The following is a 72089-nucleotide window of genomic DNA, read 5'->3' as shown; positions in this document are numbered from 1 at the left end:
GCTTTTGGGGATTTTTTTTTGTCGTTTTTGTTTTTTCAAGACATGGTTTCTCTGTATCTTTAGAGTCTGTCTTGGAACTCGCTCTTGTAGACCAAGCTGGCCTCAAACTCACATAGATCCCCCTGTCTCTACCTCCCAGGTGCTGCGATTAAAGGCATGTGCCACCACCACTTAACTTTCTAAACTTCTTTTTTTTATGATTTTTTTAACTACGTTGTTTTATTTATTTATTTTATTATTTTTTTCCCGTTAGACTTGTTTATTCAAGTATCCGAAAGCACTCTTTCCACTTCCTCCCCTCCTCCCAACACCCTCCCAGTCCCTCCGTCCCCCCCACTCCCTCTCGTCTTCCCCCACCACTCCCAAGAGCAGCCAGGGTCTCCTGCCCCGTGGGAAATCCAAGCTCCCCCCCCCCTCGCTCCAGGTCCAGGAAGGTGAGCATCCAAACAGGCCAGGATCCCAAAAAGCCAGTCCATGCAGACGAAACAAGACCCAGTGCCACTGTCAACGGCTTCCCAGTCTTCATCCGGACCTTGGGGGCTCAGTAAGCCCCTATGTCAACCACATTCAGAGAGTCTGGCCCGACCACATGCTCGTTCAGTCCAGGTCCAGCTGGACCTGGCGAGCTCCCATCCGACCAGTCCCCCTGCATCAGTGGGTGAAAGCACCCCTCACGGCCCTGACCTCCAGTGCTCCAATGTGGGTCTCCATCTCCATCTCCATCCATCGTCAGATGAAGGCCCCCTCTGACTTTGCTTTCTTTGCTCACGATCTCCCTCCCTCTGCTTCTCATTTGGGCCCAAGGAGTTAAGTCCAGTGTTCCAATATGTGTCTCTGTCTCTATCTCCATCCATTGCCATATGAAGGTTCTGTGGTGATATGCAAAATATTCATCAGTATGGTTATGGGCCAAGGCCAGATCAGGCACCCTCTCCTCTGCTGCCCAGAGTACAATCTGGGGACCTCTCCTTGGGCCTGGGAACCCCTCCAGAATCAAGTCTCTTGCATACCCTAAAATGGCTCCCTTAGTTGAGATATAAACTTTCCTGCTCCCATAACCATCCTTCCTCCCTCCCCCCTCCCATTCCCCCAAGCCATCCCCGATCCTCCCCCTCTCCCCTCTCCCTAACCATCTCCCCGTACTTCCACACCCCACCCCACCCCCCGTGTACCCAAGTTTGCCTGGCAATCTTGCCTACTTCTAATATCCAGGAGGATAACTATATGATTTTCTTCAGGTTCACCTTCTTAGTCAGCTTCTCTAGAATCACAAATTATAGACTCAAAGACCTTTAACTATGGCTAGAATCCACTTATGAGTGAGTACATACCATATTCCTCTTTTTGGGTCTGGGTCACCTCACTCAGTAAAGCGTTTTCTATTTCCATCCATTTGCATGCAAAATTCAAGATGTACATACGCTGAGTAGTACTCTAATGTGTATATGTTCCACACCTTTTTTAACCATTCTTCTATTGAGGGGCACCTAGGTTGTTTCCAGGTTCTGGCTATTACAAATAATGCAGCTATGAACATAGTTGAACAAATACTTTTGTAGTATGATAGGGCATCTCTTGGGTATATTCCCAAGAGTGGAATTGCTGGGTCCTGAGGGAGGTTGACTCCCAGTTTCCTGAGAAACCACCACACTGATTTCAACAGTGGCTGTACAAGTTTGCATTCCCACCAACAATGGATGAGTGTTCCCCTCACTCCACATCCTCTCCAGCATAGGCTATCATTGGTGTTTTTGAGTTTAGCTATTCTGACAGGTGTAAGATGGCATCTCAAAGTTGTTTTGATTTGCATTTCCCTGATCGCTAAGGAGGTTGAGCATGTCCTTAAGTGTCTTCTGGCCATTCGAAGTTCATCTGTTGTGAATTCTCTGTTCAGTTCAGTACCCCATTTTTTAATTGGGTTAATTAGAGTTTTAGTGTCTAGTTTCTTGAGTTCTTTGTATATTTTGGAGATCAGACCTTTTTTAAAAAATGCTGCAAGATTCCTGGAGGCAGTAGAAATACTGTAGGATCCAAATGGTGGTAGTGGGCCATGTGGCAGCAGACAGCAGGCTCTGGAAGCAGCCAATCCCAGGCAGAGAGGGCTGCCGGTCCCGAGCAATGGTTGGTCCCAGGCAGGGAGACTCATGGCAGGCAGGCAGGAGACAGAGACATGGATAGACAAGACATGCAGAGTGATGTTATGGAGGGAGAAGGGAAGGAGGGGGGCAGAGAGAGAGAGAAGAGGAGAAAGAGACAGAGTAGGGGGGAAGCAGAGAAGTGGGGAGAGAGGCAGAAGCGAAGCTGCCTCTCCGAGAAGAAGATGGAAAAGAGTGAGCTCAGGCCAGAAGCTGAAGATCAGCCTGCCTCAGCAGATGGGGGAGGGAGTAGGCATGGCTTGTCTCTTAAAGAGACAGAACAACATTACACCTTTTATAAGGCAAAGTCTGGGGGCCACCAGAAGGAAATTTGCCAGCATAGGAACTTGGCAGGTAAAAGAAAAAGAGTTAGTATTATGAGACTATTTAACATGATACTTTGTGAGGGTTTTGTAATTTAAATTGGGATAATCAACTTCTGATCTGAATCTGTGGGGTATGAAGACGTATCTTAAAAACATGGGGACCTTGGGAGAGGGTTGAAAGGGAGAGGAAAGGCAGGGAGAGGAGCAGAGAAAATTGTAGAGCTCAAAATAATTCAATAATAAAAAATCCAGGTCCTTCATCCAGACCTAATCTGGGCAAGAACTTCTGCTGGTAGCCTATCTCAGGACAGGGAAGAATGCTGCTCTTGTTTTTTGCCTGATTGCTCTTGACTTCATAGCAAGTTCATTTATTCAGTGGCAGTAGAGCCTACTTCTTAGAGATTCCAGCATATGTTGAAAACCAGCTAAGAAGTTCAGCCTTCTGGCCTGGGCATCTACCGCATTTTGGACTTTCCATGTGTGGTCAGCCATTGGTGGCTAAGTCATTAGTCAGAGTATCCTATAAAGTTCATCATTCTAGAGAACCCTGACTAAAACTGTTGCACACTGATCACCCCTTTTACTCAATCACCCAGGATATGATCCTCTACACCCAAGGTCTTTTGACTTACTAGCTTCATTTGTTAACATTCTGTAATTTAGATATACATGTACAATGTGCATACTCACTGTTTATCCTATTGAGATTGTGGCAAAATGAGAGATAAATATTTGCCCATTCAAACACAGTTTAAGTCTACTGTCTTTTCCAGTTCACACTCAGGAAGCAGAGACAGGAAGATTTCTCTCAGTTCCAGGCCAGTCAAAACTATATAAATAACTTCAGGCTAGCCAGAGTTGTAAAGTAAGACCTTAAGCTTCAGGCTAGCCAAGGACTTGTAGTGATACCTTCTTTTAACAGTGGAGGGAGAGGAAGTGTGAGCTGAGGGTTAGAGTGTGGAGAAATAGGTGGGTAAAGCTGAGGTGGGAGGAGAGAGGAAAACAGAAATGGGAGGAGGAGGTGAAGGTAGAATTGGGGGAGGAACTGAAGTGTAGGGATTGATGTAGATTTGGGAAAGAAGGGATTGGGAGGAAGTAGAGAAGGGTAGGGCAGACTGAGGTGAAGGGGGGACAAAGATATCCACAAAGATGGGGAAGGGAAGGAAAGAATGGAGACAGACAGAGACAGAGACAGAGAGACAGAGACAGAGAAACAGAGAGAGACAGAGAGAGAGATTCTGGTTTTTATAAATGGTGGTTGCAGCCCAGCAATGGTAGAGCATATATTTAATCCTATCACTTACTAGGAAAATGCAGGCAGATTTCTGTGTTTTCAAGGCCAGACTGGTCTATAGAGTGAGTTTCAGGACAGCATGAACTACACAAAGAAACCCTGTTTCCAAAAACTCCAAGAAAAAAATGGTGCTTTTTTTCCAAGGAGTAAATGTGTGATGTACCAAACAGTGAGTTTTCATCTCTAAATTATACACAGATTCAGTAGAAATTGGGAAATTGATTTGACATAGAAAGGGACGTTTAAAATTACGAAGTCAAGAATAGGACAATAGAAATTTGATAGTATTCACTTCATAGTGATACAACTCCTTCATCAATCCTTCTGCCTCAGATATGGAGCTTGAACTGGCCATCTTCTATAACCAGTCAATGCTCCCAGCAGTGGGACTGATATATCAAGTCAATCACAAAACTTGGAATTATAGTCGGTCCTGCTTGCAAGACTGACTGGGGCAATGATATCTCAGAACTTGTGGGAATCATCAACCAAGGACTGGTCTAACCTAAGCCCAATGCCCTGAAAAGGATCTCAAGCCCAACACTCCTTTGGTTGGTCATGAACCAGGTGTTGAATAGTTCTGATACCCAGGTTAGAGCCAAACAAGTCTGTCAAAAACAAAAGAAAAGAAAGAAGGAAGAAAGGAAGGAAGGAAGGAAGGAGAAAATATTTTTAAAAGCTTTCTAATCAGTCATTGTGCTATATTTATAGATTGGTACCTACTACAGTCATCATCGTGGAGGCTTCCTCCAGCAGCTGATTGGAACAGTTGTAGAGACCAAAAGTCAGACATTAGGCAGAACTCAGAGAATCTTGCAGAAGAGCAGAAGGAATGATTATAGGAGAAACAGGGTTCAAGGACACCAGGGAAACACCCATAGAATCAACAAAGCAGGGCTCAAAGGAGCTCAAAGAAACTGGAGCAGGATTTTGTAGCAAATAGAAATAACTTATTTTGACTTTATAACCAAATGTTTTTTTACCCTAATATGGAATCACTTTGGCACATCAGAACATCATATTCATCCTAAAACTTTTTTCTTTGTCTTTTTTTCCATTCTTTCCTCTTGTTTTTATTTTTTGTTTGTTTGTTTGTTTTATTTTGTTTAGTTTTGGTTTGTTTTTTGAGACAGGATTTCTCTGTGTAGCCTATGAGTCATTCTGTAGATCAGTCTGTCCTCAAACTCAGAGAGAACCACAGACCTGCCTGCTTCTGCTTCTTGAGTGCTTTCTAACCAACACTTTCAAGCAAACACTGATGAAGAAATCACACCTGAGACCTCAGTTCTAGAAACTGTAGCTCACATTTGCCTAAGCAGCTTTTTTTGGTGTCTCCCCAATTCGTACATTATAGTATGGGATTTCATGTGATGTGTATATGTAATCTCATGATTATATCTCAATTTTATAGGCACTTATATCCATGAGTGGTCAGGAAGATGACTTTTCATTTTGCTGTATAATTTTGATATACAAAATATGTTAGGACATGCTTCATAGGTAAAGATATTTGTCCCATGAGGATTGTTGATAGTTAAAAGTCTGCCTTGTTCTTTTGCTTAGTCTTACTGCACACAAGTAGCTCACTTTTATCTCAAAGTAAGTTCAACTAGACTAAAAGCTTTTTGTAAGTAGATTATCAGTTTAAAACCTTACAGCTCTACCCATGGTTAGAGTCACAGATGTCTTACCAAGGTTGCTACACAAAGCACCCTAAGAAAAGCATGCAATTCTTTGCTTGACAAGTCTGTTAACAATAAACCTGTATCTCAAAGTTTGTCACTGACCATTGTGCCGCTTACACTTTTACTCCTGAAACTTTGAACAACTTGTGTGGCCATGGCAACAGCTCAGCTCCCTATTGCTTGTCCTAGGAATGTGCTTTTGACCAAAAAGAGGCAACTCTTGCAATTTCTTCATTGCTTCAAGGCTTCTTGAAAAGAGAGATTTTGGCTTGGAGAAGAAGAAACTAGAGAAGTCAGAAGTAGAACGGGAGAATAGGGATAGAAGCAGAACAATAAAGAAACTGATCAGAAAATCATGTAGTGAGACTTTGTTTGCCCTCAGATAGCCAGGAATAAAAGCCTTTTTCACTTGCTGTAGTGTCCAATTCTGAACCAGGAAAAGTGCTTTGGGGCTGGACCCCAAAGACTCGCATTAACCATATATAATCACTTCACTGTGGATGTTCTGAGAATGGAAATATAATTGTTTTGGCATGTTAATGGAAGTTTCCATTTAAAAATCTCTCTATGTGGTCCTAGAGTAGTGGTTCTCAACCTTCCCTTTAATATAGTTCCTCCAGTTGTGGAACTTAACTATCAACAATCCTCATGGGATAAATATCTTTACCTATGAAGCATGTCCTAGTACACACCAAGCATAAAATTATTATCATTGCTATTTCTAGCTATAATTTTGTTTCTATTAATGAGTTGTAATTCAAATACCTATATGCAGTATAGATGATATGCATATGCCACCCTCTCATCCCCCAAATGGATTATGACCTACCTACAGGTTGAGAACCACTGTCCTAGAACTTCAGTAACCGATTGGATTATTGGTTTGTTGATATCTAGTTTCTTTAGATCTTTATGTACTTTGAAAATCAACCCTCTGTTGGATTTTGGGTTGGGGAAGATCTTTTCTCATTTCATAGGCTTCAATTTTGCCTTATTGATGGTATCCCTTGCCTTACAGAAACTTTTCAGTTTCATGAGGTCCCATTTATTAATTGTCAACCTTAGTGCCTGTGCTATTAGTGTTCTGCTCAGGAAGTTAATTCCTGTGCCAGTGCATTTGAGATTATTTCTCACTTTCTCATCTACAAGCTTTAGTGTGTCTGGATTTAAGGACTTTGATTCACTTAGACTTGAGTTTTGTGCATGGTAAAAATTATGAATCAATTTGCATTCTTCTACATGCCTATACCCAGTTACACCAGCACTATCTGTTGAAGATGCTTTCTTTTCCCCATTGTATTAGTTCTGGCTTCCTTTTTGAAAACAGGGTGTCCATAGGTGTGTGGATTTACATCTGTGTCTTTGATCTGATTCTGTTGTTCCACTTGCTTATTTTTCCCCAGTATCATGTGGTTTTTATTACTATGGCTCTGGAGTAGAGCTTAAAATCAGAGATGGTGATACCTCCAGGAGCTCCTTTATTGTACAGGATTGTTTTAGCTATCTTGTATTTTTGTTTTTGAGTATTGTTTTTTCAAGGTCTGTAAAGAATTATATTATTTTAGTTGCATAGAATCTTTAGATTGCTTTTGGTAAGAAGGTCATTTTTACTATGTTAAGCCTACCAATTCACGAGCACAGAAGATCTCCCCATCTTCTGATATCTTCTTCATTTTTTTAAAGACATGAAGTTCTTGTCATGCAAGTGTTTTGCTTGCTTGATTAGAGTTACATTGAGATATTTTATATTATTTGAGGCTATTTTAAGTGGTGTTGATGTTTTTATTTCTTTCTCAGCTCATCTACCATTCGTAATGAGAAGGGTACTAATTTTTTTAATTAATCTTGTATCCAGACATATAACTATATTAGCTGTAGGAATTCCCTGGTAGAAATCTTGGGGTCACTTATGTATAATATATCATCCACTAATAATGATACTTTGACTTTTTCCTTTACAGTTTCTATCCCCTTGATTTCCTTTAGTTGTGTTATTGGTCTAGCTAGAAGTTCAAGCATATATTAAATAGGTATGGAGATAGCGGACAACCTTGGCTTCTTTCTGATTTTATTAGAATTGCTTTGAGTCTCTCTCCATTTAATTTGATGCTGGCAATCTGCTTGCTGTATATAGCTTTTTATTATGTTGAGGTATGTCCCTTGTATTCCTGATCTCTCTAAGACTTTTATCATGAAGGGATGCTGGATTTTGTCAAAGGCTTTTTCAGCATCTAAGGAGATTATTGTGTGTTTTTTTCTTCCAGTTTGTTTTTATGGTGGATTACATTGACAGATTTTCATATGTTTATACATCCCTGAATCTCTGGGACAAAGCCTGCTTGATCGTGGTTGATTACCTTTGCAATGTGTTCTTGGATTTGGGCTGCCAGGATTATATTGATTATTTTTATAGCTATGTTTATGAGTAAAATTGATCTGCATTTCTCTCTCTTTTTCTTTTGTTTGGTCTTTTTGTGGATTGGGTATCAGGGTGACTGGGGGCTCATCAGAAGAATTTGGCAATGTTTTTATTTTGTCGAATAATTTGAGGAATATGGATATTAGGTCTTCTTTTGATGTCTGATAGAATTCTGCACTAAACTTGTCTGACCATGAGGTTTCTTTCTTTGTTAGTTTTGTTTTGTTTTTTGGTTGGGAGACTTTTAATGACTATTTGTATTTCCTTGAGGGTTGTAGATCTATATACCTGTTTATCTGGTCTTGATTTAACTTAGGCGAGTGGTATATATCAAGAAACTTGCAACTTTTTTTAGATTTTGAAGTATGACCTAATGATTCTCTGTAGTTCTCGGAGTCTATTGTTATGCCTCCACTTTCCTTTCTGATTTTGTTAATTTGGATATCCTCTCTCTGCCTTTTAGTTAGTTTGAATAAGGGCTTATTTATTTTGTTGATTTTATTGAAGAACCAACTCTCTGTTTCACTGATTCTTAGTATTGTTTTCTTTGTTTCTATATTATTGATTTTAACCCTCAGTTAAATTTTTTTTTCCTGCTGTCTGCTCCTCCTAGGTGTGTCTGCTTCTATTTGTTCTAGAGCTTTCAGGCCTGCTGTTAAGACACTAGGATGAGATCTCTGCAAATTCTTCATGAAAGCTCTTCATATTATGTACTTTTCCTCTTAACACTGATTTCATTGTGTTCTGTACATTTGAATATGTTGTGAATTCATTTCCATTGAATTCTAGAATGTCTTTAACTTCTTTCTTATTTCTTCCTTGACCCATTGGTAACTCAATAGAGAGTTGTTCAGCCTCCACGAGTTTGTAGACTTTCTGTTGTTGAAATCAAGCTTTAATTCATGGAGATCTGATAAGATACAGAAGGTTGTTTCAGGAATTTTTCTATCTGTTGAGACTTGCTTTGTGGCAACATATATGGGTTATTTTGGAGAAGGTTTCATTCAGTGCTGAGGAGAAGGTATATTCTTTTGTGTTTGGATGAAATGTCCTGTAGATATCTGTTAGGTCAATTTGACTCATAAAATCTCTTAGTTCCATTATTTCTCTGTTTAGTTTCTGTTATATGTAATTTAAGTCTTGATAATATTTCTTTACAAATGTGGGTGTCATTACATTCAAGGCATAGATGTTCAGAACTGAGACATCATCTTGGTGGATTTTTCCTTTGATGGATTTGAAAAACTTTTGTCCATTTTTTTTAATAATTTTGGTTGGAATTCTAGTTTTTTGATATTGGGATAGCTACACCAGATTACTTCTTAGGTCTGTTTGATTGGATAATTTTTTTCCAACCCTTTACTCTGAGGTAATGTCTACCTTTGATGTTGAAGTGTGTTTCTTGTATGAAGCAAAATGTTGGATCCTGTTTTTGTATCTAATCTATTCGTCTGTGTCTCCTTATTAGAGAATTGAGTTCATTGATATTGAGAGATATTAAGGACCAATGATTGTTAATTTCTGTTTTCTGTTATTGGTTGTGTGTGTGTATTTTCCTTCTTCAAATTTTGCTGGTGTGAAATTTTCTATTGCCCATGTGTTTGTGGGTATAGTTAGATTCTTTGGGTTGAAGATTTTCTTCAAGTACATTCTGTAGGACTGAGTTCATGAATAGATATTGTTTAAATTTGACTTTGTCATAAAATATCTTGTTTTCTCCCTCTATGGTGATTGACAGTTTAATTGGGTATGGTAGTTTGGGCTGACATCTGTGGTTGCTTATAGTCTACAAGAAATCAGTCCAGAGCCTTCTAGATTTTAAGGTCTCTGTTGAGAAGTCAGGGTGTTTGTGCCTTCCCAGTTTTAATCTTCTTTCTTTATTCTGTATGTTTAGTGTTTGGGCTACTATATAATGGAGAGATATTCTTTTCTGATCCAATCTATTTGGTGTTCTGTAAGCTTTTTGCACCTTTAAAGGCATATACTTATTCAGGCTAGATTTTTTTATGATTTTGTGAAATATATTCTTTGGTGTTTTGAACTGAATTTCACATCCTCCTATTCCTATTATTTTGTCTTTTCATAGTGCCCCAGGTTTCCTGGATGATTAGTGTTAGAAATTTTTTTTAGATCTGCATTTTTTTTCTTTTTTGACTAATGAATCTATTTCCTCTATTGTGTCTTCAATGCCTGTGATTTTCTCTTTCATTTCTTACATTCTGTTCGTAATGCTGTGTTGTGATGTGTTCCTGTGGTGTGATGTATTCCTGTTCAATTACCCAGATTTCCCATTTCCAGGATTCCCTCCATTTGTGGGTTATTTTTTTTATTGCTTCTATTTCCATTTTCAGGTCTTTAACAGTTTTCTTTATCAGTTTGTTTTTTCTTTGTTTTCTCTTAGTGATTTATTGATTTCTACCGTTTTTTTTTCTTTAGTCTTTTCTTCAAATTCTTTGAGAGATTTGTTCGTATCCTCTTTAAGGACCTCTATCATCATCATACAGTAATGTTTAAGGTCATTGTCTCATGCATCAGCTGTGTTGGATTGTTTATGTCTAGCTGTTGTAAGAGAGCTGGGCTCTGGTGATAATATATTGCCTTTTTTGTTATAAATTGTGTTCATAAATTGGTGTTTAGGCATCTAGATTTGGGATGATTTTAGGTCTATGTGTTGACTCCTGCATTTGTCTTTGATAAACAGGTACTTTGTTCTTTGGTTTCTTTGTGCTCTTTGGTCTTCTGGTCTAAATGGCCAAGGATTATGGTGACAAGCATGTTATCAGGTTCAGGAGGGTATCCCCTATGAGCTAGAGAGGCTATGGGTCCCTAGATCCATAGAACTGAAGTCCTCTTCTGAAGTTGTAGACCAGAGGTGGAGGTATAGAGTGGGGTCTCTGGATCTGATCTAGACTCTATGGTCCCTAGAACAAAGTAGTAGGCCAGAATATGGGGCCTAGAGGTGGTGGTACAGTCTGGGGCTGTTGAACCGGCATAAAGGGGTTTAGTGGATGAAGGGAAGTATCTTTCCTGGGATTCCTAGAACTGTCTGGTCTTTGGTACAGCTGCCAGGAGGTTATGTATCCTAGTGTGGAGGCCAGAGGATCTTCTGAGTTCTATTATGTATTATAATTTTGGAAATCATACCCATTGTATATATCAATGGCTTGTTGCTGAACACCATGCAGTCTTCTGAATGCAATGCTTTTATTTGATCATTTGCATATTGATAAATGTTTAACTTGAAGCAATTCTAGTTATAGGTTCAATGAATATCTACAAATGAATTTTTGTATAATAGGTTTTTGTATTTTCTTATAAATAACTGGGGATTAATTGGCTTAGTCATAGCACATGCCAATGGGGAAATTTTGTGAAAATAAGCCTGTTTTCAATATTTTTCTCCTATTTTTCATTCCTTCTTGTGGTGTACTAGGAGCACAGTTTCTCTTTACATTTTCTAACATTTGGTAAGACTAATAATTTTAATTTTAGAAATTTTAATAATTTTTAAATGCCATTTAATTATAATTTCAATTGTATTATCCTGGTGAGTTTTTATGTGTTTATTTGTCACTCATCTCTTTATTAAGCATCTATTTGAAATTTGTCAAATTTTCAAATTTGGGATGTTTGTTTCTTATTGGTCACTTATAAAAAGGTTTTGCACAATTGAGTTTCAAATATATTGTCTGATAAGAGTTCAAAGTCTCTTATTCCAGTGCTGGGTTATTGTTTTCATTTTCTTAGTGTCATACCGTAATAAAAATTTAAATATTTTAATTAGTCAATATCAGAGTCAGGATTATGAAGGAAAGAGGACGGATAAAGAGTTTTCTCAGTTGTCTCTCATCAATGCTTAGTGAATCCTTGACCCATCTTCTAATTATTGAGCGTTCTAGAGACATCCACAGCTTCTGGATGAATTTCTTCATGTTTGGAAGGGGTTTTAAACTCTTGTCTCTCTAAAGGGTCTTCAAAAGATGCAGTGTTTGTTTTGCAGCAAAATAATTAAAAGATTTTGGTAAGCATTTGACCTGGCTTAGCTGAGGCAAAGATGAAGTTCACTCTGTGCCTGACAGGTTTTCTGAGGGTTACGCCTAGAGGGGTTTTCTTTTCTTATTTTTTTTTATTTCACTTTACTTTAGTGTTGTGTCCTTACTTCTCCATTGTATTCTTTTTTTTTTTTTGTCATCTGGGAGAATTCCTCTATGCTTGGACTTAAAATGAAGACTTCTGCATGTTTGACCTTGCAATTGTGTGTCCCCCCCCCCCGCAAAAGTTGTGAGAATAGATCACAAAGAGATACGTCTTATTTTGTTTCTTTTTAAAAAATAATTGTTACACAATGACAGGATACAATATTACCATGAAGATAATTGGAATTGGAGTTGTGATCTATTTCTTTGATCAGGACTCCTGACACTCACTTCTTAATCAGTGTGTTGTCAGCCATAGTGCATCCATGATAAACAATGGTATCTTCAAACCTCTGGAATCAATGGATTCTGCATAAAAGTACTGTGAGCTACTTGATCCTTGAAACATGGCTCTAATGTCCATTGTAGAAATAAAGTCCATTTGTGAAACAATTATCTTATTCAGACTTGGAACAAATATTTACTATAAAATATCTTGTTTGCTGCCTATCAGTATAAAAACATTGTGCATTTACCATAATATTCTGTAAAGCAGTTATTCTGTCTAATCTCACTTACACATAAGTTCTCCTCTTTTAAGAATGTGAAGGACAGAGATTGGAAGGCTACAAATAAGTGACTCACAGTCAAATTTCCTTACGAAGAAATATCAGCACACGATCTCGAATCTGCTTGGTTCTCACCCCATAAATGAGAGGGTTAAGAGCAGGGGGGATGATGACATATAAATTAGCAAGGAGGATGTGGATATACCGTGGAATACTGTGTCCAAACCGGTGAGTCAAAAACGAGAAAAAGGCTGGAGTGAAGAAAGCCAAGATCACACACACATGGGAACCACAGGTATTAAGAGCTTTGAGCCTGGCTTCCCAGGATGGAAGTTTGAATACAGCATGAAGAATTTTCACATAGGAAATAGCAATCAAAATAACATCCAGAAGTATCATAGATATGAGTATTAACCCAAATAATATATTGACTTTTATGTTAACACATGCCAGCCGAGCAATGCCCATGTGCTCACAGTATGTGTGGGGAATTATATTGTGTCCACAGAATGAAAGCCTTAGAATGAGAAATACAAGTGGAAAAACCAAAATGAAATTTTTGAAGAGCCCAACTCCAGCAATAATACAGATGGTTCTGTTGGTGAGGATTGTGTTGTATCTGAGAGGGTTACAAATGGCAACATAGCGGTCAAAAGCCATGGCTACAAGCATGAAGGTTTCTATACCTGTAAACAGGTGTATGAAGAACATTTGAGCTAAACAATCCCTAAAGGCAATCTTATGGAAACCAAACCAGAATATGCTGAGTGCTTTGGGAACAGTTGCTGTAGACAGGCCCAAGTCAGTCAGAGCCAGCATGGCCAATAGGTAGAACATAGGCTGGTGAAGGCTGTGTTCAAGCTGGATCACAAAGAGAATGATGACATTCCCTAGGACAGCAAGAAGATAGACTGTACCAAAGGGGAAACCTAGCCAGAAATGCAACTGTTCCAGTCCTGGGATTCCCAAGAGCAGGAAGGATGAAGGGTGAATCCCTGAGCTGTTGCCTAGTGACATGCTCTCAGGAGTCTCTAAGAAAAAGACTCATTTGAAGGACTCTAGATATGATTTGACAGGACTTCATCAGCATTACTAATAATGAATAAAAACAAAATTATGTAATTAGTGTAACTTCTCATGGAATGCAGAAATGTCTTCCTTCATATTTCCTCTCTCTTTCTTTTCATTAATAACAACTGGCAAGGAAAGGTGAATATTTCTTAATTAAATGAATGAATATTTATACTCTGCTGTAGATAACTTATATTAAGTTTTGTTTTTATACAAACTAAGTCTAATGGGAAGATTAACCTAGCCAGATCACATGTAGCCAGATCAAAAGCTACAGCAATTTGAAATATATTAATTGTAGATAAGTGTATCTGACTGATAAATTACTACAAGTTCAGAACACAGATAATACGAAGCTTTCAAAATATCTTTCATACGTCATTTACTTAACTAGAAACATGGGCAGAATTATGGCATGGCCTCTTCCACTTGTGATAAATGGATCCTACTCCTCAACTTGCCTGTAAATGAGTGAGAGACTTACATAGATCTAATCTACATGGGAAGTAGAAAAAGACAAGATCTCCTGAGTCAATTGGGAGCATGGGGATCTTGGGGGAGGGATGAAGGGGAAGGGGAGAGGCAGGGAGGGGAGCAGAGAAAAATGTAGAGCTCAATAAAAATCACTAAAAAAATAACTATAGTCTGGGGACAAAGCTAACCCAAACAACATAGGCTATGAAATAAAAAGTTCAGTGCCATGTATGGGTTACCTCTTCTTGAGTTATTATTTACTGGTTATATCCATTGATTTTCTTTATCCTCCAGAACATGATGATAAGATCCTGGTGCTGAAGACATTGCACATTTAAGTCATATGGCATGAAGAATTAAGCTGGTACTGATCTGGAGACTTCATTCCCTCCTGGGTAGTTTTCATAATACTGAGAGGTGCTATGTAAATTGTGAAAGAAGAGAAATAATCAACAATCCTTGAGCTACAATAATGATTGTTCTGACAAGAAATGCCCACTGCAGCAATAGCAGCATGGATGTTATAGAAGTAACCAATCATTCTTTCTTTGGATATAAAGCCTGTTCCAGAACCTGGAGAGATGGTTCAGTGATAAAGAGTGCATATTTGTCTTCCAGAAGATCAAAGTCAGTTTCCCACCACCCACATAAGGCAGTTCATAACCACCTATAACATCAGGTTCAGGGGGTTCCAAAATCCCTGGCCTCCATAGGCATCTCCATTCACATCCACACACACACACACAAACACAAACACATAAATTACATATCATCATCATCATCATCATAATCTTCATCATCATCATCATCATAACCACTTCACAAGATGGAACTTATGCCTGGTGCTACTAAATGGTCCAAAAACCCATGGCTGGCCAAGTGATAAGCCCCAGAGAAGAACCTAACGCTAAATAAATATAGAAATAATATACCCAGCCTGGCAGTGGTGGTGCACACCTTTAATACCAGCACTCGGGAGGCAGAGGAGGGCAGATCTCTGTGAGTTTGAGGACAGCCTGGTCTACAAGAGCTAGTACCAGGACAGACTCCAAAGCTACAGAGAAACCCTGTCTCAAAAAAAAAGAGAAAAGAAAAGAAAAAAAGAAAAAAGAAATAATATGCCCCCTAAGTTCTTTTTTGATTTTTAAAAGTAGAAGATGGTTAGTTCATAAACCCATAAATAGTTAATGTTCAGAGAAGAAGAGACTATGAAGTACCCAAGTCTAAATAGGACATCCCTTCCCCCTCCTAAGCTCAGGGATCATTACAGAGAAAGAGACGGAGAGATTACAAAAGTCATAAGAGGTAGACATATGCAGGAAAAATGTATTTGCCAGGCATGACAACATTATTATACACATGAAGTCACGGAGACTGTGACTACTTGTACAAGATCTGCATAACATCAAGCCAATCAAAATCATATTGTGGACAGAGAAGGCACGTGAAGTCCCACCACTAGATGAGGAGCTATTGGCAACTGATGACTGCTAGGGAGGGGAGAGTTTTCCTCAAAGATGTGGCCCCTGAAAAGCTACCCACTTTTCAGTAGATTGTCCTGTACCCATGCATATATAGCCAGCACCAGGGGAGCTTAAAAACACAACACATGAAATTGGCGTGGAAGAGTGGTAAGGAGGATAATCAGAGGGAAGGGAAAGGAGGCTGGACACATTTCTGTGAGCCGAGGAAATAAGGATGCTGCATCATGACACAAACTTGAGAGCATAGGAAATCAAAGTCAAAATTGATAGGAATGAGAGAGGCACGGCCTTGTTAGAGGAAAGGGAAAATGAAATTCCTAAACATGGAAATGTGACTGTTGGAGGGTCCAGCATAGGTATGAGGAGCAGAAATGAGGAACCAGCATGACCCTCCTGTCGGTCCTTCAGGATGCACTCATTCTCAGATGGCCTTTACTGATTCTCCCAGAACATTTTCTGTAACTAATGCTGCAGAACATATTCTGTAACTATTTAATCAGTCCATAATCCCTAACTGATTATGACATGCAGAATTGGAAAAATTGGTTCTATTCATTGCTATGTCCATTGTTACATCTGAAGCATAGCTGCTACCCAAAATGTATTTGTTAATAAGAGATTGAATATTTAGTAATTTTTTATTTTAATTCTTGGTTAAAAGTCCTATATGTTAAAGAATAATAACAGAATAGCATAATATATCTGGTATCTGAGGATGGAGAAACATGTAAATGAACTCTTCTAAGAGGACTCTGTGTGTATATGGAGAGATGCATCTCATCAAAAGCCTTCATGACAATGGGTTTCTCAGTAAGCCTGAAATAACAGAGAGATTATTGAAAGTGTACTTGGTTGAGTATAGGAAGCAGCTGACCATGGCAATGTACCTGAAATAGAAAGTCAACTATAATTGATGGACTAATTTATATATAGCTTATCACATAAAAAGTCATGCATATTGTGCAAGCTGTATCGATGTGACACCAGTGAAAAGGTTTCTTAGTGGTGTATTTTCTGAAATCTGAGACAGCTCATTCTTTACAATGTTGACTTTCTTTTAGCATACATGACTCTTTGCTTCACATTACGGTGTCAAAACCAGTAGGATTGTAAAAGGAAAAAAAGAGATAATGACAGAGACTTGCAAAATCTACCACCAGAAAAACATAGAAAATATATGTTGCTAGAAAATATAGGAGATATGTGGATAGGAGAGAAATAGACCCAGAAAAGGAGTCAGATAGAATTGCTGCAAACAACTTCATTCTGTATGTCACCTGTTGAGAACTTTTCCTAGGAGATCTTCATTCAGACTTAGAATTAGTGGAAAAACTTGGGAACTATGTAGAAACATGTGTATAAAGGCAACACTAAGTGGACTCAATAACTTGTATTTGTATATTTATATGTATATGTAATATATTTTATATATAACAATAATAATTAAAGGAAAGTGTTGTAGATTGAGGGGGAACAAGCGGGTTTCTGAAGGGGTTAGAGGGAGGAGGAAAATCATGTAACTATATTACTCATATATAAAATTCTAAAAGTAATGATAAAAACTAGATTTCAAAAATATGAGTACTGAAAGAACAAACACAAAAGCAAAAAGCTTGGAGACGTGTCTTTTCAAGCATTCTCTGATATTGGGGGTGGGGGAAGTTTTCTATGAAACCAGAGCTGTTCCTCCACCCATCAATGAGTAAACCTAAGCTGGAGCAGCCACTCACCTCAGACTACCAGTATTAGAGATAGGGGCTGCGGCTCAATGGTATAGTTCTTATCCATGTTCAAGGACCTGAGTTCAGTCTCCAACACTGCAACAACAGCAATAACAAAAGGCATTTTTCATTATCCAGGAAAGGGAGAGTAGACTCTAGACCAGGAAAGGAAGTTAGCATCATGTTAGTTGCTAAAATTATGGGAAGAAAAGGAGCTATGATATTTTTTTAAAAAATTCATATTTCTAATTGCTGTGTTTTTTGTCTACTTGTTATAATTAAATGCTGGAATAGCAGAATTTAATTTGGAAGAATGCAACAGAAGAGCCAACACAGAGAGAGACGTGAAACCACATAGATACACATCAGAGTGGCAAATTCAGTGTATGTTTTGCAGATATTACCTACAAACAGTTGGGGTTGGGTAGGACTGAGTCACTTCTGTTCTTCAACATGACTTACAAAGAATTAAAGAGAAAATGTGTGATTTGGAAAGAATAAGAATACCACTTCAACATTAAACAAAAATATTTTCAAATCATCAGTAACATAGTAAATTTCAGTGGAACTTGTCTAAAAGTGAGAGCTAGGAAGCAGAAGCAGTGACAAAGGGAGAAGGAGAGTGAAGTGAAAAGAAATCAGGAGAGAGAGGGAGAAAGAGAAATTGAACAGCATTGCAGCAAAGTCAACAGTACACTTAGCTGGAATTTTAAAAAAGTCTGTCATCATTCAAAGTAGCTATGCTTATTGTAAAAAGAAATTCAAGCAAGCAAAACACCTAACAGCGTTATCTACTGAAATTCTACCAGGTAGACATAAGTATATAAAATATTATATCTCTTCAAAGTTAATATTTGAATTATATACAAGTAATGAAGAGATTAAATCAACAGATCTTACTTCAATCCTTATCAATTTTATGATCAAAATCACACCACACCAACTTCAGACAGAAGTGCTGTAGACACCTCTTCAGTCATAATAACTACTCCAAGATTGTCAAACTAAGATCCAAATTTATATTGGAATTAAAATCTTCCTCCTTGAATAAGAACAGTTGTTCCCCTGGGGCTTGTTGAGATCAGACAACATAGACGATATGTAATTCTCAGTATGGGCATTGGGGCATAAAAAGCACACCTTCAAGAGACCCCTTGGGATTTCAGAATTTCTACCTTCAGCTCCTAAACTTGCACAATTCTATTATTTTTAACTTCTTAATTTCTAATTATTCTGTTGCTATTGATCGCACAAGAACATCTGAGCCAATGTGAATTCCCTATCTTGTTATCTAGGACTGTTATATATTCTCTCATGACTGGGCCAGTTTTCAAGAAAACATTTTCTTGCTCCATGATGGATTCAACCATTGGAGACTTTGGATTTCCTGGGATCTGGAATGTCATCCCGTTTTATCCAGATTGTGTACTCAGATGCATTTCATATCTTTATTTCATCCCCCCAAGAAACTGTTATTTATACAGATTATACTAGTCACTTATAAATATGCAAATAATTAGCTTCCAAGCATAGTATTCAGATAATTATTTCTGCATAAATTCAGAAAGCCAGTAAATTTTTTTTCTTTTAAAATGTTTTTAATTGAAACAGAATTACATCACTCCCCCTCCTTTTCTGTCCCCCAGTCACTCCCAGTTACCCTCCCTCAAACTCCCTCATGCCCCATCCACTCTCAAGTTGATACCCTTTGGTTAAAACCAGTAAATTTCTAAAGAATTCCATCTCAATTGCCTTTAGAAGGGAATTAGAAGATTCACGATAAAAACTAAAAATTCAGGTAAAAATTCACTATTTGAGCCATCAGTGGAATAATATATACTATGCTTGACTGGAGATGTATGGAGTTGTGAAGTCTGGCTTTCTTCTCTAGTGTATATTTATACATGTGTGAAAGTGTGTGCAAACATTTTTTTTGAAATAGTTTCTCACTGGGATAGCATTCACCAAGTATGCTAGGATTTCTAGGGACCTGCCTGTTGATGCCTCCACAACACTGGGAGTACAAGCGTGTACCACCATTCCTATGGTTTGCCCATATGGGTTCTGATATTCTAACTCAAGTCTTCAAGCTTTCAAGGCAAGTACTCCACAAACTGAACCATCTCCCTTGCCCGTGGGATTGATTTACTTATGAGCAAAAAAGCAACTTTAACGGCTGTTGACTTTAAAACCTACACTGACATCTCAACAGTGATGAAGCAAAATATAAACAGTAGGTTGTTGGAGGAAGGATCGCTTGTTCGCCCCGGATGCCCAGCCATGAAATAACCATTCAGAAAACCATATCATTTGCAATACTATTTGACCAATAGCTTAAGTGTATTTCTGGCTAAACTCATATCCTAAACTAACCTGTCTCTATTATTCTGTATATTGCCACATGACTATGGCTTACCAGCTAAAGTTCCCAGCATCTGTCTCAGGCAGCAGATTCATGGCTTCTCCTAACTCTGCCTCCTTCCTCCCATGCTATAGGCCAAGCCAGTTTTCTTTATTGATTAACCAATTAAATCAACACATAGACAGAAGAACCTCCCATACCAGTAGATGACTCTATATCACTTCTGAGCAGAGGCAAAAACAATAATGCTGCCCCAAAATGGTGTTTTCTTTACAGATGATACTAAATATGTATAGCACACATATACATACATGCATACACATACATGGATACAAATATACATACATACAGAGAGAGAGAGAACAAAAGGAGGGGATTCAGAAAGCTATGAGTCTATGGACATGATATCAGTCGATACAGATAGCATCAGTCAGAACTGGGCTATATTATGCTGAGTGATAAATAGACCTCAGTGTGGTAAATTGTACTATACGAACAATCTCATTTGCCTGTAGACTGTAAGACCATTAACCCTGTTAAGCAAAGAGTTGAGCAGTGTTTATCCACAACCAAGAAGAGAGCCAATGTAAGTACACTGATCAGAAGACAAAACCTTCATTTATGAGATAAACATATTTTAGAAATCAATGAACAGTATAAATTTTGCAAGATACGAACATCAACTCAATAATGTATGCATATGCCAGATGATCACTCTGTATACCTTTACTGTATGTAATTCTTGTTTAAGCACTAAACATTTTAAAATAAAAATAATAAAGAAATTAAATAGGATGATAACAACTAAGTTTAATGTAGTATTCATTAGTAGTGCTTTATTCTTCCCTTGACATGCCACTGTGAACTCTGCGGCACCATTTTTGGCCTTTTTCAGTTATCTTCTTTTATCAGCATATATTAATTATAAATAATAATAGATTTCATCATGATACTTTCATTTATGTATATAATGAATTTGTATCATACTTGCCTCCTATTGCCCTGTTTTATCCCTTTCCACTCTCACTGATTCTCTTCTCAGTTTTTTCTCTTTGTATTTTTACATTTTTCTTCCTTTTCTTCCAATTTTTTTTGTAACCCACAGCATTTTATTAACATTTATTACAGGCTCCAGGGTGAGGGATAACTCACTAGTGCCTGGACTCCTTACTGGTGGTTACATGACCCCTCCCCTAGTGATCATTAACTGCTTCTTGATACTCAGGGAGGAGTTAGGTCTCATGAGTTCTACATACCCAATTCCTACGCTACCATTGTCAGAGTTCTCAGAGAAAGGGAAGATCTCTTACCTCTTCTCCAAGGCAGGATGCTGACAGGCCCAGTCTTGTGTGGAGCTTGTGCACACAAACCCAGCTGCTGTGAGCACAGGAGTGCATCTGCTGAGTAATTCTGCCTTGGTTATCGCAGAGCGTAATTTTTAAGGCCTTTGTCCTAAAACCATCTTTTTCCAAAATAATTTTAGATCCTTATTTTTATTTCTAAATTGTACTTTCCAAAATATTAGCATATATGTGAAGTCTATAAATACAGAAGTAGCTTTAAAATTTTTCCTTCCTAGTGTTTTCATGCAACTTTATTTTTATGTTTGAGAATTTCATACATTCATATAATGTGTTTTGGTCAAATCCACGGTGCATTCCATCCCATCCAATTCCTCCTGTATCCGCCCACCACTTTTCACTGTCAGCACACTGAGTCCATTTACATATGCATGGGTATAGGACCATCTGCAGGAAATGAGTAGTATTTCAGGGCCCACATTCCTGAAGAGAAGTTCCTCTCCCTCTTTTAGAAGCCATCGTTCACCAGTAGTTCTAGTTTCTGCTGGGATTTCATGTCCCTATCCATTCTGAGACCTTCTAAATTTCCAAAAGTAAACCTTTATATACTACTTTTAAACTAACCATTTCTTTTCCTATGAAAGTGATTACATAACATACTCTCTTCAATCATTCTACTGCTCAAGAAAGAAACACATATGGTACTTGAAAACTGAATATATATATGTACACATAGTATATTGTACATATAAATATTACACACATTATATTTGTATTGTCATATATTATATAATTTGTATCAAATGCATTGTAAATACTATTCATTCAACAAATAAAACTAAAACTAAATAGTTATTTATGAGTGTATATTTCATGCTATATCAAACCTACATTTTCACCGTTTTCCATTACACTAACTTCTTTTCTCTGCTTGCTTCTCTATGTGCATGAGAAAATTACATTAACAGTTATGTAGGATCCCAGTAAATACAATGAATGAATGAATGTTCTTATCAATACCTTTGTGCCTATGGTATATTTGTAGTAAGCTGATGTCATGTTATATTTGGGTAAGTTGTTATCATCATTATTACCATTATACCATCATTCTGGAAGTCTGTTAATTTATCCATAATGGCTCTGAAGCAAACAAAAATATTCTGCATTATATTAAATCCTGCAAAATTCTAGAAAAGGGAAGTGGTCATAATTGGAGGAATCTTATTTGGCCTAAATTAGTCCTTCCTGCTAAGGATGAAATTCAAATATATCACTTAGCTTTACTAAACATTAATAATTTTACTGCAAAAGAGGGAACAGTCCTAAATATAGGACCATGTTCAAGATCTAACAATATTAATGGAATGTTTGCAAAAATAGATTTTTCCATGAGGATTCCAATATTTTCAGTACTATCTTGAAATATAAGATGTTTGAGTCACACTAAAATAAAATTTTTCCCCACAGTGTTTCTATCCCTTTTCCAATTTTCTATGGACTAGAATCTATTTTTAACAACATGAGACAAATTCTGGAACAAACTCTTCAAACTACAATTGGTTAGTGATCCTTCTGGAAGAAAATCCTCAGCACTCGCTCCCGAATCTGTTTAGTTCTTACCCCATAGATCACAGGATTAAGGGCTGGTGGGACAACCACATAAAGATTGGCCAAGAAAATGTGGATATACTGGGGCACATTATGGCCAAAACGATGTGTCAAAAAAGAGAAAAATGCTGGAGTAAAAAAGGTTAAGATAACACCTATGTGAGAGCCACAGGTGTTGAGAGCCTTGAGTCTGGCCTCTCGAGAGGGCAGGCAGAACACTGCATAGAGGATCCTGACATAGGAGAGAAAAATAAGAACCACATCCAGTAACAAGAGAACAATGTTGCTAAGACCAAACATGATGTTGACTTTGATACTAGCACAAGCTAGACGGGCAATGCCCATGTGCTCACAGTAGGTATGAGGGATGATGTGGTGCCCACAATAGGGTAGCCGCAGGAGGAGAAACACCAAGGGAACAACCATGTATAGGCTGCGCAGGACAGCAATACCTGCGATGACACCAATGATTTTGTTGGTGAGAATGACGGTGTATTGAAGGGGCTTGCAAATGGCGATGTAGCGGTCAAAGCCCATGGCCAACAACATAATGCTTTCCATGACGGTGAAGAAGTGGATGAAGAACATCTGAGAAATGCAACCTCCAAAAGATATTTCCCTGAGTCCAAACCAGAAGATGCCCAGCATTTTGGGGATGGTGGCTGTGGTCAGACCCAAGTCAATGGAATCCAACATGGCTAGGAAGTAGTACATGGGCTCATGAAGACTGTGTTCAGTTTGGATCACAAATAAAATGGCAGTATTCCCTAGAATTGCAATGAGATAGAGAAAACCAAAGGGTAATCCAATCCAGATGTGTGCATATTCTAGCCCTGGAATACCCAGCAAAAGAAATGAGGAAGGATGGACTTGTGAGTCATTAGACAGGGACATCCTCTCAGTCATGGACACATGCTGTGCTGAATGCAGATAAGTTTTGATGTTGGATTAGTATGATTCTTTGTCGACTTAGTCCTTTATCTTCATTCCTGGTCAAATATAAAAACAACCTTTTAATCTTCTATTCATATTTTTAGAAAGAGGTAAAAAATACTCTCTTTGTTTTATGCATAAGCCTCCTGAATTTCACAAAGCATCAGTTATAGACCCACCATTACTGCACTGAACTCATGTAATAGCAAAGACTAATACAAAGAAGAGGGAGAAGAAGAAATGAAAACGGCAGTGTGGTCAGGAATGTGTGGGGAGGATGAAGTTCCAAAGTTGGTGTACAAGGTTGTTACATATGCTTTTGCTTAATAATCATAAGAGTAACTCAGGCGTTGTTTATCTTGATCTTTCCCTATCTTAGAAGATAAAACTCCCAAATGTGTGTACAATATTGTCTGTGTGTGATGGTCTGATTCTGAAGCAGAATAAACAACTTACCTTCTTTTATTTGGTTGCATGAAAGTTCATGTAGAAGTTCTTCGTATTTTTGTAGTTAGATGAAGAGATGAAACTGTAGGTGTTTTGATTTATATTATGGAAAGAAATCATTCGTATCCATTACAACTCTATCACAAAGTCTCACCAGGTTTGGAAAGTAGACAAAGACAAAGGAAAAATATTACTTGACAAAGATCATTTTGTTCTGTAACTATGATTTAAAAAAACATGATTAAAAGATTGTCTTAATATAGACAAAGTTTTCATTTGATCAGTTGATAAATAAACATATTCAGTAAAGAAACAGAGACACGGACAACTTTTAGAAGAGAGAGCTACATAATTTCTCAATATACATCTACCTTGTATACATGAGAAGAGACTAAAATACTCAAGATATTCCATTCAGTTCCTTCTCTGATTCTATCCCATTGCCGTGTTTAATGAATACTGCTACTATAGTAAATTCTGAACAAGTACTAAATTAAACGTCTGAAGAAAACAAGCCTTAAGCTCATTGCTGCACACATTTACAAAAGCTATTGTTCTAATAATGTGAAAGTAGCTATGTTATGTGTAATGATACACAAAGAATATATTCAGATTTAACATTTAATTAAATTAAATTAAATTAAATAATTTAAGGTGTCTATCGAAATCTTTATGAATGTAACCTGCCTTTGGTTGTGGTTAATGTGGGTGGGTAGGGAGAGACTTGATAAGGATTTGGAGAAGGGAAAGAATGTGATCAAAATATATTGTATGAAAAAAAAAATTTTTAAATTGAGTTCTCCCTTGAACTTACAAAAATGTTTAAGGATACACTGTCTCTACTTTAAACCTATGATGACCCACGTGCCTGTGTAGAGGTGTCCATTTAAAGTTCATTAAACATAGCAGAAATGAAAAATAATTTGGCAATTTTAGAAACTGAGGAACACTGTGTTCATGTGTATGTGTATGTGTGTGTGTGTGTGCGCATGTGTGTGCATATGTGTGTGTGTCTTGTAGGATGCTGATACTAGGGGAAAAAGTTAAAGTCCTTAAATTTTGTACATGAAGGTATCTGACATAAGCTATAGTTCTATTCTTCATTTGCCGGGAGCACACATGGCATTACATAGGATGCATTCTTACAGCTCACTGCATTATGATTTCCAGGGATTCTACAAATACTTGTGTCAGACGAACTGAACACAGAGATAGGTAAAACTGGCCATATTTTCCATTTAGACATACTAATTTGTGGCACAAAAAGCAAAATCCCCAAATAGGACATTTTTAACTTGTACTGAAAATGTTTTGGAAGAACATAAGAACAGAAGGGGTAAAGAAAAAGTCCGATGAGAAGACTGGAACCTCAGGAGTGGGACTGCAGGCCTGTGGATGCACACAGGGACACAAATATGTGTGAGGGTGGGCATGACTGTGTATCCATATGCATATATAAACCTTAAATGTTTTTCCTCGGGTGCCATCTATGTTATTTATTTTATTTTATAATATAATATTTTTTATTTTAACACAAATTCTCCCAGTGGCCTAGAGCTCACCTGGAAGTCTAAGCTGGTTGGCCAGCAAGCCCCAGGGATTCACCTGTGTCCATTTCCCCAGTCCTGATATTATAGCTAAAGGCCAAAAATTTCCAGGGTGAAATTCTGGAGGATCTGATGTGGAGGATCAAACTCAGTTCCTCATGCTTAGAAGGCAAACTCTTTGCAGAATAAGCTATCTCCTTTGAAGTATCCCCCGTATGAAAACAGTGCAGTTAAAGAAGAGAGGGCATTTTGTTCTAGATGAAGAGTAAGATCAAAGTGGAGAAAATGGAAGCACACTGACTACTCAATACATAAAAAGGGGATCTGTGGTCCTTTCAGTGACCTTAGTAAGACTCAGTGGGCTGACCAATTACTCTTAACTGACCGCTATCCAGGTCAACAGCGGTGACTCCATAGAGTTGAAAATGAGTACAGTATTGAGGCTACCTACCACAGAAAAACACATATGCCCATGGAACTCTCAGGAGAGCATCATGTTCTTACACATCCCCATGCCCACTCAGAAATACGCACATGAAATTTCTTTTCTGTACCTAATTCTGAAACCTCATGGCCAACTGTCTATCATAGAATCATAGAAGCCTCCATTTTCTGGGTCCTGTTTCATAAGTGTGTATTCTAATGACCCATTCATCATGATTCACTTATACATAAATTCACTAATTAAAAAGCATGGTTTAGTGGTTTAGAACTCTTTGTTCAGAGGTTAAGACTATGATGGGTACACCCACGGAAACAGTTTACCAGAGCTAATGGGAGTTCACCAACTTCAGTCAGACAAGGAAGGAAACAGCAAAGGTTAAAACTAGTTCCTCTGAATGTGGGTGACAGTTGCATGGCTGGGGCAGAATCCAAGGCCACTGGCAGTGGCACCAGGACTTATCCCGACTGCTTGGACTGGCTTTTAGGGAACCTATTCTCTTTGGATGGATACCTTGTTCAGCCTAGATATTCTAAGAAGGGCCTTGGACCTTCCTCAAAACAATTGACCTTACCCTCTCAGAGGAGTGGATGAAGGGTGGGATGGGAAATAGGGGAGGGAGGGGGAGGAGGGAAAGGAGAGGGAACTGGGATTGGTATGTAAAATGAAAAATGATAGTAAATTAAATTTCAAAAAAAGAAAAAAAACATGGCTTAGATCCCCTTGATGTATCTTGAAAACAGAGAAGTACAGTCTATCTCTTCTTGAAGTTCAGACATACATAAACTTACACAAGACCAGGCACAGTAGATAAATAAAAAAAGACATATTGAAGCAAAGCCATCTTCAGGTTTTTCATTAGTTTCACATGTAAGAGTCTGTATGCTCATACAGCCTGGGAGGTCATATGAGTGTGTAATTATTCTGCATCTGGTGCTTACACAATCGCCTTTCCTCTATCACTTCACTCTGCCTGGGCAGATACTGAAATTTTTTCGAAGTCTTAACACGATATGACTTACCTTGGTTTCTAAAGTTCTCTAAAACATCGGTTTGGATAACCCTGGAGCACATTATGTCTTTGCTGAGCATGATGAATTTTTATTTCTTTCTATAGGCCCGATTCCCCTAAGAATAGAACCACACTATCATGGGAACCCTTGATAGAGTGTAGTGTGCAGACTCTGGAGAATTCTTCCTCTCGGTCACTTTTTCTATACACGAGATGCAAGATCAAGGGCGTATTGCTGCTCTTTTGCTTCTTTCTAATTACTATTCTTTTGTTTGCACTGGTTGAAAGTGTCTAACTTGTGATTTCAAATTAAACGTTTAACTCATAGTCCATTTCTGGGAGACTTGCTGTTGTCTGCTCTTCATTATCAGTGATTTCCCCTTTCACAGAGCCTTTTTACTCCTTCTGTGGTTTATTGTGCTCATGGGTAGACTAATCGACTTCACAATATTGTGTTTCTCTGATAGAGTCTGGTTGATCTAATGCATCTCACTGATGACAGACATTCACACAGTAGGAACTGAAGAAGCATTTGTCCTGTAAAACCTGATGTGCTGCACCAACAGCTGTGTCACAGATGTTGGAAGAAACAATAAGAGTGGGTTAAATGGCAATCAGAAACAAAGCAAAGATAAATACTACAAAAATAAATGGAAGTCATAGCAAAGAAAAGCAGAAATTAGTATAATACAAAAATATGATCCTCAACATAGCAAATTAAGGTGAGACTCTGAAACATAGTAACACTGAACTCTTTTTTTATTTATTAGATTTTTTTAAAAAAAAATTACCAATCCAAATTCCCACTCCTTCCACTCCTCCCATTCCCTCCACACACCTTCTCACCCCACCCCACTCTAATCCTAAGAGAGGGTAAGGTACTTTGGGTTTTGGAAGGTCCAAGCCCTCCCTACTATACCTAGGCTGAGCAAGGTATGCATTCAACGAGAATAGGATCCTAAAAAGCCAGTACATGCAGTAGAGATAAATCCCAGTGCCATCGCCAGTGGCCCCTCAGTCTGCCCCAGCCGTACAACTGTCACCCACATTCAGAGGAACTAGTTTGGTCCTATGCTTGTTCCTTCCCAGTCCAGCTGGAGTTGGTGAGCTCCCATTAGCTCAGGTAAACTGTTTCAGTGGATGAACCCTTCGTGGTCTTGACTTCTTTGCTCATATTTTCATTCCTTCCATTCTTCAACTGAACCTAGGGAGCTCCGTCCAGTGCTCCAATGTGGGTGTTTGCCTCTGTTGTTGGAAGAAGGTTCTATGGTGATATTTAAGATAATCATCAGTCTGACTACAGGGCAAGGCCAGTTTAGGGACCCTCTCCTCTATTGCTTAGGATCTTAGCTGGGGTCATCCTTGTAGATTCCTGGGAATTATTTTAGAGACAGGTTTCTTGCTAAACCCATAATGGATCCCTGAAACAAGATATCTCTTTCCTTGCTCTCATATCTGTCCTTCCTCCATCTCAACTATCCCATTCCCTCAAGTTCTCCTCAACCCTTCCCTTCTCTCTTCTTCTTAACACTGAACTCTTATCAAGAGAACTCCTTGAAAATGATGGAAGAAGCTAGCAATGCCAAATATTATAAATGAAAACAAAGATTGGTGACTCTGACTTTTTAAGGGAACATATTTTGTTTTAATTTTTCCAGGCTCAATGGAGTATAATGACAATTAAGGATTCTACATATTTATAGTACATAAACAATATCTTGATGTCTGTGTATATTACAAAATGATCAAATAGAAGTAATTAAAAAGTCAATTACCTTAGATTTGTCAAGAGAGTAGTAAGATGTGCTCACTGTAAGTAAACTACACCATTATTTATGACAGTCACAGCTCTATTGAAATGATCTCCAAAACTTATCCATCCCCTGTGACCAAAGCTTTCTGTCTTTTTATCTACATTTCCCAGCCTCACTCACCTCCTGATCTCTTGTAACCAGCATTATATTATCTCCTTATGGGAAATACATAACTGAGACCTAACAGTGGCCTTCTGTGTTTGCTCATTGGACAAAAGATAGTTTCTTTCAGTCCATCTATGTTCTCACACATGGCAGAATATGTTCCTGGTGGTTGGCAATGCTCCAGTGGAGGGCCACAGATCCATGACGATCTGGGCATCACTAGCTGTTCTTGTTGAGTTTTGTGTAGGGAAGAGGGTGGATCTGGAGAAGTGGGGAGAGGGTGAGTGTGATTAAATGAATTTTTAGAGTCTCAAAGAACTAATGGAAAATGAGAAACGGGAAGTTTATCTACCGTGGGCATAATGTCTTCCTTTGAGAAATGTCCCAATGTCCTTTGCAGAGTTTTTCAGCCAGTTGTCTGCTATCTTAGCATTGTCTCATCTCTTTTATGAATTAAGTTTTATTATCTATAATAGCGCCCTCTGTTATTACTTTCACAAAGCCTTTTTCTGTTTTTGCTGTCACCTATGCTTCTGGGAACAAATTTAAAAAATCTCATTGCCAAAACCAGTGCCAACGATCTTCTTACAGGGTAGGAAAGATTGCCACATAGTTATAACTCTTACAGACTACCTGAGTTCATTTCCCACAAGGCAGCTCGCAGCCACTTGAACTCCAGCTCTGAATATACTTCCAGTCCACCAAGATTCAGTTTATATTTCTCAACAAGCAACCTGTAGCTGTACAGTCTCCAGTAAGTTCTTTAACACAAAGAATAGGGACTATTGAAAATCCCAAGCTTGGTCCAAGGATCCAAGTAGGCACAACTAAGTGAGGGTCAGAAAGCTGTTCCTGGGCAGTCTCCCTAATGCAACAACAAAAACAAAATAAACATGGACAGCTCAGCTATGAGGGACCACAGTTTAGCCCTCTTCCAGGCCCTGCTGGAGTGTTTGTTGTTCTAAAAAACTGTTGTAAAAGGAGTATACCAACCTTGTGTCTATGGTACATCTTCCTGGCCTGGTAGCCTAACACAAGTGTACACTGGAGAAAGGATCACTACTCATAATACTAAAGTTATGGTGACCAGGAGCCCATCACCTACTGAATCGATAAAGAAAGGGTGGTATGGGTGTACATTATAGCGCTATTCAGTAATAACGAAGAATACAGTGACATCATTTGCTAGACAGGAGGTACGACTTGAGATCATCATATTATGTGAAATAACCAGACACAGAAAAGCCAAAATAGCCTTTTCCTCTCAGTTGTAGATCCAAGTGTGTGTGTGTGTGTGTGTGTGTGTGTGTGTGTGTGTGTGTGTGTCTGTGTGGAAAGCGTGCCTGAGACTGTAGGAAGTAGACAAGCAGGAATGGGCAAGGATGGGGAAAGAATTAAGAATTAAAGAATTAAGAAGCTATGAAGATTAATTTTGGTCAAATGCATGATATACTTAAAAGAAATATTTATGAAAATCAATAAATATTAGGAACAAAGATATACCAAGAAAGAACAAATCAAAACAAAAATACTATAGGGTATAGCGTGTAATGCTGATGTAAAGAAAGATATACAAATCCAAGAAATAGAATTTATAGTTGAGCAAGATACATAGCATGGTTCCATTATATGAACTTTTAAGAATTTCATAAAGACAGATAGCCAAGTAATGTTTCCTGATGAATGATTTCAGTGTTCGCTTTTGGAAAGATAAGAAATTTTGGAATCAGAAAGAAATCATAATAGCACAGCATTGTGACTGCACTATGCACCATGGAACTGCAAGCCTTAAAATGGTAAGTTTTATGATGTACATATTTTCTAAGAATGAAAATGCTGCTGCTTGTACAAATTCCCAATAGAGTCCAAAGTGGACAGAACAGTCAATACATGGGTAGGAGGAAAGGAGGCTGGGAAAGAAGAAAGAAGGGAAAAGACAAAATGGGTCTTGCCAATTGTAATATATGAAACCAAAAAAACATCAGTTAATCAAATAGAGGAAAATAGTTCACTAAGATTGGTCAAAAGTAGCTCTTCACTTGGTGCAGCTTCTAAAGGGAATCACTGTTCAGTAATTAGAAGGATGCTGGTGTCTGGAGACATTGTTACCAACCGTCCACTCCAGAGCTTGAGCGCGCGCGCACACACACACACACACACACACACACACACACACACACACACTTTATTAATATCGCCTAAGGTATATTAAAGGCTTCTTTTAAGCTGTGTATCTGCATTTTAAAACTGAAAATACAATTGTTACATGAATCTCAGACAAAGAAAGAAATATTGGTAAGTTTTTGTAGTATATGCTTAGATTTTAGATTCTCAGAAATTGAACCAAGATTTAGAATATTCATGAAACTTTTGACAAGTAACAGTATAATTAGAATAGAGTATGCAAGCAAAGAAATATCTCTTTATACTGAAATTACATAAGATTCATAATACCACAGCAGTGACCACCATGGCACATAATAATACTGTAAGGTTTAAGTGGAAATACATTGGAAAACATTGGAAAGAAAATTATTTGGCATCTACAAAATTTCAAACATATATAATTTCAACTTGTTCAACTCAGTAATAGACACTACTGTGCATTTATCCACATAAAACACAAACCTGGCATGTAGAATGGCATGCTTATGCTCAGTAAACTGAGAGTAGAATCAGGATCTAATTCTGTGACATAGTCTAATATCACTAAATTTTGTGTGTTTTTACTTAGTTTTTCTATATTTGGGGTCTTTTATATATCATATATATATATATATATATGTATATCATAATAAATGATATACAAATAAAAATGCCATAATAGTGAAAGAACAGAGCAATACATTTTAACTCTTTATGTTGACTTCACATACTTTGACATAGAACAGGACACAATATCAGTTTTAGCCGTTGGCTTCTCTTCATTTTTCATATTTCAGAGGCATTAAGTTAAATTCAAAGTTGGTTATTAGAATTAACAGTTAAGTACAAGATAAGAAGATGAAGCATGAGGTCAAAAAGCTCAGATACATCAGCACCAACAAGCACTTTAGGAGCTAAGTTTGCAAACTTATAATAAAGAACTTCTACTTTCACAAAGAGAGTGCAGCTCTTTATTATTCTGAGCTTCCAAGAGGTAATTTCCATGGTCAAAGTGAGGAATGGAAATAACATGCCTAACTGGGGGTGCAACCAGGTCACAAAATCAAAATACATTGCATGAACTTCTCAAAGAATTTATGAAAAAAATGAATACGTAGAGAAAACTGACCTAGAGCATGAACTTTTTTGGAGATGGAGATTATTCTGAAGTGGCATCAGTCAACATGAAAAGGAGAAAGTATAAAGTTATGTCGGCTAGGAACCAAGCAGACAGTCATGCTTATGTTATGAGGTTCCCAAAAATACCTGGATGACCTTTCCTAGATGGAAATATTTTTTTATACATGTTGTCAATGTCAGGAGGATGGTACATTCCAACTCCATGAGAGGAAAGTGGGTACCTCACATTTGTAACCTCACAGGCTTTCCCAGGAATGGGTCTAACTGTAATCAGCATCCTTTTCCAGTGAGAAACTACGCATGAGCATAAGAGCTTTGAGTGAAATTTTCTGAGTCCCTCTAGTCAGTTCTTGAGATGAGGATAGTTTTGGAGACCTGAGACTGAAGATGTCAGAGGTCAGGGTAGACATGAGATTTGTTCCCTAAAACTCTGCACTTCAGCTTCGGGCTGATGATCAAGTTTGATGCTACACGTTTTCAACTATGAGTCAGCATGCTCTCATAAGGCAACATCACATGGAAGATGCCTCATAGTTCACCATCTCCTCTTGGTAACCCATCTTAAATTCTTACCTGAGGCTCTTTATTTTAAACACCCAGATCCTATGAGATATGTGTGCCTGTTTTTAGACTCTCAATTCATTCCACTGTCTTCTCCTTTTTAATTTATTCATTGTTGGAACACTAACAGTGTTATAATTATCATGGTTTTCTAATAGCTTCAAAATATAGTATCCTAAGTCATGCATATTTTTCCACTGAGGAAATGTTGTATAAATTATTCTTCCTCAGACCCATTTCTTCCCCTCTATGTACTACACCTGCTAACAAATACAGAAAGACAGATCTAGACCATGCCACATGATTAATTTCAACTTGTCATGAAATCTTGTCCCTTCTGTTTATTAGCATGAAAAATACTAAGAAGCAGTTTACCTTACTAAAATATCTCTTCTCCATAAACCAGATGTAATTAAATTTATGTCAGCAAGTTATAACTGCCTTAAACACCATGCATATAACAACAGACGCAAAGCTTTTCAATAGTCATTATCAAACTAATGATATCTGTTGCAGTACTTATCAGTTTTAATATCTCCACCTAATATCGAGCTCTTGAGACGATGGGAGTTCACATCTTTCCTTACTCTAAACACTAATTTTAAGAAGTTCATAGTTCACATCTTGCATATCAACTTCTCGCACTTTTTGTGCAAGTGAGCATTGTTACTAGGATTACTTATACAGAGCTGAAGAATGGGGAAAATCTCAAAGATCTTGGGAGAAATGTATATTTATCTCAAAGATCTTGGGAGAAATGTATATTTAATATCAGCACATTGTTTGAAGACTCTTTAAATTTTTGTAGATCTCTATTAAGTATGGATGAACTGTCCCGTGGAAACTGATAACAGCCTTTAAACCATGCCCAGCATCAGCCTGCAGAGGAATGCCGTCACCCAATGTCACTGAGGCCCACCCTCTTTCCTTCCTGTTGCTAGGGATTCCAGGCCTGGAAGCTTCACAGTTCTGGCTGGGATTTCCCTTCTGTGTTGTGTATTTGATTGCTCTTGTTGGAAACCTTCTCATTCTGTTCATCATATGGACGGACAGGAGCCTTCACCAACCCATGTTCTACTTTCTGGCTATGCTGTCTGTGATTGACCTAAGTCTCTCTACTGCTACCATCCCTAAGATGCTGGGCATCTTCTGGTTCAGCCTCCAGGAGCTGTGCTTTGGATGTTGTGTTGCTCAAGTCTTTTTTATCCATTTCTTCACAGTCATGGAGAGCATCGTACTCCTTGCCATGGGCTTTGATCGTTATGTGGCTATTTGCAACCCTCTCAGGTACACCATGATCCTCACCAACAGAATCATTGGTGTGATTGCTGTGGTTGTGGTTGTAAGAAGCCTATGCATGATCGCTCCCATCATTTTTCTCCTCGTGAGGCTGCCTTACTGCGGACATAGAATCATCCCACATACCTACTGTGAGCACATGGGTGTGGCACGACTGGCCTGTGCCAGCATCAGACCCAACGTCTACTATGGTCTTGGGAATATTTCCATCTTGTTTCTGGATGTGTTTCTTATTATAGTTTCCTATTCTAGGATCTTATATGCTGTTTTCCACCTCCCTTCTCAAGATGCTCGCCTGAAGGCTCTCAACACATGTAGCTCCCATATCTGTGTTATCTTGGCCTTCTTTGGCCCGGCTCTTTTCTCCTTCCTCACTCATCGTTTTGGTCATAACATCCCTCAGTATATCCATATTCTCCTGGCTAATCTCTATGTAGTCATCCCACCTGCCCTCAACCCAGTCATTTATGGGATCAGAACCAAACAGATTCAGCAGCGAGTGAAGAGTCTTTTGGCTAAAAAAAAATGAGTGGGAAGTAAATTTTCACATAACGGGAGGATAAGGTCTAAAAGAAATTGAATTAATAATAAAAGCAATAATAATTTTATTAAAATTGAATATCAGGGTCTCACTGTGTAGCTCAGGCTGACTGCTAACCTGAAATCTTTATGCCTCAGCCTCCCTGGTGACTGGTATGCTACAGAAGTGTATTTATAACACATATAATATATATTATAATATTTATATAGATATAACTATTAAACATATATAAATATGTTGATGGTAGCTGTTAAAGGCATGTTGCATGTTCTATGGAAACCTGGAACAATATGTATGTATAATATGTTTAGCACATATATGCTTACTATACATATATAAAAATGTTGGTGGTGCCTGCAGAAGACATGTTATATCCTTTATTGAAACCTGGCAGAATATGTCTTTCAATGGCAGGTTTCAAGGAAGAGTGCTTTAATTTGCCGAAGGAAGAACTTGCTGCTAGCACTGTCTAGTTCTATATCTCTTATAGGTATTAAGATTTCTTTCAGAGACATGTTTAAAAACAAGTCATCTGGTCACGATAGAAGTAGATTTAGGTAATGGTCATGTAATTAAAGAGGTAACACTAACTGTGAACTAAGAACTCAAAGAATTAATAAAATAAAGAAATGTTATTTTTCTAACCTTCTGAGTTTGGGTAACGGTGTGACTCCTTATGAAATTAGTAAATGTGATACAAACAGAGGCTTAAAGAGACATTGCAAACAAATACATATTACTATAGCATTTGAAAACTGGGACCATGATGAACATGTCAAGCTGAATGAAGGATAAGAGGCTATAAGGAAGAGAATGGATGTGAACTCTCAGTTTTCAATCATAAGGGACTGTGAGTGAGACTGTCTTTAACTAAACAGAGACATTGTGATGTATCTTAAAGGAAAGGCACATGAAATTAAAACAGGGTAATCCAGTCTAAAATAATTCTTTATTCAATGAAAGAATTTGAACTGAGAAAACCAATATTTTAAGGCACAAACTGCACAAAAAACATAACAAAGGTTATGTCACAGAAGCTAAATAATGCAGCACAATGCAAGAGTCCTTTCTAATGTGAATCCAGGAACATATTATACGTGTTACCTATGCATATGAGAAACTATAATACTCATTTTAGTGCTAAATTATTGCATGCTGCTTACATTCACTAAGAAGCTGTTTCTAGGCGTGTGGCCCCAATTCAGACCCAGGCATGTTTATCTTATAGTGTCTGTGATAGGAACATCCAATCGTAAGCATCACCCAGAGGAACTTTTGCCTGGAACTCAGTCAGAAGCATGAGGGTTTTTTTTGTTAACACAGCTTCCCTAGGCACTTTCTACTAGATGTTGCAAGTATCTGATACAATGTTCTACTCGTTTTCTGCTGTTTTCTATCTTATTGTTTTGTCTAATCATATTGTATACATAACAAAATCATCCTTCAAAAGTGAAAGTATGGTTATTGTGGATAATTCTCCACATAAAACAGAAGTCATAACATGGAGAAAATATTCAGCATACTTCTAAGAGAAGAAACAACAAAAAGATACATTTAAATGATACAAATAAAGATATTAAAAGATAAAATTGGTCAGGCAGTGGTGGCAAATGCCTTTAATCGCAGCACTCAAGGGACAGAGCCTGGATGATCTCTGTGAATCTGATGCCAGCCTGATCTACAGGAGCCTGATCTACAGGAGCCTGGTCTACAGGAGCCTGATCTACAGGAGCCTGGTCTACAGGAGCCTGATCTACAGGAGCCTGATCTACAGGAGCCTGGTCTACAGGAGCCTGGTCTACAGGAGCCTGGTCTACAGGAGCCTGGTCTACAGGAGCCTGGTCTACAGGAGCCTGATCTACAGGAGCCTGATCTACAGGAGCCTGATCTACAGGAGCCTGGTCTACAGGAGCCTGGTCTACAGGAGCCTGGTCTACAGGAGCCTGGTCTACAGGAGCCTGGTCTACAGGAGCCTGATCTACAGGAGCCTGGTCTACAGGAGCCTGGTCTACAGGAGCCTGGTCTACAGGAGCCTGGTCTACAGGAGCCTGGTCTACAGGAGCCTGGTCTACAGGAGCCTGGTCTACAGGAGCCTGGTCTACAGGAGCCTGGTCTACAGGAGCCTGGTCTACAGGAGCCTGGTCTACAGGAGCCTGGTCTACAGGAGCCTGGTCTACAGGAGCCTGGTCTACAGGAGCCTGGTCTACAGGAGCCTGGTCTACAGGAGCCTGGTCTACAGGAGCCTGGTCTACAGGAGCCTGGTCTACAGGAGCCTGGTCTACAGGAGCCTGGTCTACAGGAGCCTGGTCTACAGGAGCCTGGTCTACAGGAGCCTGGTCTACAGGAGCCTGGTCTACAGGAGCCTGGTCTACAGGAGCCTGGTCTACAGGAGCCTGGTCTACAGGAGCCTGGTCTACAGGAGCCTGATCTACAGGAGCCTGGTCTACAGGAGCCTGGTCTACAGGAGCCTGGTCTACAGGAGCCTGGTCTACAGGAGCCTGGTCTACAGGAGCCTGGTCTACAGGAGCCTGATCTACAGGAGCCTGGTCTACAGGAGCCTGGTCTACAGGAGCCTGGTCTACAGGAGCCTGGTCTACAGGAGCCTGGTCTACAGGAGCCTGATCTACAGGAGCCTGGTCTACAGGAGCCTGGTCTACAGGAGCCTGGTCTACAGGAGCCTGGTCTACAGGAGCCTGGTCTACAGGAGCCTGGTCTACAGGAGCCTGGTCTACAGGAGCCTGGTCTACAGGAGCCTGATGTTTTAGGACAGCAAAGGCTACACAGAGTAACCCTGTCTCGAAAAAACACAAAAGTAAAACTGATGCAGACTCCAAAATCTTAGAAATTAGCCATTGATCATATTATGGCATAAGCATCAAGGAGTTTCTAGGTTTTTAAAGATGAGGGTGAATACTGTTTAAGAAATGTCAATGGATGTGAAGGAGGGATGTTCTCTCTTAGGCTTTTTGGTTTGAGGAGTTACAGTGTAAAAATATACCCAATCCCTAAAATCTTTACAGGAACGGTGTCTTTAAGAATAGATTTCTATCTCAAAAGGAAACTGAACAAAATATCCTAATGTTTTAATGAGAAGATAGTAATTGTGCTCATGAAAACCTGCTGGAAGACATTAATAATTTTATAATAAGTTCAGAATAAGTGATATAAAATCATACAGCATTGGGTGCCTCACAGAACTGCCATTTTTTTTAATTCTGGAGTTCATATAACCCAGCAATATCTGAGCATTTCCTCCAACCAAGACACTGTGCTAGGTGAACTGAAGAGCAAAGCTGAGTGAAATGTTACTTCAATGTCAGCACACAGAGCGTGAGAATGGCAGGCAACTCTAAATGAGGGCAAAGTAAACTGTGTAAGGGTGGCATGAACATACAGAAAGCACAAGGTCATACATGTAACAGTCGTGGAAGACTGTCAGTGGGGAAGAATTCAAGGAAAGTACACATGACTGATCCTGATTGCACATGCAAGACCTTCTGACCCAAAGACAGAGATATGTACTGTAAAATCACAAGTCAGAACTAAATGTCTAAAGCATTATTGGTTGTGAACGATGGCAATAGTTAACAGCAGTTTCTGTAGTTTGCCATATGAAGTTCATTGAGTACTTTGGAGAGTTTATTGGTATAAACTTAATGTCCCCTTTCCCCTAAGAGACCCACTCATTCTCATCTTCCCTTGTCATCATACTTCCCTTCCTCGCCTTTCACACCACACCTCCTCTGAGCTAAGGAATTACATCTGACACAGTGTTCCTCTACCCTGCTATGAGGAGGAATAGAGGATAAAACCCTTGGGTACAAGTTCATGCGCAGAGGGTTCTGAAAACTGTGTTCAGGGATTCTGGGACATGTCTAGACTCACTAAAGTTCTCTCCATTGGGATCAGTGAGGTCAGAAGCCCAGAAGCTTGAAAGAGCCATTTTTTAAGAACCTAGACCACAATACTATTCAATTCTACATAAGCATTGTGAAATAAAATATTAAGAGACATTATAATTCAGGCAGGTACAGAAGAGACAGCTGAGGGGAGGAAGAGGGCTAAAGATGCAGAAGCCTCCCTTTTCTTAATGATTGTGTGAGCACCATTCTTCGCACAGAGAAACACAGCTAGAAGAGACTGGTACAGCTAAGGTGAGGACTGTGCTCTATGTGAAGACGTCGTATGCTTTGTTTTAGCCTGTGCCCTTCTCCTCCCTTCCTTCCTCTCTCTCCCTCCCTTGTTCTTCCCTTCTTCCTATATTCACCTCCTGTGATACAACCACATTCCTTTATTGTTTATAAAACCATGGACACACACATACTACAATGAGAACGAAAATTACAAAGACAAGAAAACTGACCCAGGAGCAAAGCGATCAGTAGAGTTTGCTCGACTTCTATGACAGGCAAAAAACGAGAGGATCCCCTGCGCATGTGGGCTGGGGTGGATGTGTGACTAATGTCAGCATCCAGATAGAACTTCATCTTCGCTGTTGTCTGCTCCTGTCTCTTTCATATCCTTTCTCATTTAAAAGTCATACCAATCTATTTTGACCACCTAGTTCCCACTACTTTTGGCAACTGTATCTAAAATTTTGATGTAATATCCCTGATAGAGCAGCAAGCCTCAGCCTCTGGCCTCCTTCATGTCTCAGTCTTGAAACATCCTGAATAAACGATGAGGCCATTCAGGTTTTTTTTTTTATTTGACTAAACTGTGGTCGCTGAAACAGAGGGAGTAAGACTACAAAGAGAGCCTGGTTCTCTTCAAACATTGCGTGTAAATGTCTGTCTTGTAGCAGCCCTTCATTCTTCTGTAACAGCTCATTCATCTTCTAGACTACAATGACCTCGTTTTAAATAATGGTCTCTTCTTTTCATGTCCCATTAAAATAAAATACTAGGAAGCACCACCGATGCTATCAACCACCTTCTGAGCTGCTTCACTCACACCCATTCATCTTGTTCATTCTGAAAATAAACAGTTGGATTTACTCCCCAATTTTACAAGGAAAAAAAAAACCTGATTTATAACATAAAGAAATTAGTCAAAATTCTCCAGCAAGTAAATGGCACAACAGGATTTTTAATAATTTAAATCTAAGGATTTTCAGGTCTGACCAAATCAACTTAATGTTCAACAAGGGCCAAAGGGAAAAACAGTATTGTAAAAGAAATCACAAGGTCAGTGGCCACAGCATTCGTGTGTGCTGTAAAGGAAAGTACTCTGAATGTCAATTCAGGTTTTAAATGGTGCTGTAAGACTGAGACCTTGGTCAATGAACCCATCTAAACTAAGATGGCCTCCAAAAATGATCAGCTTCTTAGCTGCATGTGTCAGCCACTTCAGGTATCACCCAGCTTCTTTCTGTATGATCGATTTTCTTTCAGATTATGTAGGGCTCTCTATGGCTTCTTATTATTTATTAATATTTATCTTTTATTTTATAAGACAAGAATACAATATTCATCTGCTAAGAGGAAGACATATTAGAAAGATACGCATAGTGATTGCTTTTTGTCAACTTGATACAAACCTAGATGTATCTCAGAAGAGAAACTCTTATTAAATTACTTCTTTTATTTTTTGAGATTATAATAGAATGAAATAATTTCCTCCTTTCCTCCCTGGCCCAAACCTTTCTATAGACCATCCTGTGCTCTTTTCCAAATTCATACTGAGAAATTGTTTTCATGGAATTGGCCAAAGGCAAGTCTGTGAGGTATTGTTATTGTGTTGATTAATGATTAACATGGTAGGACCAGCTCACTGTAGGTGTTGCCACCCCTGCACAGTTGGTCCTGGACTGTATATGAAAGCAGGCTGTGCAAACCATAAGGCACAATCCAGTAAGCGACATTTCCACATAGCTTTTACTTCAGTTTCCGCTTCCAGATTTTTGCCTTGAGTTTCTGTCTTGACCTCCTTCAGTGGTAGAGTACGACCTGAAAGCTGTATATTGGAATAAAATCTCCCTCCAATTGGGCTCTTTTGGGATACCAGCCCCTCAAACCCTTTCAAGGTCCAGCTAAGGCACTACAGCTGGTGAGGGAAGAAACAACTGAGGGGATCTGAAGGGAAACAAATCAACACACATGCAACTTCTCTTCAGCATGTCTCTATTTTTTGTGCTTTCTTGTTCTCTGTTCTAATTCTTCTCTCCTGTCTGTAATTTCTTAGCTCTAATTCTCTGTCTCAATTCTAATTGGTATCCAATTCTCTGCTACATACTGTTTCTTCTTCATTTTCCTATCTCTGCTCATTTCTGGAGGTGCTTCGGCTCTAACTTCTGCCGAAGAGTACCTGTTAACTCTCCTTGTTCTTAAGCAGTTATAGAGACCCACAAAATCTTGCAGGCATAGAGAGTATCCAGGAAATATGCAAAAACAAGGGAAGTTTATGGCACTTGATCCATTAGCACTCTATACAAACGTTGCAAGCTCTAAGGACCTTTTAGATCTGAAGTTTACATCATTTACAAGGAGGAGGCCCAAAGCTCTTGAGGATCAGATCTGAGGCTGGAGGTCTATCAGTGGATGTTTCTCTTTCTCCAGACTGTAGATAGATGGTTAGATATCTTTCCTGAGAGTAATGCACAGTCAGTAGACCTCCTAAACTAACATCATCAGTAAACTGAGGTGAAGGTGAGTGTGAGGATTTATGAATCTTAAGATGCAATGTTAGTTTTAGGTCATGCTTTCCTATCTCTGAGGTAAATCCAGGGCCTGCTTGTTTTTTCTATCGATCTGAACAGCTAAGAATCAACAACTTTAGGCGCGTAGTAATTCTACGACCTTGGGTATCTGAACCCTCAGCACTGACCACATACCCGTCAAGAAAGATATTTACAGGAAGGCAGATCTCTACATTCACACTGAAGAAAGGAACGGAGATCTGGTAATGGGAAGCAGGTTTCTTGGCTGTGTGACTATTTTCACACATAGCTAGGGGATGTAATAAGTAAATCCCAAATGCATAGGGTAAATTGTGTCAAGTAAATAATCAAAGAGTGCTGAACTGTGGGAGATAAATCTCAAATTTATAATAGAATGGTGTGACCTACAGTGAGAAATCTACAGCCAGAAACAATCACTTTACTCACAAGGAAATAATTCCCTCATGCCTTGCATCTTGCCCTAATCCTTCAATACAGGATTCCTGAATCTGATGGGTTGAACTTGTAAAATAAGACTGATTAATTAACTGAATGATTCCATGGTTCATAGCACCTTCTCAAGTTGCTTTTAGTCATGGTGTTTTACCACAGCAATTGAAACTCTGAGACAGATATGTGAGCATTGCCAAATAGCTATGGAGGCTGGAAATTTTTTTAAAACATTACGCAGCCCCCACAACGTACTAAAAACTAGTGATGTCAGAGTAAACAGACTGTTCAGAGCAACAGTGTGGAAAATTCTAAGACAAAGCATCACACTGGGCTTAATTGTGTTATGTTGACTATACTGTATCAGTGAACAAATCTCTAGATTTATAAGAAATCAAAAGTATAATGCATCTCACAGAATTTACAGATTTTAAATAGCATATTACATTTAGAGGGACACTGGACATTCATGGAAATATACCCAAAGCAGTGAGTGAAAATGAACATCAAAAAATATGAGCATATAACATAAGATGGAATATTCCAAGCATTTCAGAGACCTCATGTATTAGAAAAAAAGAGTAATTAAGATACCATAGGTCTCAGAAGTAATATGTATGTTGTATGAATTGCTCAATGCTCTTTTCTTCAAAAGTAGCTACACCATTTTATTCAGCACACTGATGGATGTTTTTCTATTTCCCAGGACCTTGATAATGGAAGAGTATAATGAAAGAATAGCCTCCCTTGACAAGAACTCTCAGACACTTGCTAGGAGAATGCCTTTGGTCAACAACACCCAGTTTCACCCCTCCTTCTTTGTCCTGCTTGGGATTCCAGGGCTGGAAGATTTTCATACATGGATTGCTTTCCCATTCTGTTTTGTGTATCTGACTTCCCTTGTGGGAAACCTCACCATTCTCTTTGTAATCAGGACTGAACAAAGCCTTCACCAGCCCATGTTCTACTTTCTGGCCACATTGTCTATGATTGATCTGTGTCTGTCTACATCCACCATCCCCAAAATGCTGGGCATCTTCTGGTTCAATCTCCAGGAGATCAGTTTTGGGGGCTGCCTTGCTCAGATGTTCTTTATCCACATGTTTACAGGCATGGAAACTGTTTTGCTGGTGGTGATGGCTTATGACCGCTTTGTTGCCATCTGCAACCCTCTCCAGTACACCATGATTCTCACCAATAAAACCATCAGCCTTCTCCTCTCAGTTGTTATTGGAAGAAACCTAATTCTTGTGACTCCGTTTGTGTTTCTCATTCTGAGACTGCCTTTTTGTGGGCACCATGTCATGCCTCACACATACTGTGAGCACATGGGTCTTGCCCGATTAGCCTGTGCACCCATCAAAATCAACATCATCTATGGACTTGTGGTGATTTCCCATATCCTTGTGGACATGATCCTGATAGCCTGCTCCTATGTGCTCATCCTTCGAGCGGTTTTCCAAATTCCCTCTCAAGACGCCCGATTGAAGGCTCTCAACACCTGTGGTTCCCATGTGTGTGTCATGCTTTGTTTCTACACACCAGCCTTGTTTTCTTTTCTGACACACCGCTTTGGCCAAAACATTCCCCACTACATCCACATTCTTTTAGCTAACCTATATGTAATTGTCCCACCTGCTCTTAACCCTGTCATTTATGGAGTCAGGACTAAGCAGATCCGAGAGAAAATAATAAAAATATTTGTACAGAAAGAATAATTATATGTAAAACTTGGGTAAATATATCCATGTATGGTTCAAGGTATAATAATATGAGTTCACTTTAAGCCTTTATATCTTTAGATGTGATTGCCATGCCTTGCATTTTGATCAGAAATGTTTTAGTGTTGATAACTAAGAAAAACAATTCTGTCCAATCTTCTCACCTTCTACACATATCTGGACAAATTTTAGAAAGTCATGAAGATAACACTGAAAGTGACAATGGCCTTGAAATAGAATCACTGATAAGTCTTTTCTGGCCACACTCTTCTCTTTAGGTAAATTTGAATACTGAAGGACATTGTGACCTAACAATATTTTATCGATGCAGGGTTTAGTTCTTGGCTTAGTACTTAATGGTGCTTGAACTGAGTCACACCCTTCTATTCGTTACAATTAGCCTAGACTTTCCCTTCACCTCTAACATTATTCATTTGATAGACTCTACTATATGAACATTAAGGAAATGTGATACTCGTTTCCAATTTGATGTGAGTCATTGTAGATGTGATCAGGTAATGTCTGTGTCTAAATTCAATCTGATTCTATATATCATTTTTCTTTGTGTATTTAGGACTTCATAAAATTTAGAATGGGAAATAAGGTCAATTCTATGGAACCAGTCAAAAAAATAAACTCAACAAAATTTCTTAATGCTATGACTTTTAATGTTTGTTCATATTGTTAAATTTCCAATATGAGTGAAGAATGAAGTTTTGTTTAAAATATGTCAAAAGGCCAATGAAGTGAATTCTTGCTAAAAAAAAAAAAAAATCAGATGTGCCCTGCATGTCTTATGTTCCAGAAGTGTTGTTTGGGTCTACATGTAAATACAAAATTCCTCAAATTATTAGATGATTCAAAAATATGAGTAGATAAGGCCAACAATACATTAAAGGAACAGCATCTATTCATCTCTGTGAACCTGGGAAAATCTTATTCTGAATGAAGCCAGCTTAGCTCCACTCCTGACTGGTGGAACAACCTACAGAATTTCCTGGTTTGTGTGCATGAATCACGTTTGAGTTTTACTGCCTCTGCCTCATGTAGTAAGTTATTTACTACAGATTTCTGCTGGAAAATGTAGTCTATCCACTTTAGTCTTACAAATAAAATAGCTGAGGTGTAAATCAACAGACACTTTGTGTCTACAAAGTGTACAAATGGGCCCATTTTTAGCATCATTTTAATGTAACAAGAGAAGGAAGATCACTCAGGCAGATTATCTTTATCAGAAATAATCAACTTGCATAGTGTGAAGCTCAGAAAAACAAGTACTAATTATTTTGTCACGTGTGAAATATGGGGGTGGTCATCACTGAAGATGGAAGGAAGGCTATAAGGGAAAGGCGGAGAGGACAAGATGAACTATATTAAGGAAATGGAGGGGTGTTAGCAATGTGCTATATGCATTTATAAAATGAAACCTGCTACTATGTCCAATTATCATACTCTAATCAAAACTGTGAAAATACGCACTTTACCTCTGTGAGTTTACAGTTTGCTATTGAACTGTGTCTGCCATTTAAAAAACCTCCCTAACTTTCTGACCTATACTTTTCATCCTAAAGGAAATCAGGGATCTCTGGACCCATGTTTTTAAACTTGCAGCTACACAAATAAATATATATATAAATATATTGTAATATTGGAGTTAGTGTGATAGCCTGAGAATCTTCTGCTATTTCTGCAAAAATGTATTTGATTTGACCATTAAGTATCCATACAGTTCAAACTGCAAGCAGGATTTTGTTGATTTGACTTATATTTATCAAGAATCAAAGTATTATATTGTCTAACCTATAACATGAACTCCATAAAATAAAAAACACATTACATCTAGGACCTTTGCTTTGCCATATGCATACTACTGGCATCTACTGGTCAGAGGAAATACATGTTGATCAAATGAACTAGTAAGCTATTCATAGGCTACCTACCTACCAAGTGAAGACATGTAACTGCAGGTTCTTTTCTACTCAACTACTTATTTAGCTATTGAACATATCCTATTCACCATTTCCCCCTTCTACTCCTCTCTTTCCTCATTATGACCACCCCCCATATTTCACATGTGAGAAAATACTTAGGGATTGTCTTTCTGAACTTCACATTATACAAGTTAATTATTTCTAGAAAAGACAATCTGTCTATAAAAAAATGAGGACAATAAGTTAACTTAAAATAACTTATTGCCCTCATTGCTTAATTGTCAGGACTGTGCAGTGAGACCTGCATCGTTCGGTGAGACCAGGACTGTGCACTCAGACCTGCACCACTTTCTAAGGGTGACACTACCCATTGAGGGTGGGAAGGTTTAGGGAACACCACAGAAAGAATGCAAAGGAAGCAACACAGTCATGGCAGTTAGAATCCCCCAGTAACTATAGTTGCCTACATTGGGCCTGTTAATCATGGACCAGGGAGAAGTTTATGGGTCCTTACAACTCCCGATGAGTTATTAACTACTGATGCATTCCAGGAAGGACACAACTAAAGACAGGCTCCAAAGGACAATTCCAAACCCACGGTTACACAAAAGGCCTGAACAAACTCAGTAGGTCACAAAACAGAGAAAAAAAGACATGAATGTGAGAAAGAGACTTGTGGGGAAGAGGAGGGGTTTGACGGGGAGGTACGAGGAAGATAAGAGAGTGTCGGGATGAGGGTCAACAGAATGTACTGCGTACATGAGGGATTATCAAAGAACAAATATGATAAAATTATAATAAAACTCATGCCCCTGAATTATACTTCTTCCTTTACATAAATGTCTAGCTGTATTTATTTTTGTTTTTATTACTTAATATACATATTAAGTAATATATATATAATAATATATATAAATGCTCCTAAAAGAATGCATGCATATGCGCGCGTGCATGTGCATGGTGTGTGTGTGTGTGTGTGTGTGTGTGTGTGTGTGTGTGTGTGTCAAGGTTTGGGAAGGAGTTCGCATCATCTTTGTCTACTATGTATTAATGTGTGTATGTCTCAGAGATGACTGTGAGGAAGTACTGGGATTTCCTGCTGCTCTTTTCCTGTCAGCAGTGACCTCACCTACCACTGTAGTGAAATTTAAAATGTTGTTGCGGAGCCATTGTGACTGTGAGGAGCGAGCCTCCTGGGGCACCTTCAGGGCAGAGTATTCTCTAGGTGATGCACAGATTACTGGTCCCTGACCACCACACGCAGAAAAGCAGAGATCTACTCTGAGACACATGGGGATTCTCTGCTCCTTGTCCAGGTCCTCTGACATAGCTCATTGAGAAGAGACTGCTCCCGGAGGACTAGAGGTCCTGTTTAATTCCTTAGCTCTGGCTACTGAGAACTTGGTCCCACACAGGTTGCAGTCTTCACAAATGGTGTCTCAGAGGTTGGACAGAGGTGGGTGAGTAAATTTCAGTACTGCCGGTAGAAAGGCCTCCAAAGAGTAACTGCGCTCCAGTGGTCAGCCAGCGACTCTGTAGATAGATACCAAGGTACATAGTGGGGGGTCAACTTGAAAATAGCTCAGGTTCATTGCTGAAAATCAGACACCAGCACTCAGTGACAAAAAAAGAACAGTTTCAACACATGAAGGAGGGTGTGTGCATTCAGGGCACATGAATAAAGAAAGGTATATTGTGTATGTAGGAAAATATTCACGGGCACAGGTCAGGTGGCCTGGAGAGTGTCTTTTCCTTCTCGTACATTTCCATTTGTCTTTTTAGATGAGGCCAAATGACCAATTAGTCAGGGTAGCAGGAGAAAGCAATTTCACAAGCAAAATAGAGGGTTAAGTGATTTTAGTGGCAAATTCAAAGTTATTTTTATAAATAAATTACTTTAAAATTTAACTGAAATATACAACTCTCCAGAATTAATATTTTAGAAAATACAATTTATATAGTAGGAAATGCAGTCTGAAGTTTAAAAATAGTCACTGAGTTGAAAATTACATTGCAAGAAAAAATGGGATTTAAAGTCACAAGAAAACTCAACAATATAAAGCCAAACTTAAACTTCTACATCTTTCACTTACTTTTTCCAAATTTCCTTTTTATTTTATTTTATTCTTTATTTAGCTGTTGTTATGGATTTTTGTTTGTTCATTTTGCTTTCATTATTTTGTTAGGCTGCTTATATCATGGAAAGTTTAGCTGGTATAGTGAACTAAGTTGACACCAGTAGTCTGGTGGGTTTGTTCTCTACTTGTGACGTGTGTTTGTGCGTGTGTGTGTTTCTCTTGCTACTTTCAATACCCTTTCTCTGTTGTTATATACTTAGTGTTGTTTGTTTGTTTGTTTGTTTGTTTGTTTTTTGAGACAGAGTTTCTGTGTGTATCTTGGCTGTCCTGAAACTCACTCTGTAGATCAGGCTGGCCTTGAACTCACAGAGATCAGTCTGCCTCTACCTCCCGAATGGTAGGATCAAAGGTGTTCACTACCAATGCCTGGCAATATACTCGGTGTTTTAAGTACAATGTGCAAGAGAAGTTTCTCTTCTGGTCTTGTCTACTATCTGGATTTCTGTGTGCTTTTTGTATCTGTATAGATTTGTCTCTCTTAATTTGGGGAAGTGTTCTTCTATGATCCTGTTGAATGAAGATCAGGTCTATGCAATTGACCAGAGATTCTTCTTTTTCATCTGTTATGATTCTTTTCACAACATCCCTAAGTTCTCGTGTGCTTCTTTTATGTGGTTTTTCAAGGTTTTCATATTCCTTCCTGTAGCAATTCAATTCCTCTATGTTACTTTCAAGTTCTGATATTCCATCTTCTACTTGATCCGTTCTGTTTAAAAGATTATTTTGAGTTCTCTCACTTGTTTATTGAGTTTTTCCATTCCATCTTCATTTCATTGTGAGTTCTTTTCAGTATTTACATTTACTGAATTTCATTTTGAAATCCTCGATTTTTTTCATTAGTTCATTCAATGTTTATTTTGTGGTTTTTTTGTACACCAAACAGATATTTGCTGCTTTTCTCCACGTTCATTGAAATGTTTGTATCTTCTCTAAATGCTTTGATTTTTTTTTTTAGATTTAGTATTTATTATGTATACAGTGTTCTGCCTGCATGCATGTCTGCAGACCAGAAGAGGGCCTCAGGTGTTATTGCAGATGGTTGTAAGCCACCAGATGGTTGCTGAGAATTGAACCAAGAACTTCTGGAAGAGCAGCCAGTGCTCTTAACCTCTGAGCCATCTCTGTAGTCCCTGCCATGAGCTTTGATGATGCTGATTATTGCTGTTTTAAACTTTGTGTACTGGTAATCATACAGGTAATTTTAGATGGGCACCATTTCTAAAGGACTGACAGACTTAGGAGAAATACTGTCATAGTCTTCTGTATTGTTTGCATTTTTGTGATATGACCTGTACATGTCTACATACATAACTTCTTTAGTGGTACATATGTGTGAGATTCTAAGCTGCCTCTGCTGACTGAGCTATATCTAACTGTGCAGCACAGACCGCCTGATTTCAGGATCTTCCTGCACAAGCTTCCCAAGTGTTAAGGTTAGTGTATGACCAGACCCCTCACCCCATTGCGTTTGTTTATCTCATCAACTTTGGACACTCCTCATTTTTATTTTTCCTGACATTGTAAATGAGTTATCTCTATTCTATAACTTTACAATTTTTTTGTGTAGCTTTCTCATTAATACAACCAATATTATCATGATATATGTCCTCTATTTTTTAAGTTTTGAAAACACTTAGCAAAATTTAGACATGTAACGATACTAAAATTGCATTATACCATTAGGAAGCAATTAGCACATTGGTTTTGTGCTGTATCTTTCTAGAAGCCTTAGACTGATAGAAACATGAAAATGAAAATCCAAGTAGGACAATTCTATAGTAGTTCAGACTAGCAATGTTGGTCAGTAAATTTCATTAACAATAAAATGTAACACAGTAAAGTATAAAATGAGGAAAATGGACATTGAGATATAGATAAAATATAAGTATATAGAATATTTAAAAACATATTCAACATGCCATGGTAGTAAAACAAGACAAAATAATTTAAAAGAAGAAAAATTCATTCAACATTTTTATGTCTTGGAAATTGGAAATGTACTACATATTAATAGAGAACAAAGGGTATTACGTGAGAAATAATGCGAATTTAAAGGCAGAAAATGGAAACTGATTGGATAAAAAGAGGTATTCATGGCAAGTATCCTCCATTTCCTCATCATCTCAGTTATAATGATGCTGCTGATGATGATTGCAGTTAATACAATCCACATTCAGTATTGAGCAAGCACACCACAGTATATTACAACTATGTTATAGTTTTCAGAATATCCCTGTGTGTTACACCAACTGTGTGTTACACCAACAATTAATATTATACGCCATATTATATAATATAGATGCATGCATGTACATAGGTAGATAGTCTTTACCTGACCTTCATTGACCATCTTTGTAAATGGGAGCAGAGGCACAAATCTCTGATCTGTGCCTTTAATACTTAAATGCTTATAAACACTAAGAAAGTTTCTTAAATATCACCTAGAAGTCTTTTCTCTAAAACATTCTGAAGTATTATCCTTTTCAGTTAAAGTAAAATTAAAATAACTGTTTGGTCTCTCATGTACTGAGCAGGGACTAGGGATGAATGCAAACATAGAGCTAATGAAGAGTCACTGGGCACAAAATTCACTGTCACTGGGTCTCATACGATCAGAACCAAAGGTAGAGAAACACCAGGGTAATCCAACACAGCGAGGAAACAAATTGCAAAATGGCAAATTATATGACATATTTGGAAATAATTCCATAGTACATTGGTAAAGAAAATGGGATAAAATATGGCACATAACAATGTATATCCCCATACTTTCAAAGCGGTTTTAAAGGCTGTATTATAACCATAGGTTTATTTCTTCTTTAAATTCCATGCTACCATATTAGAAGACATTTTACTCAAATGAACATCAAAGCAACACAACCCACGGCACTGCTGTAGATACGTCACTGTCTACCCAACCAGCCCAGTTGTTGTCTGACTAGCACCTGTGGTTCAGCGTCTACTACAAAATTCACCCTCTATAGCTTATAGTTAAGTAATAGGATAATTTTCTCACACCCATTACCTCATCATGTTACAAGCTGCATCCATGACACTGATGACTCAGACCAGAAAACAAGGCAACAGAAGAATTCAACTATGCAGTCAGCTAGCCAGTAGCTAACTTAGAAATATTCTTGCACACAATGCCAGAAAAACTAGATAGAGCATTAACCCAGTGGAATGAAGTCACTGTCTTCATATTGCTCCACCCTTTAAAAAATTCTGACACTGGTTACCTCTTTACAATGGCACAAGTCAACTGCCCATTTTCATAATGCACCATAAAGATAAAAAGAGCATGAATCACAAAAAGGCTGAATTTGTGAGTGTCTACTGCTGTGTGTGTAATGATGGTAAGATAGTGCATGAGAGGATCTGACATTTCTAAGAGGGATCAATGTTCTACGGAACTGTGTAATAGTCTCCAACTGACTCTAAGTCCTTAATTTCATTCCATTGTCTAAATCCAAGCCACTGTCTATCTATCCCATCCCCCATTTTTACTGGCGTCTCCACCACATATATCAATTTCTCTTCTGCTTTGCAAGGTATGTATCATTTCCCTCAACAACTTGTTAAATCATCGACTCCTAACACTAGTGCAGTAATATTGTATACACTGTACACTGTACACACACATACACACACACAGAGAGAGAGAGAAAGAGAGAGAGAGAGAGAGAGAGAGAGAGAGAGAGAGAGAGAGAGAGAGAGAGACTCTGTATTGGTCATATACTTTATGTCCTAATTAACTAGTGTGATTATCAATAACTAGTTGCTACATTAAAGAACATAGATTCTTCCTTAAAGACTGAAGGAATAAATGACTGAAGTATTTGTGCCAAGTTTGAAAGTTTTCTACATGGTTTTCTATAAATGTGAAATATTTTTTCCAGGTTAAATTGTCTCCTATTTTCTCTGTAGGCCTCACGTGCTATATTATGGAATTAAAGAATGGATTTTCCACTTCTGCAAAAGTTACACAACATACGATGAAAGAAGCCAGGGTTTCTCAGTGGAAGCCAGAAAACTCCAAGAAATGCATCTGTGATCAGCTCACACTGACATGCTTCATTCCAACAAGACACAGTTCCACCCTTCCTCCTTCCTCCTGATAGGAATCCCAGGGTTGGAAGATGTGCACCTGTGGATCGGCTTCCCCTTCTTTGCCTTGTATCTAATAGCTGTTCTGGGGAATATCATCATCTTATTTGTGATCCAAACTGAACGCAGCCTCCACCAGCCCATGTTCTACTTTCTGGCCATGTTGGCATGCACTGATTTGGGATTATCCACAGCTACCATCCCCAAGATGCTGGGCATTTTCTGGTTCAATCTCAGGGAGATTGTGTTTGGTTCCTGCATCACACAGATGTATACCATCCATATATGCACTGGTCTGGAATCTGTGGTGCTGACAGTTATGGCCATAGATCGCTATATTGCTATATGTAACCCACTGAGGTATAGCATGATCCTTACCAACAAGGTGGTAGCTATTCTGGGAGTAATTATCATAGTCAGGACGTTGGTGTTTGTGACTCCGTTTATATTTCTCATCTTGAGGCTGCCTTTCTGTGGCATCCGGATTGTCCCCCATACCTACTGTGAACACATGGGTTTGGCAAAGTTAGCATGTGCCAGTATCAGGGTCAATGTCATTTATGGATTAGTTGCTTTCTCAGTGGGATACATTGATCTGTCTGTGATTGGCTTTTCCTACATCCGGATTCTGCAAGCAGTCTTCCGCCTTCCATCCTGGGATGCTCGGCTCAAGGCCCTTAGCACATGTGGCTCCCATGTCTGTGTCATGTTGGCCTTTTACCTGCCAGCTCTCTTCTCCTTCATGACACACCGCTTTGGCCACAATATCCCTCATTACATTCATATACTTCTAGCCAATCTGTATGTGGTTGTTCCCCCTGCCCTGAACCCTGTTATCTATGGAGTCAGGACAAAACAGATAAGGGAGAGAGTGCTAAGAATGCTTAACCCTAAGATGCAGTGAAATTTACCTCCAAGACCTACCATAACAGTTCAGTAAGAAAACAAGGACATCTAGTCTGAAGTAAACATTAAAAACCCTTCTTGTTCAATTTCCACAAGATATTAAATGATCACAGCAAAATGAATTCTGGAAAAAAAATGCTAAGCTCCCCTCATTGTCCCTCAAAGGTCAATCCAATTATATGACCCTTCATGGCTCATAAGTTAGTACACTCCATCAAAAGACATTCCATAAAGATTTCAAAAGCTTCTCTCTACTTTAACCTGTAGAAGGTATAACAAAACACTTTTGTTTAAGCCCACGATAGCATAAAATTCCTAGAGGGAGAAAAGGGGCCTGGAAAAAAGTTGGTGCTAGTAATTATCCTGAATGACATATTCCCACAGAGATTCTATTCAGTCACTTGTCAGAGCTAAAGTTATAGTGACAAAAATGGCATGGAGTATTATCAAAACCAAGAAAACTGGCAAAAAGATGAGCTAAACATCATGAAATGTACATTTAATCTCAGGTTCAGGCCTTTTCTCAAAGTTTGACCTGAAAACTGCAATAAACCCCTTTGAAGGTAGGCATTACTGCCTGAAATCCCAGTTCCTGTGAAGCTTAGACAAAAGGTTTGGGTCACATCTGGGTCCATCTCAAGCTACACAAGATGAGTTTGTTCCAGGCCAGTCTCATCCACATAATGATATTCTGGCTTACTAAACCTAAGAATGAGAACAAAAAACAACCTAGAAAGACCTTTTTGAATTTCAATATTCCTGCCCACAAAATGTTAAAAGAAAATTAATGTTATACCTTTAACTAAAAAAAAAAGTGAAAATTTTTGCAAACTATAGACCTTCAAAAGATTTGGAGTTATGCAAACTGAACATGGTATATCTGTGTCTTTGCTGTATGCATATTTAATCTTTTAATCATACTTTTATTTATTCTTTGAAAATTTCATGTAAATGTACAATGTACTTTGATCATATTCTTCTTTACTCTTCCTCCATTGTATCTCCTTTTCAAATTCATGTTCTCTTTTTCAAAAAAAATATATCTCACTGACCCACTGAGTCCAGTTAATGCTGCCCAAATGTGCATTGCTAAGGAGTCATCCTCTGCGGTGTGGGCAACCTATCATTGCCCTCACACCAAGAAAAGCGACTCTCCCTCCCCAGGCAATCATGAATTGACAAAAGCACTTCAACTAGAAGTAAGACCTCAGTGGCCCCTCCCACATCCTTGTTGGAAGTTTTACATGACTCGATCTTGAGCAGGTCTTACACAGGCAGCCATAGCTGCTGTGAGTTTATGTTGGCAACAGCCTTGTCACATCCAGAAAACATTTCACAGCCCTCACCCCTGTCTCCAGCTCTTACACTATGTCTGTTCCTGGCTCTGTGATGTTCTGAGATATTTGGTACAAGGGAAAACTGCAGGTCAACATACATGTCTGACCCATACTTGGTACCCATAATCACTTATTTTCAGGATTTTAACAGTTATGATTGTCTGATACTTTAGACACAACCCATTACAATTAAAAGCTCTACCAACGTAGCTACATCATCAGCCCTGGATATCATTAGTTTAAGTGAAATAAACCAGACTAAGAAAATAAATATCACCTGTTTTTAATTTCATATGCAGCCTAGACTTATACTTAAATAAATATATATGACATAGAAGTAGCTGGCTATTAGATTGGAGGGAAAAGAATGGGCAGAGAATAAGACAGAGTAATGAATACATAGGTCAAAAGCAAAGACAAGCTCTCACTTCAAGGGAAACAGTAACTAATTAGGTAATCATAGAATATAAAGCGAAACACACAAGAATTTAAAAACTTGATGTTCTCCAGAATCTCCAACTTCATCAGGTCTAGCAAGGCTGTATATATTTCTCCAGGGAAGAAAAGTGATCTAAACTCTAATATAAATTTGCCTCTCCAAGAAACAGAACACAGAATTATCACTACCTGTTAGAAGGCACTATGTTCATCCCAAGTTTGACCTCATAGAAAAATGAAAGATTCTAGCCATCTCTCTGGTACTAGTGGAATAAGAACTGGGCTTCAACCTACAAGAGTTGTAACGATGGCATATGGGAGTAGATCTTGAAGGAAAATTTAAAAAAGCAATAGGATAGAGAACTAGTAAAAGGCAAGGTGTAGATGGTACCAACCCTAAGCTAGACTCACATACTCTTTGGGAGGACCTGGATCATATAAAAGGACCCTAGGATCTGAACAAACTTGACAGAGGATACATTGAGCAGCCTTCATCAAGTGCTCAAAAGAATAGGGAGCAGAATGGAGGTTTGGAGGAGGAGGGATTATCTCCGGCCAACTTCTGTCCAGGTGGCCATCATAAATTAGAAACATTGCTGGTCTACCTTTTACTTCCTTTAGATTAAAATCTCCTTTAGATTAAAACATATGCACAAGACACTTTGGAAGCCATAAAGGTGAAGGGATATATTTTCTCTAGAAAGTTACAGAAAGCTAAGCAGAGAGAGTTGCACGGTAGATAGACTGGAAGACACAGGAGAGTATACCAGAAAATTATATGACCATGAATCAGGGAATAGGAGCAGGAAAGCATGTTTCTCATTTGTGGAAGAGGAAGTGTGATTCCCAAAGTCCTCATCATCCTAGCTAATGAACTCCATCCTGGTAACCCCATAAGACAAATACTGACGTTAATGTGCCTTCCTCTTTCTCTCATAATGAAACCTGTCCCTCTAGCCTTGGAATCCCACTGTTGTTGTCTTCTGTTTTTGTTTCTTTCTGTCAGCTCTGTCCAAGTCCAAGTTACCTCATCATGTCTATTTGGATTAGTACAATGACCTGTTGGGACAGGGAGGAAGCTCTGCTCTGGCTCATTTTTCCTGTATAGTAGTCCAATATAGTCACCAGAACAGTCATTTCAACCCATGTCAAGCCAGTTATATTTCTACCATGCACAGCTTCACAATTCACTCATAATGGGAAGAAAATGCTAACAGTGATTGACAGGACCAAACACAGTCTGCTTCAGTGACATATCTGAGCTCCTCCTTAAGCCACTGTCTAAATCCCCTAATTTACCATTTGACAAAAACAACTTCATTTTTTTTCTTCTGGGATTTGCCATTCATTGTTTGCTCTCAGCACATAGTTCTTCTTCATCCACTGTGTCTCCTCAATCACATTTAGAACGATAACTACTTTACTTCCATACACAAAACATTCCTGTTACAGTACCCATTAAATTGTCCTACAAAGCATTTCTTACTAGTTAATGACCATGGATTCAAGCAAATCTGGTCTTGATGAACAATATGTTCATCAAATAAAACCAAGAGACATTTTAGACTTGAGATAAAAAAAAATTATAGAAGATACTGAATCCTAAATACCATGCTACTTTGGTAGTCTTTCTTCCAGAACAACTACATGAAATTCTGAGGAAGGATGGAATTGAAACCTAATCTCCCCATAGGCTTCACAGTCTAGTCACGGAGAAAAAGAAGGGACTAAAGTTTGCTGTCCAAACATGCGATCTATCTACATGGAATATGTTCAATGAATTTAAAGACACCAAACATCGGGCAAGTAAAGACAATATGAAATTTGGATAACAAATGAGGGAAACCCTAGAATGTAGGCAGCTTTGAAAGAGTTTCCAGACTAATGAACAGAAGGAAGAATGAATTCCAGGAGGATCTCTTCAGTGGTCTCTAAGTTGAGGACAGTACATAAAAGTTAGAAAGATGAAATTTGTTAGACAATTTGACAGACCAAAAGGAGCTTCAGAAGAGAAAGGGGACAAGGTGAAAGAGGTTTTAACCTCTGCAGAGAACCTACTCTAGTATGCATGTCAGGAAAATGCAGGGTCTAAGGAAAGGAGGGCAAGGGAGGGAGGACTGTACCCAGTTCTCCTATCTGTTCACTGCACCCAGAAAGGAAAACTGTTCCCAGGGCACTTGGGTGATATTCTAAAGGGGTTTTCCTCAGTAATAAATTAAATTTAGTCATAAAGAATTGTTCTAGGTCTTTCTTAACATAACTTAAGGACAAAGTCACTCCCCAAAAATCAAATTATCCTCAAAAAGCTTACTAATATTTCATAATGAATCACAAAAAGACATTTAAAAGCTAACATTTACAAAATCTGGTGCCCAAAAAAGCAAAGTCTCAAAATGTCTGATATGATAGCTAACAAAAATTACCAGATACAGAAATCATTTTAAAAATAACACAAAATAAAATGGGGAAAGGAATTGGTTAGTTGAAATTAACAATAATGCTACAATTGGAGGATAAGAAGTTTGAGGTAATTACTGAACTTCATTTCGTATATTGAAAAGATATAGACAATATATGGAAGACTTAAGCTTACCTTTCATAGCATATAAGTTTGGTCTGAAATGGCAAAATAGAATTCAGGGTCTATTGAACACAACCATAAAGGAAAGCATGACCTTTTATTTTATTAAATGGGAATAGTTCTACTGAGTAAAGAAGGTTTGCCCTCAAACCTTCTCCGTAGGATTTTTTCACTATATCCACCTGCAGCAGCTCCCGGACAAGAGTTGTGATAGGTTAACTCTGGATCACTAATACACCATTTGATTGTGTTTTCAGAATGCAGACACAAACTGTTTGTGGACTCCATTAAAGGCACTGAGTGGCATAGAGGAGAAAGTGGGAAGAACATTTGAATGCACAGGTGATCACTTCCTAAATATAACCCCAGCAGCACAGACACTGAGAGAAACAAGCAATAAATGGGAAATTCTGAAACTGAAAAGCTTCTGTAAAGCAAAGGACATGGTCAACAAGACAAAACGACAGCCTACAGAATGGAAAAAGATCTTCACTAACTCCACATCAGACAGAAGTCTTATCTCCAAAATATACAAAGAACTCAAGAAATTGGTTACCAAAGATAACATAATCCAATTTTAAAAAATGGAGTACAGACCTAAACAGAGAACTCTCAACAGAGGAATCTAAAATGGCTGAAAGACACTTAAGGAAATGTTCAACATCTTTAGTCATCAGAGAAATACAAATCAAAACAACTCTGAGATTCCATCTTACACCTATAAGAATGGCCAAGATGAAAAACACTGATGACAATTTATGCTGGAGAGGTTGTGGAGTAGAGGGAACACTTCTTCATTGCTGGTGGGAATGCAAGCTGGTACAACCCCTTTGGATGTCAGTGTGACAATTTCTCAGAATATTAGGAAACCACATTTTTCAAGACAACTTTGGGGTATATATCCAAATGATGCTCAGTCGTGCCAAAAGGACATGTGCTCAACTATAGCACATGTTTTCATAGCAGCATTGTTTGTCATAGTCAGAACCTGGAAACAATGTAAATGCCCCTCCACCAAAAAATGGAAATGTGGTACATTTATACAATGGAGTACTACACAACAGAAAAAAATATTGACATCTTGAATTTTGCAGGCAAATGGATGGAGCTAGAAAACATCATTTTGAATAAGGTAACCCAGACCCAGAAAGACAATTATCACATGTACTCACTCATAAGTGGTTTATAAACATAAAACATAAAAACCAGCCTACACATAACAATCCCAGGGAACCTAGACAACAATAAGGACCCTAAGAGAGACACACATGGATCTAATTTACATGGGAAATAGAAAAAGATAAGATCTTCTGAGTAAATTGGGAGCATGAGGACCTTGGGAAAGGGTTGAAGGGGAGGTGAGAGGCAGGTGTGGGAGCAGAAAAAAATGTAAAGCTCAATAAAAATTAATAACTTTTTTAAAAAAGAAGAAGAAAGACACTGAGTGGACGTGCAGCTAAGTCTGAGCATGTGCAGAGGTGTGTGGATAAACCCTGTACGCGAGAGGCTGACTTAATCCCTAAAGAGAGCAGGCCAATATAGGGCTAGCTTACCAGGGAAGATTCCTTTTAGAAAAAAAAATACTAATTTTCTCCTGCATGTCTGCTTTTCTCTCCCAGAGGAATCTTTTGAGCTAGGGAGAAGATAAGTTGAGATCACAACAGTTAAAATACTTGAGGCTCCAGATGTATAACTACCCTGGTCACATCTTGAACTAGCCAGAAATCTAGCATCCATGGATTCAGAAAACATGCTTTGAGTTCTCGGTAAGTGACTCTGAGAAGAGGGTGTCAAAGGGTGTCCACTAACAGAAGATCAGAGGCCTAACTCTTAAACCTGAACTTGTGCCACTTTTCTGGTCAGTACAACTGGAAGAGTGGAGACCATCAGTCTGGAATTAGGAAGCAAATGTGAGGAGCTGGCTTCTGACCTCTCCCTTTCTTTCTCTCCACCCCCAACCCATCCCTCCTTTGACTCTTCAAGATTTTTAGTGGAGTGAAAAATGAAACCTAGACCGTACAGGCATTGTATAGAGCCCAGGTAGAAGGATTGTAGTTTTCAGCTATGAATATAGAAATTCAGAGGTATAGGTTCAGAAGAATATGTTTTTAAGTGGATTATTGAGTAGTAAATAATTTTGGTAGGAAAAACATCAAAGGCAGAGACAAAAGATATAATTGGGTATCTAGCAGAAAATAATTCTGTAAGTATTAGAAGTTAATGGATTGCTAAAAACAACAGCTTCAGAACTAGAAAGTTATGCATGAAGAAGTCACGAGCTACAACCTATTCTGTACACTCAATAATGTCTAAACTAGCGTAAAACAGATTCCCTACATTCCTCTCTGAACTTTAGAAAGCCAGAGGAAACAACAATATTGTCACTTCTAAGAACAGGGCTTCTCGAGTGCAGATATGTGGCCTTGTCATTCGGGGGAAGGTTCTGGCTACAAGGTCTTTATTTTGGTTTTGACCTAAGCTTACAAGGATTCCTCATCATGTCCCTGACTAGAATCAAAGACTCTAGATAGATCTCAGCCCCAATGTTGTCAATTTCAAGCTCTAATTGCAAGCCAAGACTAAAAGAACAACTCAGGAGCTTAAATTCTTGGGCTGAATGGGCAGTTTCATACTTGTTGTAATTGGAACTGTAACTGAAAAATGTGCAGGGAAGGGAGAAGGAATTTGGAATCGTGAATGAAAGGCAAAGAGATAAAATGATCATATGTCATCTTCCAACATTCTACCTAATGATGAAAATAGTTACACTAAAGCTCTATAAGACATAAAGCATAAACATTCCTCTAGGCTCCTCCATCAACCTTCATGCTTCAGTCAGCAGATCTTCTATTTGATGGCAGCCTCTGGAGCTAAACTCAAAATTCTTCCTGTTTCCAATATCAAAGCCTTTCCTTTTTTTCAGGAATTCTTTGTGATCCACAGGGAAGTTTTTTGGCCACAGTGAGGTGTTGGGCTGTGCGTTGTAAAGAATAAATATCAAGGAATTAGTCAGAAGATGAAGAAGCAATAAATAATAAAAGCAATAAAGAAAAATAAAGATAAGTATAGTGATAATAAGGATATTTGTAATTAGATTGAAGCTGTATGTGCATACAAGAAAAGCAAACAGGGATTATGTCAATTGTCAGAAATTATGGGCTTAACAGGTATTTGATTTATACCTCAAATTCACAGGTAAATTATTAAAATAGAAAAGAACAGGCAGAGTTTTTGATGTTGGTGTCACAGGGGAAGCCCCTCAGTTACAAACTCAGACTAGGAGGTGCACTCTCTGGGGAATCTTAAGCCCACCCTCCATTGTTCTCCATCATCCACTCCACTAAGCACATTTGAAACTGCCAAAATAGAGCAGCTAAAATTGGGGTTGGGATATGGAGTTAGGAAATGGAAAAATAGGTAGGGGGAATAGGTTTGCCATTTTTTATCAAACTTTAAGATTTAGCACCTAAACCAAGGGAAAACAATAAAAAGCAATACAAAAAAAGTGAATGAATGAAGAAATTGAGACTCATGTACAATGAGCAGGACAGGAGGAGCCCAGACACTAGCAAACTATATTTAGAACTGGGGCCGGACATCATAGGAAATCCTAGATAGACAGGTAGAGTGGTAGGTATGTAGGGAGGTAGGTAGAGATAGATAGATAGATAGATAGATAGATAGATAGATAGATAGATAGATAGATAGATAGATAGATATAAACAGAGAGAGAGAGAGAGAGAGAGAGAGGGGGGGGCCTTTATATATGTGTATGCATGTATCTGTGTATCACAGAGTTCTGGGTCTTCAGCTTCAGTATGACTTTGATTCCTTTCTACTGTATCCCAACTCCAGAACTACTTATTTCCTAGCATATTCCACTTAAAAAAAACTGCTAATTATATAATAATTTAAGCCTGATGGTTTGTTTATAAGGGTGTCTCTGTATAACCTTGAACTGGAGATCCTTCCTCTCTCAGCCTCCCAAGTGTTGGGAGTGCAGTTGTGATTCACTGCCTCTGGCAGTGGGTCAGTCTCTATGATCAGTGAAACAAGCACATTATCACAGAATTACCTACATCTTATCAGAGACTGCTAACTCCTAGACAGACTTAGGTGTAACTGGCTGATTTGGAAGATCCTGAAATGCCACAACCTGCCAAACTACAGTGCACTTTGAGGCTGTTCTCTATATGGGGAAGGAGAAGTGATTTAGAATCTTTGATGTCTGTGCTGGTTCACATTATTTACGTGTTTTTCTCCTGCTTTTGCTAAATGTGAGGATTAGCCTTCGCCAAATAATTCGCATTTCTTCTTGGAAGACATAGATGTGCCAGCACCTCACTCTAGATGCCCATTCTTACCATGGCTCACTAATTTTTTATCACCATAATCCCACAGGAATCTTCCTACCTTACAAAGAAAGATTCTTTTTATTACCTTACAAGGAAAGATAGTTTTGTTTTCCATTTTGCGGCCTTAGGGCCTGAAAGAATTCTAAGTTGAAAACCCTATGTGAGAAGAGACTTACAGTAATAGGGAAGGTAAAAATATGTCTCTGGGTCATTCAAGGAGAAAATAAACATGAAAAGGGATGGAAGGTTTTAACAAGTGTGCCCAATCATCTACACCACTGCAATTACCCTCTCTCCTTTAGTCTAGAAGGTAGGATTCCTAAAAGCTTGGCACTCTAAGAAACAGAGCAGGATCAACTATTTTATAAGGTACATTCTTAGCAAATAAAAATTATTTTGAGACAAAAATTGACTGTTTTCACTGTAGAGTAGATAAAAACATATAATTAATCAACATAAATATAATTGAAAGAGTATGGGAACTAGGTACATTTATCCAAGTCCCTTTTTAGTGCCAAGATTTTGTTGCACTAGATTAGTTAAATGTATGATAGTTTCTGTAGCTTCTAGCAGACAGCCATCGGAGGGATGAGTTTGCTTCTGGCCCGTGGCAGGAGCCCGACTAGGAAGAGGTCAGACTTTCCCCGACCCCCTAGACTCCCAGGTCACCCTGCAGTGGTGGCTCCACCCTGCTAAGCTCTCCCGCCTGCCATCCCAGCTTCCATCCAGGTACACCTTCCTATATTTCTCCCTTCCCCCTGGGGCCATAAAATTTCCCCAGCTCAGCTGCCATGCAAGCTGGGCCTGGGCTGTAGGCGCATTCTGGCAGGAGGCAGTTCCTGTGTTTTAAAAGCCTGCCTGAGGACAGGTGGGCCCTGTGTCAGCTCAGAGACATTCCTGACCAGCAAGGGGCATTGACTTCTAGCAGACAGCCATCGGAGGAGTGAGTTTGCTTCTGGCCCGCAGCAGGAGCCCGGTGAGGAAGAGTTCAGACTTTCCCCGACCCCATAGACTCCCAGGTCACCCTGCAGTGGTGACTCCACCCTGCTAACCTCTCCTGCCTGCCATCCCAGCTTCCATCCAGGTACACCTTCCTATATTTCTTTCTTCCCCCTGGGGCCATAAAATTTCCCCAGCTCAGCTGCCTTGCGCACTGGGCCTGGGCTGTAGGTGCAACCCGGAAGGAGGGAGTGTCTGTGTTTCAATAGCCTGCCTGAGGAAAGGTAGGCCTTCTGTAAGTGAAGTCCCTGACCAACAAGGGAACCTGACCTGGTACCAGAAGATCCAATAGAGAGCATTTGAAGGAAGAGATGGGCAGACGCCAAGGCAAGACCTCCTCCAACAATCTGAAAAACAACATGAAAACACCAGATCCCAACGACCCTACAATAGAAGAACTTGAACACCTTAATCCAGAAGAAGTGGAAAAAAGTACCATTAGGAAAGCAATAGAGTCCCTTAAACAGGATATGAATAACTCCCTTAAAGAATTGGATGAGAAGTATAACAAAAAGTTTGAAGAAATGAATAAAGAAATGGATGAGAAGTATAACATAAAGTTTGAATAAATGAATAAATCCATGAATGATACCCTGGAAAACGAAGAAAAAACAATCAAATAGGTAAAGGAAACAGTTCAAGAATTGAAAACTGAAATGGAGGCAATGAAGAAAACACAAACCGAGGGCCGGCTGGATTTGGAAAACCTAGGTAAACGAACAGAGACTACAGAATCAAGCATGACCAATAGAATACAAGAGATAGAAGAACGAATCTCAGATTTGGAAGATACCATAGAGAAAATAAACGCTGTGATCAAAGAAAATAGCAAATCCAACACATTCTCTTCACAAAACATTCAAGAAATCTGGGACACAATAAAAAAAAAAAACCTAATCTAAGAATAATAGGGATTGAAGAAGGAGAAGAATTGCAGATCAAAGGCCCAGAAAATATATTCAACAAAATTATAGAAGAAAACTTTCCCAACCTAAAGAACGATATTCCTATGAAGGTTCAAGAAGCATACAGAACACCAAATAGACCGGATCAAAAAAAAAAAACATCCCCTCGCCATATAATAATCAAAACACAAAACATACAGATTAAAGAAAGAATATTAAGAGCTGCAAAGGAAAAAGGTCAAGTAACTTATAAAGGTAAACCTATCAAGCTCACACCGGCCTTCTCTATGGAAACCATGAAAGCCAGAAGGTCCTGGATAGAGGTACTGCAGAAACTAAGAAACCATGGATGCAAGCCCAGACTACTATACCCAGCCAAGCTATCATTCACTATCAATGGAGAAAACAAAATATTCCAGGATAAAAATAAATTTAAACAATTCGTAGACACAAATCCAGCCTCACAGAAAGTAATAGAAGGAAAATTGCAACCCAAGGAATCCAACATTGTCAACACTGCCTACAATAACCCAGACATCTAGTGATCCTTCACAACCACAACTCAAAGAAGAGAAACACACAAACTCTACTACACACACACACACACACAAAAAAAAAATAATAACCAGAATCAACAACCACTGGTCATTAATATCACTTAATATTAATGGACTCAACTCACCTATAAAAAGGCACAGACTAAGAGATTGGATATGAAAACAGGATCCAACATTCTGCTGTTTACAAGAAACACACCTCAACCACAAAGATAGACATCTACTCAGAGTAAAGGGTTGGGAACAGGTTTTCCAAGCAAACAGACCTAAGAAACAAGTGGGTGTGACCATTCTAATATCTAACAAAATTGACTTCAAACTAAAATCAATCAGAAGAGATGGAGATGGACATTTCATACTCATAACAGGAACAATTTATCAGGAGGAAGTCTCAATCCTGAATATCTATGCCCCTAATATATATATATATATATATATATATATATATATATATAATTTATATTTATATTAGCACCCACTAATGTGAAAGAAAAATTTTTAGAACTCAAGGCAGTCATCAAACCACACACACTAATAGTAAGAGACTTCAACATACCACTCTCTCCAATGGATAGGTCAATCAGACAGAAACTCAACAGAAAAATAAGAGAATTACTAGAGGTAATGAATCAAATGGACTTAACAGATATCTATAGAACATTCCACCCAAATAGGAAAGAATATACCTTCTTCTCTGCAGCTCATGGAACCTTCTCGAAAATTGACCACATACTCGGTAACAAAGCAAACTTCCACAGATACAAAAAAATATTAGTAACCACCTGTGTCTTATCGGATCACCACAGAATAAAGTTACAATTCAATAACAATTCGAACACCAGAAAGCCTAAAAACACGTGGAAGTTGAACAGTCAACTACTGAATCACCCCTGGGTCAAGGAAGAAATAAAGAAAGAAATTAAAGTCTTCCTTGAATTTAATGAAAATAAAGACACAACATATTCAAACCTATGGGACAGAGTGAAAGCAGTGCTAAGAGGAAAGTTCATAGCACTAAGTGCCCAATTAAAGAAAATGGAGAAAGCACACAGTGGAGACTTAACAGCACACCTGAAAGCTCTGGGGAAAAAAAAGAAGCAGACTCACCCAGGAGGAGTAGAATACTGGAAATAATCAAACTGAGGGCTGAAATCAACAAAATAGAAACACAGAAAACAATCCAAAGAATCAACGAAACAAAAAGTTGGTTCTTGGAGAAAATCAACAAGATTGACAAACCCCTAGCCAAACTAATCAAATGGCAGAGAGAGAACACTCAAATTAATAAGATCAGAAATGAAAAGAGGGACATCACAACAGACACAAAGGAAATTCAGAGAATCATTAGATCTTTTACCATTTACCAAAGTTAAATCAAGACCAGGTGAACATTCTAAATAGACCTGTTAGTCACAAAGAATTAGAAGCTGTGATCAAAAACCTCCCGACCAAGAAAAGCCCAGGGCCAGATGGTTTCAATGCAGAATTCTACCAGAACTTCCAAGAAGAGCTGATACCTATACTCCTTAAGGTATTTCACAATATAGAAACAGAAGAGTCATTGCCAAACTCTTTTTATGAAGCTACAGTTACTCTGATACCAAAACCACATAAAGACACAACCAAGAAAGAGAATTACAGGCCAATCTCACTCATGAACATTGACACAAAAATTCTCAACAAATCCTGGCAAACCGAATCCAAGACCACATCCAAAAAATAATCCATTATGATCAAGTAGGCTTCATCCCAGAGATGCAGGGCTGGTTCAACATACACAAATCTATCAATGTAATCCATTATATAAATAAACTGAAAGAAAAAAAACCATATGATCATTTCATTAAATGGTGAAAAAGCATTTGACAAAATTCAACATCCCTTTATGATAAAGGTATTGAAGAGATTGGGGATACAAGGATCATACCTAAATATAATAAAAGCTATTTACAGCAAGCCGAGAGCTAACATCAAACTGAACGGAGAGAAACTCAAAGCCATTCCACTGAATTCAGGAAAATGACAAGGATGTCCACTCTCCCCATACCTCTGCAATATAGTACTGGGAGTTCTAGCAATAGCAATGTGACTACATAAGGGGATCAAGTGGATTCAAATTGGAAAGGAAGAAGTCAGACTTTCATTATTTGCAGATGATATGATAGGGTACATGAGCGACAACAAAAACTCTACCAAAGAAATCCTACAGCTGATAAACACCTTTAGTAATGTGGCAGGATACAAGATCAACTCCAAAAAATCAGTTGCCTTCCTATACACAAAGGATAAAGAAGCAGAGAGGGAAATCAGAGAAACTTCACCTTTCACGATAGCCACAGATAGCATAAAATATCTTGGGATAACTCTGACCAAGAAAGTGAAAGACCTATTTGATAAGAACTTTAAGTCTTTGAAGAAAGAAATTGAGGAGGATACCAGAAAATGGAAAGATCTCCCCTTCTCTTGGATTGGGGGGATCAACATAGTAAAAATGGCAATTCTACCAAAAGCAATCTATAGATTCAATGCAATCCCCATCAAAATCCCACCAAACTTCTTCACAGACCATGAGAGAATAATAATCAATTTTATATGGAAAAACAAAAAACCCAGGATAGCCAAAACAATCTTATATAATAAAGGAACTACTGGAGGTATAACCATCCCTGACTTCAAACTCTATTACACAACTACAGTATTGAAAACAGCTTGGTACTGGCATAAGAAGAGAGAAGTCGACCTATGGAATTGAATAGAAGACTCAGATATTAACCCACAAACATATGAACATTTGATTTTTGACAAGGGAGCTAAAGGTATGCAATGGAAGAAGGAAAGCATCTTTAACAAACGGTGCTGGCATAACTGGATGTCAACCTGTAGAAGAATGAAAATAGATCCATATCTATCACCATGCACAAAACTCAAGTCCAAATGGATTAAAGACATCAACATTAATCTGACCACTTTGAACCAGATAGAAGAGAAAGTGGGAAGTAGTCTACAAGACATAGGCACAGGAGACCACTTCCTAGGTAGAACCCCAGTAGCACAGACAATAAGAGAATCAGTGAATAAATGGGACCTCCTGAAACTGAGAAGCTTCTGTAAAGCAAAGGACACCATCAGTAAGACAAAAAGGCTACCTTCTGACTGGGAAAATATCTTCACCAACTCCTCATCAGACAAAGGCCTGATCTCCAAAACATACAAAGAACTCAAGGAACTAGACACTAAAACTCTAATTAACCCAATTAAAAATGGGGTGCTAAACTAAACAGAGAATTCTCAACAGAAGAACTTCGAATGGCCAAAAGACACTTAAGGTCATGCTCAATCTTCTTAGCAATCAGGGAAATGCAAATCAAAACAACATTGAGATACCATCTTATACCTGTCAGAAAAGCTAAAAATGATAGCCTATGCTGGAGAGAATGTGGAGTGAGGGAAACACTCATCCATTGTTGGTGGGAATGTAAACTTGTGCAGCCACTGTGGAAATCAATGTGGTGGTTTCTCAGGAAACTGGGAGTCAACCTACCTCAGGACCCAGCAATTCCACTCTTGAAAATATTCCCAAGAGATGCCCTATCACACCACAAAAGCATTTGCTCAACTATGTTCATAGCAGCACTATTTGTAAAAGCCAGAACCTGAAAACAACCTAGGTGCCCCTCAATAGAAGAATGGTTAAAGAAGGTGTGGAACATATACACATTAGAGTTTTACTCAGCGGTAAAAAAAACAATGACATCTTAAATTTTGCGTGCAAATGGATGGAAATAGAAAACGTTTTACTGAGTAAGGTAACCCAGACCCAAAAAGAGAAATATGGTATGTACTCAGTCATAAATGGATTCTAACCATAATTAAATGTCTTTGAACCTATAATTTGTGATCCTAGAGAAGCTAAATAAGAAGAAAAACCTGAAGAAAATCATATAGTTATCCTTCTGGATATTGGAAGTAGACAAGATTGCCAGGCAAAAGTTGGGTGCACGGGTGTGGGCGTGGGGGGGTGGATGTAAGGGGAGATGAGTAGAGAGAAGGGAGAAGGGGAGGATTGGGGAAACCTTGGGGGAATGGGATGGGTGTGATGGAGGACGGATGGATATGGGAGCAGGGAAGTAAATATCTTAATTAAGGGAGACATTTTAGGGTTTGCAAGAGACTTGATTCTAAAGTGGTTCCCAGGTCCAAGGAGAGGTCCCCAGATTGTTCCTTGGGCAGCAGAGGAGAGGGTTCCTGATCTGGCCTTGTCCCATAGCCACACTGATGAATATCTTGTGTATCACCATAGAACCTTCATCTGGCAATGGATGGAGACAGATACAGAGACGGTCATAGGAGTACTGGACTTAGCTCCCTAGGTCCAAGTGAGGATCAGAAGGAGGGAGAACGTGAGGAAGGAAGTCAGGATCATGAGGGGTGTGTCCACCCACTGAGACGGTGGGACTGATCTAATGGGAGCTCACCAAGGCCAGCTGGACTGGGAGTGATGGAGCATGTGATCAAAATGGACACTCTGAACGTGGCTAGCAATGAAGGCTGACTGAGAAGCCAAGGACAACGGCACTGGGTTTTTATTCCACTGCATGGACTGACTTTGTGGGAACCTGGTTTGTTTGGATGCTCACCTTTATTGACCTGTATGGATGGGGGAGGACCTTGGACTTTCCACGGGGCAGGGAAACCTGACTGCTCTTAAGACTAGAGAGGAAGGGGGAGGTGGGGAGGGGGAGGGAAAAGGGAGGCTGGGAAGAGGTGGAAATTTTTAATAAATAAATTAATTAATTAAAATAAAAAATATAAACAAACATCTATAGACAATATTTGGGAAATTGGCCATAGTTATTTCTTTCCAAACTACTTTCTGCTGTTTATTTGTGCAAAGTATTTTCTGTTTGGGGTGTTCACAGCAACCTTTCAAGGTGTTCTCAGTCCAGCAAACCATATTAGCCTGGAATAAAACCACAGGTTCTCATCCTCTGTGGACACAAAAGAGAAACCTCTTTTCCAAAGCAACATATTCTTAGACCTAAATTCTGAAGTCAAGATAACTTTATATACATGCTGGTTTAGCCAGCAGCCCATACAATGAAATGTCTCTTTGGACTTAGCTCCTTCACAGTCAAAAAATTCAAACGTAACAAAATAACATACATAATCCAGACTCTCTGTGTATAGTTAATCTTTATGTGGCTTTTTTATTCTATTAATATTTATTTTATTATCTTTACTTCTTTAATCTATGACTGCCTGTACTCTATCTCCTTAAAGACTTTACCTTCTTTTAAGCACTAATTTTATTTTATGACTTTCTATACTCTTTTACTTTTCTCTTTCAAACCTATGTACATTATCAAACATTATGACTCATCTGGATTTGTCTTTATTGCATATCTGTAATTATTTTCTGACCAGAAGCACTTCTTAAAATGCTAAGCACGTAAGAATCTAAGCTGCAACATTACTAGATCAAATATGGTACTACCTACTTGCCCCACCCAGTCCAGCATGACAGAGCCGCTTGCACCTCTGAACCACTCTTACCAACCCATTTCCAGGCACACAGCTGGTCCAAGTTTCAACCAATCAAGCTGTAGCAATCTGCTCACAAACCCCACCCCAATGCTCCATTTTCAAATAGAGCCAGAGGTTGCGCTGGCAGCATAGCCCAGAAGCCAGCGTTATGCAATGGCTACAGCTTTTTTCTGGATACAGCTGCATCAGAAAAATCTCTCTCAAAGGAGCTGCTGATGGCCACCAGCAAACAGCAAGAAACTGTGAAAAACTCTGTATGTTTTTTTGTCTAGAATTCCTCTGAGGTTGGGTCATGACTGTAGACTAAATTTTCCTATTTCCAGAATTCTCCTGTTCTTGTCGCCCTGCCTCTGCTTCCTGCATGGTTGTTATGCCCTTTATTAAAGTATGATTCGCAGTGTACAAAACATTGTCCTATAGCACTTCCCTCCTCTATTTTTTTAAACGGGAACTCTGAATCTCATATCCTTTGCTTAGATTTTTTTTCCTGACCATATCTGTAACCAACTTGTAACCAACATTATAAACAAAAGAAAATATCCATAGTCCATTTATGGGGAAAGTGGACATATTTTTCCAGGCTACTTCCTGCTGATTTGGGATGCTGTTAATTTTATGGGGACCTAAAGAAAATTTAGAATTATGATAAAGTCATGAGTGGAGCATCCTGTTAGGCTTGATCATCTCAGGCAGCAGTCTTTAATCTGTTCTGGATGTAGAATTCAGATATCTGGGCCATCTACTCCTATCAGAGATTTCTCAGGGGGTCTTCCTTGTTCAAACCTGATTTCTCTTAACCCAGAATAAATCCATAGCCTCTCATTTCCTATGGAAACAAAAGCAAAACCTCTTCTCCAAAGTAACATATTTTTTACTTCAATTTTGAAGGCAAGTACAAAATATTTTTCTTTTATTAATCCAGCAGCATTTCTATTCAAATGTCATTTACCAGCTCTTGCTCCTTCTTAGCTGTCAAGAAATTCAAAGACAACATAACAATATACAGTCTTCAAATTCTCTATGTATTTTCCATCTTTACATGGCTTTACTTTAAATTCTATTTCTTTTATTTGTACTTTAAATTCATTATCTTTGAGACAGAATTTCTCTGTATATCATTGGCTAATTCACTTGGTAGGTCAGGTTGTTCTTGAACCCAGAGAGATCCTCCTGCCTCTGCCTCCCTAGTGTTGGGATTAAGGGTGTGTGCCTCTACATTCAACTACTCTCTTTCTTTTACAAGGACATTATCTCTTTTTTTTTCTCACAAGACTACCTATATTTTTAAACACATGTAAACAATGTAAAGGGTTTTTTAATCTATCTTTACTGTATATCTTTCTTTTTCTGACCAAATTAGTCATTAATCTGCTAAGCAATATGGCTAGAATTATAGCCATAGATTTGACAGCTGGATCCAGCCCATTCCTTAGATTTCTAAGATTCCAGCCTCATAGTGGAGATACCCACCAAAGCCATGTTTATTGTGTCAACTCTATGGCATTTCAAGGTCCCTGCCACCACCAAAAAGCATGCAGTCAGCTTTTCATCAACACCATTTAAAAGTTTTGTGGCAGGACCTCTTAAAAAAGCTGCAAGATTTTGCAGCTAAAGGTGAGTCAGGAAGTATTGTAGGAAGAGTGGGCCTGCTTTTTGCCTCAGCTACCTGGATAGCTTAACCCCAAAATAATCACACAGAAATTATATTAATTAAAGCACTGCCTTTCCCATTAGCTCTAGGCTCTTATTGCCTAACTCTCACATCTTAATTCAAAGCATTTCTAAAAAATTTGTATGTCACCACAAGGTCAAGGCTTACTGGGAAAGATTCAGCATGTCTGACCTGGCAGCTCCATGGAGGCTTCTCCATCTGTCCTTCTTCCCAGCATTTAGTTCTGTCTTCTCATCTACCTAAGTGCTGCCCCGTCAAAGGTCAAGGCCATTTCTTTATTCAACCAATGAAAGCAACACATAGACAGAAAAACCTTCTACACCATTTTCCCTTTCTTGTTTAAAAAGTAAAGGGAGGCTTTAAATTTTGCATAGTACAATTACACATAACAAAACAGTTATCAATCAAGAATTACAGTTACAATATTTAGATCGATTATATCTTTTATCATAACAATAGAAAACTATAACTATCTATCATTCAACTCCATCAAAGACTGCAGAAAAATATAATATTACCTAAGAAAACAGGAAGTATATTATAAGCAACTTTCAAAACTCGAGAAATGACAGAGACATCTTGCTACTGGACAGTCACCCAAAGTTATTGTCTACCACTGGGGCATCCATCTTCAGCCTACAGGCCCATAGTATCCAGCTGACTTTTCCATGAAGCAGGAAATTTCAAAGACAGATCAGTCACTTTCTTCTGTATCCTGCAGCATGTCTCACAGAATCTTTCAGAAATCAGAAATCACGAAGGATCATCTCACCTTTAGGCAAGTTCAGCAGTTCTCTCTCTGAAGGTTTTTTGTATCCAGTTTATGCAACAGTCCAGGCAAGAACAGTTTCTTGCCCAAATGGCCAACCAACTTCATAAGGAGTGTCTCCGACGCCTATCTTCCGTTTGATGTAATTGGTGGTGCCAGAAGCTGATGTGTCTCATTGTAATGAAAAGTCCTAAGTTATTAAAACATCTTAAGTGCCATATTCTGTAGTCTTTGAAAGATATAAAGAATGCTTATCTAACTGAAATATATCTCCATATATCGAGAAAATTCAACATGACTACAAGATTGTCTATTATCAAATGATTATTCATTAACAACCTATATTTCCTAATTATACATCACATTTTAAAATAATCTACACAATTCCAATACCTTAATCAAGATCAGAAATACATATACATATAACAAGATTGACCTTATATTTGTATT

The 72089-nt window shown here is 38.5% G+C and overlaps 5 protein-coding genes across 5 annotated transcripts; 3 read left to right on the top strand and 2 right to left on the bottom strand.

The window, feature by feature from the left end:
• Positions 1-12642: 12642 nt before the first annotated feature.
• Positions 12643-13581, bottom strand: LOC125395920 (olfactory receptor 52E8-like). The gene has a single exon (XM_048427676.3). The coding sequence runs from the start codon at positions 13579-13581 to the stop codon at positions 12643-12645; it is 939 nt and encodes a 312-aa protein (XP_048283633.3).
• Positions 13582-22537: 8956 nt separating this feature from the next.
• On the bottom strand, positions 22538-23491 carry LOC125395921 (olfactory receptor 52E8). Its single transcript, XM_048427677.3, has one exon. The coding sequence runs from the start codon at positions 23489-23491 to the stop codon at positions 22538-22540; it is 954 nt and encodes a 317-aa protein (XP_048283634.3).
• Positions 23492-33620: 10129 nt separating this feature from the next.
• LOC125395925 (olfactory receptor 52E8-like) lies at positions 33621-34559 on the top strand. Its single transcript, XM_048427682.2, has one exon. The coding sequence runs from the start codon at positions 33621-33623 to the stop codon at positions 34557-34559; it is 939 nt and encodes a 312-aa protein (XP_048283639.2).
• A 7836-nt stretch (positions 34560-42395) lies between these two features.
• On the top strand, positions 42396-43397 carry LOC125395924 (olfactory receptor 52E4). The gene has a single exon (XM_048427681.3). The coding sequence runs from the start codon at positions 42396-42398 to the stop codon at positions 43395-43397; it is 1002 nt and encodes a 333-aa protein (XP_048283638.3).
• An 8141-nt stretch (positions 43398-51538) lies between these two features.
• On the top strand, positions 51539-52539 carry LOC125395923 (olfactory receptor 52E5). Its single transcript, XM_048427680.3, is given in 2 exon segments — positions 51539-52493; positions 52496-52539. Coding segments are annotated over 2 exon segments (999 nt in total).
• Positions 52540-72089: the final 19550 nt, after the last annotated feature.

The sequence above is a fragment of the Myodes glareolus genome, chromosome 7, assembly GCF_982192425.1.
Source record: "Myodes glareolus chromosome 7, mMyoGla1.1, whole genome shotgun sequence".
NCBI lineage: Eukaryota > Metazoa > Chordata > Mammalia > Rodentia > Cricetidae > Myodes > Myodes glareolus.
The sequence above is the reverse complement of the archived record's forward strand: the minus strand, read 5'-3'. Positions and strand labels throughout refer to the sequence as shown.

What these genes read in the sequence shown, in the direction of transcription:
- LOC125395925 (XM_048427682.2), top strand. Translation starts at nt 33,621, where the DNA reads ATGCCGTCACCCAATGTCACTGAGGCCCACCCTCTTTCCTTCCTGTTG.
- LOC125395924 (XM_048427681.3), top strand. Translation starts at nt 42,396, where the DNA reads ATGGAAGAGTATAATGAAAGAATAGCCTCCCTTGACAAGAACTCTCAG.
- LOC125395920 (XM_048427676.3), bottom strand. Translation starts at nt 13,581, where the DNA reads ATGTCACTAGGCAACAGCTCAGGGATTCACCCTTCATCCTTCCTGCTC.
- LOC125395921 (XM_048427677.3), bottom strand. Translation starts at nt 23,491, where the DNA reads ATGACTGAGAGGATGTCCCTGTCTAATGACTCACAAGTCCATCCTTCC.